General features: G+C 52.1%; 2 protein-coding genes across 5 annotated transcripts in view; both read right to left on the bottom strand.

Annotated features, from left to right (window-relative positions):
• Window positions 1-22016: 22016 nt before the first annotated feature.
• On the bottom strand, window positions 22017-48825 carry ZAP70 (zeta chain of T cell receptor associated protein kinase 70). Of its 4 annotated transcripts, none has more exons than XM_005575029.5 (14): window positions 48727-48825; window positions 48409-48487; window positions 35990-36412; window positions 35171-35331; window positions 27426-27564; window positions 27237-27324; window positions 27107-27153; window positions 26898-26949; window positions 25789-25981; window positions 25042-25248; window positions 24182-24374; window positions 23950-24090; window positions 23740-23852; window positions 22017-22498 (listed from the first exon to the last, which is right to left on the bottom strand). In XM_005575029.5, the coding sequence occupies exons 3-14, from the start codon at window positions 36389-36391 to the stop codon at window positions 22375-22377; spliced, it is 1860 nt and encodes a 619-aa protein (XP_005575086.2). In that variant the 5' UTR covers window positions 36392-36412; window positions 48409-48487; window positions 48727-48825; the 3' UTR covers window positions 22017-22374. The 4 variants fall into 4 exon arrangements, with proteins under 4 accessions (XP_005575086.2, XP_073867119.1, XP_065382687.1 ...); XM_074011018.1 differs by having other exon boundaries at window positions 35181-35331; XM_065526615.2 differs by lacking the exons at window positions 35990-36412; window positions 48409-48487; window positions 48727-48825 and adding an exon at window positions 35535-35679.
• A 13470-nt stretch (window positions 48826-62295) lies between these two features.
• C13H2orf92 (chromosome 13 C2orf92 homolog) overlaps window positions 62296-67760 on the bottom strand; it is a 37916-nt gene continuing 32451 nt past the window's right edge. The window contains exons 8-10 of the mRNA XM_074011017.1: window positions 65936-66046; window positions 64115-64265; window positions 62296-62759 (exon numbers count right to left, since the gene is read on the bottom strand). Coding sequence (XP_073867118.1) covers window positions 62627-62759; window positions 64115-64265; window positions 65936-66046 — 395 coding nt within the window. The 3' untranslated portion in view covers window positions 62296-62626. The remainder of the gene's footprint in view (window positions 62760-64114; window positions 64266-65935; window positions 66047-67760) is intronic.

Genomic DNA, 67760 nt, shown 5'->3' with positions numbered 1-67760 from the left:
CTGAGTTTTTTATAACATTTTACAAAACGGTGTGTCATGCGCGTCCGTGTGAAGAGATCACCAAACAGGCTTTGTGGGAGCAATAAAGCTTTTTAATCACCTGGGCGCAGGCGGGCTGAGTCCGAAAAGAGTCAGCGAAGGCAGATAAGGGTGGGCCGTTTTACAGGATTTGGGTAGGTAAAGGAAGACCTTCCCACATCTATACAGTCTGATAACGGACCGGCCTCTACTAGTCAAATCACCCAAGCAGTTTCTCAGGCTCTTGATAGTCAATGGAACCTTCATACCCCTTTACCGTCCTCAGTCTTCAGGAAAGGCAGAATGGACTAATGGTCTTTTAAAAACACACCTCACCCAGCTCAGTCACCAACTTAAAAAGAACTAGACAATACTTTTACCACGTTCCCTTCTCAGAATTCAGGCCTGTCCTCAGAATGCTGCAGGTTCCAGCCCATTTGAGCTCCTGTGTGGACACTCCTTTTTATTAGGTCCCGGTCTCATTCCAGACACCAGACCAACTTAGACTGCACCCCAAAAAACTTGTCATCCCTACTGTCTTCTGTCTAGTCGTACTCCTATTCACCGTTCTCAACTACTCATAAATGCCCCGCTCGTGTTTACACTGTTTCTCCAAAGCCATCACAGCTGATACATCCTGGTGCTATCCCAAACCGCCACTCTAAATTCCCTCTTAACGTAAATAATATTTGCTGGCAGGGCTATGCTGAGCCTCCTTGGGCACTCTAATTAGATGTCCTACATCCTCCCAATTCTTAGTCCTTTAATACCTGTCTTCTCTCCTCTTATTCAGACCTTGTGGCTTCTGTTTAGTTTTTCAATTTATACAAAACCACATCCAGGCCATCACCAATCATTCTATATGACAAATGCTGCTTCTTTTTTTTTTTTTTTTTTTTTTTTTTTGGAGACGGAGTCTCACGCTGTTGCCCAGGCTGGAGTGCAGTGGCGCGATCTCGGCTCACTGCAAGCTCCGCCTCCCGGGTTCACGCCATTCTCCTGCCTCAGCCTCCTGAGTAGCTGGGACTACAGGCGCCCGCCACCGCGCCCGGCTAATTTTTTGTATTTTTAGTAGAGACGGGGTTTCACTGTGGTCTTGATCTCCTGACCTTGTGATCCGCCCGCCTCGGCCTCCCAAAGTGCTGGGATTACAGGCTTGAGCCACCGCGCCCGGCCAGACAAATGCTGCTTCTAACAACCCGACAATATCACCCCTTACCACAGAATCTTCCTTCAGCTTAATCTCTCCCACTCTAGGTTCCCACGCCACCCCTAATCCCGCTTGAAGCAGCCCTGAGAAACATCGCCCATTCTCTCTCCATACCACCCCCCAAAGTTTTCGCCACCCCAACACTTCAACACTATTTTGTTTTATTTTTCTTATTAATATAAGGCGGCAAAAATGTCAGGCCTCTGAGCGCAAGCCAAGCCATCGCATCCCCTGTGGCTTGCATGTGTAAGCCCAGATGTAACTGAAGATTCACAAAAGAAGTGAAAATGCCCTGCCCCGCCTTGACTGATGACATTCCACCACAAAAGAAGTGAAAATGGCCAGTCCTTGACTTGAGTGATGACATTACCTTGTGAAAGTCCTTTTCCAGGCTCATCCTGGCTCAAAAAGCTCCCCCACAGAGCACCTTATGACTCCCACTCCTGCCCGCCAGAGAACAACCCCCATTTGACTGGAATTTTCCTTTACCTACCCAAATCCTATAAAACGGCCCCACCCTTATCTCCCTTCGCTGACTCTCTTTTCAGACTCAGCCCGCCTGCACCCAGGTGATTAAAAAGCTTTGTTGCTCACACAAAGCCTGTTTGGTGGTCTCTTCACACGGACGCGCATGACACAGTGTAGGCAAAGAAAAAGGATAATCTATAATCAGAGAAACAGAGGTTACAGGTGCCTGTTGCATGACTCAGTCCTCATAATCACATTCCTTTAAGGCTCTAAATAAAATTCCAACAGCTTTGATTTTGAATTATTTTCACACATGTAAAGTGATTAAGTTATGCTATATTTGAAGGAAGATTCCTTTCTGTCACCAAATTATTAACTCTCACTGTAAAAAATACATACCCTTTAGTAATTTTGTTAGAGATGCCTTGAGTAGCCTTGTCCTAATTTTACTTGTTCCTATTTCAAAATGCTACCACAGAGTTAAATTCACCCTTAAAATATAGACCGATCCCAGAAATCAGGTCACTGCAGACGACTCAAACATTTGCTCCCACGTGGGCAGGTTGGAAAAAATAAAGAACAAATGTTTAGACTGATAGCATAAAGAAATGTGACTGGGGCTAGTCCACAAAGTTTGAATGCTTTCGAAACAGGCTTCTAACCCTGACAAATGCCTGTAAAAGTTGAATAACAGAGACATTTTAGATGCTTTGCTATATTAGCTATAGAAGCGGTAAAAGGTCATTGAAATACAAAGACTCAGATCCTAATGGCAATGTTTGGGCTGACCACTACGCGAAAGGAACCAGATCAGCCCATACGAACACTCCTGTGATCTCACCGGTCTTGAGAAATTCAGAGGCTGCTGTTAGCGTCAGAACAAGCCCCTGATTTGCAAAAAGAAAATGAGGAAAGTTCTGATGCCTATTACATCCTAGGAGAGGCAGCTGATGTCATCAAAAAGGTGATAGTGGACTCTAACAAAAATTCTTTATGATATTACCCAAAATTGGATGCCTGTACAGATAAATTGGCAACAATATTAAGCCAGGTAATTTTAGAGGTATTGCCAAGAACAGTTACAAAACATCCCCCTGTGAATGAAATCCTGAGAAAACATTTAAATGTAGACGTGAGCAGGAACTAGAGAGCTCGAAGGCCCTCAGACCCCTCCAGGTGGACTCCATACAAATGCCTTCTGCCGTGGATTATCAATACGTTCTGGTTATTGTTTGTTTATATTCACTGTGGATTGAAAATTTCCCTGCCAGAGAGTGACAAAAAGGGCTTGATTTTGTTTTCCAACCTGGAAAATCCCCACTTACTTCTAATGACAGAGATACTCGTTTTCCAGACCAATTGTGGTTGGTTTGGTCCTGCTGAGTCTCTTGTTGAACTATGATCCCCAGTGTGAAAGGTGGGCCTGGTGGAGCGGGTGGAGCCCTCATGAATGACTTGGTGCCATTCTCACGGGAGTAAGTGCTCACCCTTAGTTCCCACAAGAACTAGTTGTTGAAAAGAGCTTGGCACCTTCCCCCACCTCCCTCTTCCTCCCTTTCTCACCGTGTGGTCTGCACAGGACTCTCCTTTGCCTCCACCAGGAGTGCACCCGTGCTGAGGCCCTCAGCAGAAGAAGACGCTACGCCGTGCTTCCTGTACAGCCTGCAGAACCCTGAGCCAAATAAACCTCTTCACACGCCACTCAGCCTCAGCTGTTCCTTGACAGCAACACAAAGGGACTAAAACATACTGTTATTGGCCGGGCGCGGTGACTCAAGCCTGTAATCCCAGCACTTTGGGAGGCCGAGACGGGTGGATCACGAGGTCAGGAGATCGAGACCATCCTGGCTAACACAGTGAAACCCCGTCTCTACTAAAAATACAAAAAATTAGCCGGGCGTGGTGGCGGGTGCCTGTAGTCCCAGCTACTCGGGAGGCTGAGGCAGGAGAATGGCGTGAACCCGGGAGGCGGAGCTTGCAGTGAGCTGAGATCCAGCCACTGCACTCCAGCCTGGGCGACAGAGCGAGACTCCGTCTCAAAAAAAAAAAAAAAAATACTGTTATTAAGAAACACTGAAGTCATGCCTTCAATCCAGAGATTTCACTGTCCTTGTTTTCTCCAGTCCTCTAGAAAGACAGAACTAATGGAATTTTTTTTAAGATAGCATACCTCTCAGAAACCTCCAAAATTCTACATCTTAAGAGATTACCATCAGCGTTATAAGATCAACCACCTGTAGGTCCCATGTTGCCTCCTTATGAATTCATAACATGCCACTGTATACAGCTTGAAGCTTCATCCCAGCTTAGATTCTACATGATTGTGTCAGGCCTCTGAGCCAAAGCTAAGCCATCGTATCCCCTGTGACCTGCACTTACACATCCAGATGGCCGGTTCCTGCCTTAACTGATGACATTACCTTGTGAAATTCCTTTTCCTGGCTCATCCTGGCTCAAAAGCTCCCCCACTGAGCACCTTGTGACCCCCCCAACCCCTGCCCGCCAGAGAACCCCCTTTGACTGTAATTTTCCTTTACCTACCCAAATGCTATAAAACGGCCCCACCCCCATCTCCCTTCGCTGACTCTTTTCGGACTCAGCCCACCTGCACCCAGGTGATTAAAAAGCTTTATTGCTCTCACAAAGCCTGTTTGGTGGTCTCTTCACATGGACGTGCATGAAATTTGGGGACTCAGATTGGGGGACCTCCCTTGGGAGATCAATCCCCTGTCCTCCTGCTCTTTGCTCCATGAGAAAGATCCACCTACGACCTTGGGTCCTCAGACCCACCAGCCCAAGGAACATCTCACCGATTTTAAATCAGGTAAGCAGCCTCTTTTTACTGTCTTCTCCAACCTCTCTCTCTATCCCTCATCCTCTTTCTCCTTTCAATCTTGGCGCCACCCTTCAATCTCTCCCTTCTCTAAATTTCAAGTCCTTTCATTTTCTGGTAGAGACAAAGGAGACGCGTTTTATCCATGGACCCAAAACTCCGGCGCCGGTCACGGACTCGGGAAAACATTCTTCCCTTGGTGTTTAATCATTGCAGGGACGCCTCTCTGATTATTCACCCGCGTTCCATTGGTGTCTGATCTCCACGGGGACGCCTGCTTTGGCTGCTCACCCCACCTTTCTCCGTGTCTCTCCCTTCTCTTTAAACTTCCCTCCTTCACTATGGGCAACTTTCCACCCTCCATTCCTCCCTCTTCTCCCTGAGCCTGTGTTCTCCAGAACTGAAAACCTCTTCAGCTCTCGCCTGACCTAAAATCTAAGTGTCTTATTTTCTTCTCAATACCGCTTGGCCCCAGTACAAACTCGACAGGGGTTCCAAATAGCCAGAAAACGGCACTTTCCATTTTTCCATCCTACAAGATCTAGATAATTCTTTTTTTTTTTTTTTTTTTTTGAGACGGAGTCTCGCTCTGTCGCCCAGGCTGGAGTACAGTGGCACCATCTCGGCTCACTGCAAGCTCCGCCTCCCGGGTTCACGCCATTCTCCTGCCTCAGCCTCCCGAGTAGCTGGGACTACAGGCGCCGCCACCACACCCCGCTAGTTTTTTGTATTTTTAGTAGAGACGGGGTTTCACCGTGTCAGCCAGGATGGTCTCGATCTCCCGACCTCGTGATCTGCCCACCTCGGCCTCCCAAAGTGCTGGGATTACAGGCGTGAGCCACCGCGCCCGGCCGATCTAGATAATTCTTGTCGTAGAATGGGCAAATAGTCTGAGGTGCCTGAGGTCCCGGCATTCTTTTACACATTGTTCCCTGTTCCCAATGCGACTGTCCCAAGTCCTCCTCCTTTCCCGCCCGACTGTCCTCTCTGTCCCAACCCCAAGCGTCGCTGAGTCTTTCTAGTCTTCCTTTTCTACAGACCCGCCTGACCTCTCCCCTTCTCCCCAGGCTGCTCCTCCCCAGGCCGAGCCAGGCCCCAGTTCTTCCTCAGCCTCTGCTCCCCCACCCTATAATCTTTCTATCACCTCCTCTCCTCACACTGGGTCTGGTTTACAGTTTCCTTCCGTAACTAGCCCTCCCCAACCTGCCCAACAGTTTCCTCTTAAAGAGGCGGCTGGAGCTAAAGGCATAGTCAAGGTTAATGCTCCTCTTTTCTCCCAAATCAGTTGGCATTTAGGCTGTTTTTCATCAAATATAAAAACCCAGCCCAGTTCATGGCCCGCTTCACAGCAACCCTTAGACGCTTTACCGCCCTAGACCCAGAGGGGCCAGAAGGCCGCCTTGTTCTTCATATGCATTTTATCACCCAGTCAGCTCCCGACATTAGAAAAAGCTCCAAAAATTAGATTCCGGCCCTCAAACCCCACAACAGGACTTAATTAACCTCGCCTTCAAGGTATACAGTAATAGAGTAGAGGCAGCCAAGTAGCAATGTATTTCTGAGTTGCAGTTCCTTGCCTCCACTGTGAGACAAACCCCAGCCACATCTCCCGCACACAAGAACTTCCAAACGCCTGAACCGCCGCTGCCAGGGGTTCCTCCAGGACCTCCTCCCCCAGGAGCTTGTTTCAAGTGCCAGAAATCTGGCCACTGGGCCAAGGAATGCCCGCGGCCCGGGATTCCTCCTAAGCCGTGTCCCATCTGTGCGGGACGCCACTGAAAACTGGACTATCCAGCTGGCCCAAGGCTCTGACTGACTCCTTCCCAGATCTTCTCAGCTTAGCAGCTGAAGACTGACGCCGCCCGATCGCCTCGGAAGCCTCCTGGACCATCACAGACGCTTTAGGTAACTCTCATAGTGGAGGATAAGTCCGTCCCCTTCTTAATACGGAGGCCGCCCACTCCACATTACCTTCTTTTCAAAGGCCTGTTTCCTTTGCCTCCATAACTGTTGTGGGTATTGACAGCCAGGCTTCCAAACCTCTTAAAACTCCCCAACTCTGTTGCCCACTTGGACAAGATTCTTTAATGCACTCCTTTTTAGTTATCCCCACCTGCCCAGCTCCCTTATCAGGCCAAGACATTTTAACTAAAATATCTGCTTCCCTGACTATTCCTAGGCTACAGCCACACCTCATTGCCACCTTTTCCCCCAGTTCAAAGCCTCCTTCACATCCTCCCCTTGTATCTCCCCCACTTAAACCACAAGTATAGGACACCTCTACCCCTCCTTGGCGACCGATCAGTCACCCCTTACCATCCCATTAAAACCTAATCACCCTTACCCCGCTCAACGCCAATATCCCATCCCGCAGCACGCTTTAAAAGGGTTAAAGCCTGTTATCACTCGCATGCTACTGCATGGCCTTTTAAAGCCTGTAAACTCCCCTTACAATTCCCACATTTTACCTGTCCTAAAACCAGACAAGGCTTACAGGTTAGTTCAGGATCTGCGCCTTATCAACCAAATTGTCTTGCCTGTCCACCCCGTGGTGCCAAACCCATATACTCTCCTATCCTCAATACCCCCCTCCACAACCCATTATTCTGTTCCGGATCTCAAACATACTTTCTTTATTATTCCTTTGCACTCTTCATCCCAGCCTCTCTTCGCTTTCACTTGGACTGACCCTGACACCCATCAGGCTCAGCAAATTACCTGGGCTGTACGGCCACAAGGCTTCACGGACAGCCCCCATTACTTCAGTCAAGCCCAGATTTCTTCCTCATCTGTTACCTATCTCGGCATAATTCTCATAAAAACGCACGTGCTCTCCCTGCTGATGGTGTTCGGCTCATCTCCCAAACCCCAATCCCTTCTACAAAACAATTCCTTTCCTTCCTAGGCATGGTTAGTGCAGTCAGAATTCTTACACAAGAGCCAGGACCGCGACCTGTAGCCTTTCTGTCCAAACAACTTGACCTTACTGTTTTAGCCCAGCCCTCATGTCTGCGCTCAGCGGCTGCCGCTGCTTTAATACTGTTAGAGGCCCTAAAAATCGCAAACTATGCTCAACTCACTCTCTACAGTTCTCATAACTTCCAAAATGTATTTTCTTCCTCCCACCTGACACATATACTTTCTGCTCCCCGGCTCCTTCTGCTATACTCACTCTCTGCTGAGTCTCCCACAATTACCATTGTTCCTGGCCCAGACTTCAATCCGGCCCCCCACATTATTCCAGATACCACACCTGACCCCCATGACTGTATCTCTCCGAAACACCTGACATTCACTCCATTTCCCCATATTCTTTCGTGTTCCTCACCCTGATCACACTTGGTTTATTGATGGCAGTTCCACCAGGCCTAATCGCCACTCACCAGCAAAGGCAGGCTATGCTATAGTAGCTTCCACACCTATCACTGAGGCTACCGCTCTGCCCCCCTCCACTACCTCTCAGCAATCCGAACTAGCTGCCTTAACTCAGGCCCTCACTCTTGCAAAAGGATTACGTGTCAATATTTACACTGACTCTAAATATGCCTTCCATATGCTGCACCACCATGTTGTTATATGGGCTGAAAGAGGTTTCCTCACTACACAGGTGTCCTCCATCATCAATGCCTCTTTAATAAAAATGCTTCTCAAAGCCGCTTTACTGCCAAAGGAAGCTGGAGTCATTCACTGCAAAGGCCATCAAAAGGCATCAGATCCCATCACTCAAGACAACACTTATGCTGATAAGGTAGCTAAAAAAGCAGCTAGTGTTCCAGCTTCTATCCCTCACGGCAATTTTCCTCCTTCTCATCTAGTCACTCCCACCTACTCCCCCACTGAAATTTCCACCTATCAATCTCTTCCCACACAAGGGGAATGGTTCTTAGACCAAGGAAAATATCTCCTTCCAGCCTCACAGGCCCATTCTATTCTGTCGTCATTTCATAACCTCTTCCATGTAAGTTACAAGCCGCTAGCCTGTCTCTTAGAACCTCTCATTTCCTTTCCATCATGGAAATATATCCTCAAGAAAATCACTTCTCAGTGTTCCATCTGCTATTCTACTGCCCCTCAGGGATTGTTCAGACCCCCTCCCTTTCCTACACATCAAGCTCAAGGATTTGCCCCTGCCCAGGATGGGCAAATTGACTTTACTGACATGCCCCGAAAACTAAAATGCCTCTTGGTCTGGGTAGACACTTTCACTGGATGGGTAGAGGGTCTGAGAAGGCCACCGCGGTCATTTCTTTCCTTCTGTCAGACGTAATTCCTCGGTTTTGCCTTCCCACCTCTATGCAGTCTGATAACAGACCAGCCTTTACTAGTCAAATCACCCAAGCAGTTTCTTAGGCTCTTAGTATTCAGTAAAACCTTCATACCCCTTACGGTCCTCAATCTTCAAGAAAAGTAGAATAGAGTAATAGTCTTTTAAAAACACACCCTCACCAAGCTCAGCCACCAACTTAAAAAGGACTGGACAATACTTTTACCACTTGCCCTTCTCAGAATTCAGGCCTGTCCGTGGAATGCTACAGGTTCCAGCCCATTTGAGCTCCTGTATAGACGCTCCTTTTTATTAAGCCCCAGTCTCATTCCAGACACCAGACCAACTTGGACTGTGCCCCAAAAAACTAGTCATCCCTACTGTCTTCTCTCTAGTCATACTCCTATTCACCGTTCTCAACTACTCATAAATGCCCCGCTCGTGTTTACACTGCCGGTGTACACTGTTTCTCCAAACCATCACAGCTGGTATCTCCTGGTGCTATCCCCAAACCGCCACTCTTAACTCCCTCTTAAAGTAAATAAATAATCTTTGCTGGCAAGGCTATGCTGAGCCTCCTTAGGCGCTCCTAGATGTCCTAGGTCCTCCCAGTTCTTAGTCCTTTAACACCTGTTTTCTCTCCTTCTCTTATTCAGATCTTGTCTCTTCCGTTTAGTTTTTTAATTCATACAAAACTACATCCAGGCCATCACCAATCATTCTATATGACAAATGCTCCTTCTAATATCCCCACAATATCACCCCTTACCACAAAATCTTCCTTCAGCCTAATCTCTCCCACTCTAGGTTCCCATGCCACCCCTAATCCCGCTTGAAGCAGCCCTGAGAAACATTGCCCATTCTCTCTCCATACCACCCCCCAAAAATTTTCGCCACCCCTTCAACACTATTTTGTTTTATTTTTCCTATTAATATAAGAAGACAGGAATGTCAGGCTCCTGAGCCAAAGCTAAGCCATCACATCCCCTGTGACCTGTGCGTACACATCCAGATGGCCGGTTCCTGACTTAACTGATGACGTTACCTTGTGAAGTTCCTTTTCCTGGCTCATCCTGGCTCAAAAGCTCCCCCACTGAGCATCTTGTGACCCCCACCCCTGCCCGCCAGAGAACAACCCCCTTTGACTGTAATTTTCCTTTACCTACCCAAATTCTATAAAACGGCCCCACCCCTATCTCCCTTCGCTGACTCTCTTTTCGGACTCAGCCCGCTGCACCCAGGTGATTAAAAAGCTTTATTGCTCACACAAAGCCTGCTTGGTGGTCTCTTCACACGGACGCGCATGACAGATTACATTTTATTTCCAGCTTTATCTCAACATGAACATGAACTGTACAGTGTATCCAAAACACACCCGCCTCTACATGATCTGCAGCTTCTACACAAAAGGCACAAAGACACGAAATGTATTCCTGTTACAATAATATGCTCCCCATACAATCCGCACATCAGCGGGACACTACGTCTTATCAGTCCATGTCCGGCTTATATTAGTCTGCCACACACTCACGTATATTCAGAGTGGTTAGATATGTTCAGATATTTACAACAACCACGTATCCAGTAATGCATTCTTTGAAAGAGTACCCAGCGATCCAGCGTAAAATTATCATAGATGATTCCAAAACCTTCCAGGAGTGATCCTTGATTTGCTCTTCAGGCATACCCTGCAAACTACACTTCCCACCAAGGGAATAAAACGACTAGAGACAGAGTTCAAAACTCGTTGGTAATTTTAGCTAAAGCCACAAACAAGACCGCTCTGCTCTGAAAGTCCAACCGACCAAGTCCATTCGTTAGAGTTACCAAGGACAGTCATATAAGCTTTATTTTATTTTCCTCTTAGCAAAGGGACAGGTCATGCCACAGCAAATACTTCTTTTTTATACCTAGAAAAACACCACAGGGGAACAGGACAGCTTTGACTATTAGTAAAAGCCCTTGACCTCTAAAGCCAACTCAGTTGGCTTCTGGAACATGCTCCATTACCTGGAGGCGCTCTAGGCCCTTGTCTTGCAGACCGGTTACGAGAACTGACAGTCATTGCGTTTATCATAATGACCTATAAATGGTCAGCTAGCATCTCCTGTCTCGAGTTTCAGATGCTACCGCACAACAGTTCTTATGTCATGCGGTTCAACAACTCGCTTTACAACAGAGAGGAAAAAGCTGTTAACTCTGGTGTAACTGTAGACTGTGTTCAACAGACACTCTTGAACCAGCCTGTACTCTAAAGCAAGCCCTGACTCCATAGACCCACCCCCCAAATAAGCTCATAACCAAGGCCCACATCCTACAATTGCTACTTGCTAACACCCTCTTATGAGACACCCCAGCTCGCTGTTGTGGAGGCCCCCCTTGCTGCAGGGAGCGACAAGTCCAGCTGCTTTCACTGCAGGCCGTTGCTGCTGCTCTTCCGGGAAAGACGTTGACAATTTGGGTGCACACATGGGCGAAGGGGCGTGGAGGGGTGTGGCCTGGGTTCCAGTCCTGGTTCTGCCATTTACTAGTCATGGCCCTTGAGCACTCTCTGCCCCTCCCAGAACCTCGGTTTCCCCATACGCAAAACAAACACCCTATCTCAGGAGGATGGTGTGAAGCATGAGGCCGAATAAATAAATGGCAGCACTTCCTATTCTTGTCTGTTACTGTGGTGTTCCAAAGACGTTTCAAGTGTTAATCCCCTAGAAATGGCAGCTTCCTGATAGGGATGGAACTCATTTGGCAGGGGGCAGAAGGCCACCAATCTGGAGCCTCCTGAGCTCCTCGCCATCTCCTGGGGCCCCTCCTCCCACACCCTCATCCATCCCACCCTCACCACTGGGTCCACCACCACCCTGGGCTGCCGTTTGCCTCAGCCCCACCTCTCAACACACCTGTGGCAGCAACTCCAGGGACAAGGTTCTTAGAGGGACTGGATTTGGACCATTCCTCCCAGCCAGATCTTTTGCAGCAGGGAGAGGAGGACGCATCAGATTCCTATGCCCACAAAGCACCACCTCCTTTTCCAGTTAAGCCAGTGTGGGGCTGCAAGTTTGCATGCATTCAGGATCCTTCTGCAACTTAATTGCTTTGCCCTCAGTCCCCCTCCCACTTCTCCAGAATGCACGCCCCCAGCAGCTTTCACAGACCCGAGCCCTGACGGTGCCTCGTCCACCCAGAACTCCAGAGCCAGCAGGGCTTGCTGCTGCCTAGAAAGGCCTATCGCTGGCCAGGCGGGCGGATCACGAGGTCAGGAGATCGAGACCATCCTGGCTACCACAGTGAAACCCCACCGCTACTAAAAAATACAAAAAATTAGCCGGGCGTGGTGGCGGGCGCCTGTAGTCCCAGCTACTCGGGAGGCTGAGGCAGGAGAATGGGGTGAACCCGGGAGGCGGAGCTTGCAATTAACCGAAATCGTGCCACTGCACTCCAGCCTGGGCGACAGAGCGAGACTCCATCTCAAAAAAAAAAAAAAGACCTATTGCCATCATCCCCTTGTCCCTGCTCTATAAATGTCCCTTTGGGAAAAGCGCTCCCATCTCCCTCCTTTCCCACACAGACAGCACACTGTGCATGCTCTTAGTCAGCCCCTTTTGTAAGAAACGGGAGGTGTCACATCCCCTATAAGCAATACCCCCTCTACGAATGCACTCCCGGACTAAACCATCATGGACCTAAGGAGAGCGTGTGAGATCGGGGATCAGCCCCCGGCTCATGGGCTCCCACTGGAGGGAAGCCTGTAGCTCTGCTTTCAGGAGCGATGTCATGGGAAGCTGTATAGAGAAACTAAAATTTGGCCGGGCGCGGTGGCTCAAGCCTGTAATCCCAGCACTTTGGGAGGCCGAGACGGGCGGATCACAAGGTCAGGAGATCGAGACCATCCTGGCGAACCCGGTGAAACCCCGTCTCTACTAAAAAATACAAAAAACTAGCCAGGCGAGGTGGCGGGCACCTGTAGTCCCAGCTACTCGGGAGGCTGAGGCAGGAGAATGGCGTGAACCCAGGAGGCGGAGCTTGCAGTGAGCTGAGATCCGGCCACTGCACTCCAGCCTGGGTGACAGAGCGAGACCCCGTCTCAAAAAAAAAAAAAAAAGAAACTAAAATTTGGCCTTACAGTGCTACGGAGCTGTATGTTTTATCAAATTAGAATCCAGTGTCTTTTTGAGGTGGTGTGAACCTTGGAGACTGCAGGCTGGGGAGGCGCCCCACTGAGCACACCCTGAGTGGGAGGGAACCCCGCCCAGCTGGCGTATTGCATTGAACACGGAATGAGGAGATGGCCCAGAACCCACACCAGGCCTCACGCACCAGTCACAGCACAGAGGCCACCAGGGGTCAGTCTAGCAGCATCATACATGAGGAAGACGCTGGTTCTGCTCCGTGGAGAGCACGTCTGCCGTTCACTAGCCCAGCCCATGGCAGGCCGGGAAGCAGAACTGACTATTCATGGCCACCAGCCTGTTGCCTCCTCACCTGATGAAAATCAGACCAACACGAAATTACAGAGAGAAGGAAGAGCCACGACTTCTTAAAAACACACAGTTGAGCGTCTTCTTGATCAAAGAAAACCTGCTTTAAACTTACCAAGTGGATTAACAGTTTTCAATCATTTGTTATAAATCCTGTACCAACACATCGATTATAAGGAACTGGTTTTCCCCCAGCCATGACTGAGCTGGGTTTAGTCCATCATCGACATTGTGAATAAATGTTCCTAACGTTGCCCTTGCCCTGTGCTCATAAACTTTCAACAGGTGAGAAACATGGCCCCAGGTGAGATATTTTACACCACACAGACGTGGAGAGTCAGGCGGAGCAGCCACTGCCTGTCACTCTCTCCTTGTGGATTGGGTACAGACCACCCAGTACTTGGGAAATTTCACTGTCAGTGTCTCCCATACTGGGGTTTTAAAATCTAGGTGCTTGGCTCCAAGATGCATTACAAGGACTCATCGTCATTAGTTCCTGGCAAGTGTCTGTATTCGAGTTGGCAGACACGTCCTGCCCAGAGCCTTCCACACTACAAAGCAGCCATCTTCACAACAGATGGCTCGGCCAGTCACCAACAGCTTTACAAAAAAAAAACCGCCCTCGTGCCAGGACAGGCCAGGTCCAATAGATACTCTTCTGACAGCAGGATTTTTTCACACTGAGACAAAATTCACATCAAATACATGCACTTTAACCATTTTAGAGTATAAAGCTCACTGCTTTTTAGTATATTCACAATGTTGGGCAACCATCACCACTGTCTCATTCCAGAACATTTCATCCACACTGCCACCTCCCCCACCTCCAAAACCAACTTCCATGCCCATGGGCAGTCACTACCCACTGTCCTGCCCCCAGCCCCTGGCAACCACTATCTACCTTCTGTCTCTCTGGATTTGCCTATACTTAACACTTCATATAAATAGAATCACACAATATGTGGCTTCTTGTGTCTGGATCTGTCACCTAGGTAATGTCTTTGAGGTTAGCAGCTGCTGCGGCATGCATCAGCACTTCATTCCTTCCTATGGCTGAATAAGGCTTCCTCGTATGTGTATACCCCACATCTGTCTACTCATCTGTTGATGGACATTTGAGTTACTTCCACTTTTTGGCTGCTGTGAATAATGCCACTGTCTACATAATGCCTTCATGTACAAGTTTTTGTGTGAACATGTTTTCCAGTCTCCTGAGTATTACCTAGGAGTAGAATTGCTGGGTCAGATGGTTCATCTATGTTTAAATTTCTTTTTTTTTTTTGAGACGGAGTCTCGCTCTGTCGCCCAGGCTGGAGTGCAGTGGCCGGATCTCAGCTCACTGCAAGATCCACCTCCCAGGTTTACGCCATTCTCCTGCCTCAGCCTCCCGAGTAGCTGGGACTACAGGCGCCCGCCACCACGCCCGGCTAATTTTTTGTATTTTTAGTAGAGATGGGGTTTCACTGTGTTAGCCAGGATGGTCTCGATCTCCTGACCTCATGATCCGCCGGTCTCGGCCTCCCAAAGTGCTGGGATTACAGGCTTGAGCCACCACGCCCAGCCCATCTATGTTTAAATTTCTAAAGAAGTGCCAACCTGTTTTACAAAGCAGCTGCACTTTGTGACATCCCCACCAGCGATGCATGAGTGATCTGATTTCTCCACATCCTCTCCCACACTTGTTTCTGCCCATTTTTCCTTTACCTTTTTTTTTTTTGAAGTACTATCTCATTTGCATTTCCCTAGTGATTCATAATGTTGAGAATCTTTTCATGCACTCATTAGTCATTGGTATGTCTTAAAGAAATGTTTGTTCATATCCTTTGTCCATTTTTTACTTAGATTGTCTTTTTATTGTTGATTTACACAAAGGTCTTTATACAGTTTGGATGTTAGATTCTTACCCAATATATGATTTGCAAGTACTCGGCCCATTCTGTGAGTTCTCTTTTCAATTTCTTGATATACTTTTCTTGTACAAAGAGTTTCAGTTTCATGAAGTCCACCTTCTCTGTTGTTTTCTTTTGTTGCTGGTGCTCTTGTGTCTTAGTCTGTGTGTGCTGCTTTAACAAAATGCCTTAGACTGGGTCATTCATCAACAACAGAAATGTATTGCTCCCAGCTCTGGAAGCTGGGAAAACCAAGATCAAGGCTACTCCTGTCCGGGTGTGTCACCAGCAAAATCTGCCAAGCCCTTAGCCTCCTCTGAAAGTTCTGTTCACCTCCTTGCTGAAGCCAAAACACAAAAACACAGGTCTACAAATTGTGGCATAGACAACGTTGGGTGTGCTTGAGCAAGAGACCTTCTGCTGTATCTTAATCCTCACTGGACTTACAGAGAGTAATTGTATATTTTGTGGTGGTGGTGGGCTTTTTAAGCTATTTTTAAAATTGTAGTAAAACATATTTAACAATATTTGTCATTTTAACTCTTTTTAGGTACACAACCCAGTGTCATCAATTACATTCACAGTGTTGTGCAACCATCACCCCATCTATTTCCGAAATTTTTCCATCACCCCCAATAGAAACTCTGTAAATGTCAATCAATGATTCCTCATTGGGGAATGCCTACTCCCCCCAGCTCCTGGTATCCTCTATCTGCTTCCTGTCTCTATGAATTTGCCTGTTCTAGTTATTTCCTGTAAGTGGAATCATACAATATTTGTCCTTTTGTGTCTAGCTTCTTTCGCTAGCATATTTTCAAGGTTCCTCCACGTTGTAGAAGGCAACAGTTTCCCTCTTGTTTCAGCTGGATAATGTTCCATGGAACGTATACGCCTCATTTTGTTCATCCGTTCATCATTTGGACATTTGGGTTGTTTCAACCTTTTGGCTATCGTGAACGATGCTGCAATGAACATTGGCTTACTATGCTCTGAGACCTTGTTTTCAATTCGTTGGCGTGTATACTTAAAAGTGGAAGTGCCGGGTCGGATGGTCGGCCCATGTTGAGACTTGTGGGGAAACATCAAACTGCTTTCCACTGAGGCTGCGCCATCTCACATCCCCGCCCGTAGCGTACGAGGGTTCCAACTTCGCCACACCCTCAGCAGCTATAGTTACGGTGTGTGCACTGCACATGGCCATCCTAGGAGGTGTGAGGTGTGGCTTATCACTGCGGTTTTTATTTTCATTTCTCTTATGATTAGTGAGGTTTGCATTTCATGTGTTTGTTAACCATTTGTATAGCTTCTGTGGAGAAATATCTGTTCAAGTCTTTTGCCCAGTTAATTGGGTTGAATATCTTTTTGTTGTTGGATTGTAGGAATTCTTTGTACATTCTACACTTTAAATCCTTATCAAATAAATGATTTGCAAACATTTTTCCCATTCTCTGGGCTACCCTTTGATGATGTCCTTTAATCTAAAAATTAAAAGGTTTTTTGGCCAGGCACAGCGGCTCATACCTGTAATCCCAGAACTTTGGGAGGTTGAGGCAGGTGGATCACCAGAGGTCAGGAGTTCGAGACCAGCCTGGCCAACATGGTGAAACCCCATCTCTACTAACAATATGAAAATTAGCTGGTCATAGTGATGGGTGCCTGCAATCCCAGCTACTCAGGAGGCTGAGGCAGGAGAATTGCTTGAGCCTGGGAGGCAGAGGTTGGAGTGAGCCAAAATCACACCACTGCACCCCAGCCTAGGGGACGGAGCGAGACTCCATCTCAAAAAAACAATAAAATAAATAAAAATTAAAAATTAAAATTAAAAGATTTTTATATTGGTCAAGTTCAGTTTATCTATTTTTCTTTTATTGCTTGTGCTTTGAGTGTCATACCTGAGAATCCACTGTGAAATCCAAGAATATTTACCCCTTTGTTTTAAGAGTTTTATGGTTTTGGTTCTTATATTTAATATTTAGGTCATTGATCCACTTTGGTTGGTTTTTGTGTATGTGTGAGGTAGAAGTCTTTTTGTTTGTTTTGTTTATGGAAATCCTTATGCACCATTTGTTGAAGTGATTATTCTTCCCCCCAGTGAACAGACTTAGCAGCTGTGTTGCCTTCCCTGAATCCTTCCACGTTATTCCCTGTTCTCCTTTTCAGACCATGGAAAAGCTCTCCTCCCTGTGGCCCATGAAACCTTTCAGGAATTTGATGGATCAGCTATCACATTCTCCTGGTCCCATCCCCAGTTTGCTTTCCTCCATGGAAAGAAGGAACATTTAATGAGCAGCTACTAAGTGCTAGACGAATGCATTTTTTCACTTCGTATCACTACCCAGAAAAGTAAATACAATTACTATCATGATGTGATAAATGAGAAAAATGAGGCTCCCCAAGGTTAAGTAACCTCCCTGAGGTCACACAGCCAGACTGCAGAGTCCAGGGCCTTGTCAATATACCGAGTTAACCTGCCAGTTTTGGGTTTTTTCACTTCTTCCAGCAGGACAAAATTTTGAGTTGTTTAGCATGTCTGCAGGGTAGAGGCCATTCTCCCAGCTCACTGAGGAAGAAGGTGTCCAGGGACCGCAGAGCTAGCAATGAGTCAGAGCTGAGGGGAGCACCAGGCCGGGGCCTGCCAAGGAGCGGGAGTGGATAGGGTTTCATTGGGTTCAAATTCTCCCTCCTAGCTGTGTGCACTGGGGCAAGTCAGGCCACCTCCCTGAACTTCCCATGCCTCATCTGTGAAATGTTTACAGATGGTGAAACTGGACTTTCATTCAAGATGGCAGACCAAATACACACAGAAACCATTCTTTAAACACTTAGCAATGACAGGAAAACACCAGGTGCACAAGAGACCACTGCAGAGGTACCCAGAGACAAGGGTTGAAGCTCCCCACCCCCCACCCATTAGGAGGCTAGTACCAACGCAGAGCCCCCTAATGCATGAAGCCAAGAGCACAGGCTCTCACATACGGCCCTGACCAGGTACACATGCAATAAATATTCTGAAGAGACAGTGGATTCACAACCACTTCATGAAATTTCCACAAACTCCCCAACTGGAAGAATTTACATCTGAGGAAATAGGGAGTAATAGTGCAAACTTAAAAGGACTTTGTAAGAAACATATTAAAAACTCAAACAGAAAAAGAAGGGAATAACAGCCATAAACAAGCACAGAAGGCTGGGTGCAGTGGCTCATGCCTGTAATCTCAACACTTTGGGAGGCTGAGGCAGGTAAATCACCTGAGGTCAGAAGTTCAAGACCAGCCTGACCAATATGGTGAAACCCCATTCTACTAAAAATACAAAACTTAGCTGGGCATGGTGGCGGGTGCCTGTAATCCCAGCTACCTGGGAGGCTGAGGCAGGAGAATTACTTGAACCCGGGAGGTGAAGATAGCAGTGAGCCGAGATAGCACCACTGCACTCCAGCCTGGGCAATGAGAGCAAAACTTTATCTCAAAGCAAAAAAATAACAGGAGACTATGAGACAAAAGCAGGCAGATATAAAAAAGAACTAGGAGCTTAGGTGTGAAAAGTATCGTTGCTAGAATTAAACTCCACAGAAGGGAAACTAGAGAGCCAGAGGTGGGAGGGATTTAACAAGGCCATGTAGAATTTTAGTGGCAGCCTTGGAGCCAGAACCAAGGCCTAACTCAGGAGTTTGGTTCCGAGGAGGATGAATATATGTGCTTTCTTCTCCCTTATTTTTCTTTTCCATTTCTCTCACTGAAATATAAGGTTGGTGCTGAGCTGAACACCACAGCCCTTTCCTAGATGAGAAACAGGCTTCCATGCCTTGATTGGGCAGGGCGGGACAAAGGGTTTCACCTCAAGATGGAGAGCTAACAACCTCACTCCTCTAGAACGTGAATTAAACAGAACCTTAATGTCTACAGAAGAGTTTGTTAAATGAAGCCCAGAAAAGCTGCCAGTAGAGTTGCCTCTTACAGAGTGGCCATGGAATAGTGATAGTAGGCATGCTGGGTTTGTAACTTAAGTCCTCAGAGCCTCGGTTTCCTCAACTGTAAAATGGGCTCCAGAGTCCCCACCCCAGGCAGATGTTTTGAGAATTAAACAGGAAGTTGTGTGTTCGAGGCACACAGCACATCAGCATTGCCTCCCACAAATACCTTCCTGGGGCTTCACAGCCCTCTAATCTGAGCTCAGTCCTAGACAAGGACAAAGCTACGGACATGTGGGACCCCAGCCTCCAACAGAGAAGAGAGAAATTTGAAACCCTGAAGGGACAAAAGGTGAGGGAAGCAGAACAGGAAACTGATTCACCACGTCCTCACCCCTGTGGCCACAGGGCAGCCCACGCCCTTGGCCTTTTGCTCAGAGCAGAGGATGGGGCCTGAGAAGAGGCGAGCTCTGTCCTGGGTGTGAGGACAGCAAGAGGTGGCATCTGTCAAGCCAGCGCACATCTGAAAACTGTTCAACTTCGCCACTCATGAGAGAAATGCTAATTTGTCTTCATTTACACAATGAGATATTTTTCCCACCTAAAATTCAAAAATGTTTTTAAAATGGTAAAACTCAATGCTAGGAAGCCATGGACCTGGTAGACGGGGATGTTAGTTGCTTCCTGGCCAAGCAATCAGGAAATATGAAACAAAGAGGATGTTACTCGCCTCCCACCTTGATCACCGCACCAGGCCTCCTGTTTTCCTACCATGTCCAAACTCAGCCTTCCAGCCCCACAAAATCTCTGTTTCCAGAAGGACATTCTCTCCAGCTACACACTATTCCTGCTCCCTGGGATACTTTCCTTACCTCGTCCCCAACCAATGTCACTCACCCTTCAGAACTCAGCTAAGGCGTTCCCTCCTACAGGAAGCCCACCAGATTGGCCCCTCTCAGCTGGCTCAGGAGCTTCTCTGGACCTCCAGGGCCCAGTGGGCTGCCACCATGCCAGTGGTTATCACCCTGGGCCCGTGGGCCTCATGACACACACGTCTGGAATAGGCACATGATTGACAGAGGAGGAGTGAGATATCTGGAGGAAGGGGTATGGTCTTGGAATGGTGAAGGGAATGGGGGTCCAGGTTGGTGTCAACAGTTGGAACACCTTTCTGAGAATTGTAACTCACTTACCAGCCCAGGCTGTCTTGAGAGGTAATGGATGAGCTGCCCATCACCGGAGGTGTGCAAGCAGTGATCAGAAACTGCATCCCTCAGCCCCTCTCCTTCGTACCCCGGGAGCCTGGGCGGGGAGGTTTCCCAGCGGACATCAGCCAGTGGGACAGGAGGTTTCCTAGTGGATATCACCGGAGGGAACGGGAGCTTTCCTAGTGGATATCACCGGGGGGGGGACGGAGAGTTTTCCTAGCGACCATCCACCCCGGTGGGGACGGGGAGCTTTCCAGGCAGCCGCAGCAGTGAATGCAGAGGCCCAGAGGGGAGTCCCTGCGGGCGCTGGAAACCCTGGAGGAGGGCGAAGGGGCTTGGTCAGAGCTGCCAAGAGAAAAGATCCTGCAAGCACCTTGCAGGGCAGTGCTGGGAGGGAAACTGAAGTAGGGCTTGCAGGACTGAAATAATGTCCTCTGGAATGTGTTTAGACTTGCTGGCTCCTTGCTTCTAGCCCTCCTAGGCTCCTAGATCGATTGTATTCCCATTATCTCAAGTAGCAGAACATGTTCCCTATAAATGCTAAACCATCACAGCTGTAAATCATGCGCCGAATGCAACGTGTCCTTTTGACCTCCACATTCTCACCACCTGTTTCTTTGTGGGCTTATCAATAATACCGTGGGCTCCCAGAGCGCAGGGCCTTGGCAGCCTCCAGGACCGCGACGGCCCCCTGGTGTCCTATCTTTATCTCTCAGACTATCTTTTTCTCAATCCTTTGACTCTGCCAGACTTTGTCACCCTCACAGCCTGGCGTTGGGTCTGCTCACCCCAACAGGGGACAGGAATGGGGACCTGGAGGTGAGGGCCTGAGGTCGTGCTGCTGGCAGAAAAGTTGCGGTCCAGAGGTGAGGCAGGAGGCGAGGGCAGGATTGACCCGAGCTGGCCCCGGCCTGGGGGAACATCGCCTTCTGGAGGGTGCTCTGCGGAACTGCACCCTCTTTCATTGGTTCCTCACCGGACATTTCTGGGGGGTCCGTTAGCGTCCCCAGTGTACTTGACACCTAGAGGACCATTTTTCAATGCCTCCTTCTTATAAAATAAAATTACTTTCAGCAAGAATGATGACCATAAAAGAAAGTCACAAATTTATTTGCTGTCCGATATATTTTACATAATAATGTAAGTCATTGTTCAGCGACTCACGAGTGAATTTTAATAAAACGGAACTGTCTGCAAACCAGATGATTTAAGCAACCACTAAATTAACTGATGTAATTTTTCTTCATTCATTACTTTTTAAAACAATTTAAAAAGAATGTTTGCATTTTGGTATTTTTCAAATTCAGTAATAGTTTATGTGGGAGCTAATACGTGCATCCACCCAGGAAAAACGGTATCTCTCAGGATTTTCGAGGCGCCCCTGGGGTGGTGAAGACCCCATGTGGATGGGGGAGGGGTTAGCATCGGTTAAAATCGCTCCAGGTGATCCGAACGTGCACCCGGCATGGAGCACACCCGTCTCCACACAGGCAGGGGAGCTGGGCTCAGCCGGGCACGCAGCCCTTGGGCCCACACCCACCTGGCCTCAGGTTCCCCACTCCACCCCAGCCCCTCCCTCACATGAAGGTGCCCCTAGGGTGGAGAGTGGGACCCAGCTCCGTCTTCCCGGGGGTCCCTTCCAGGCTCAGTCCACACAAGAACAGTCACCTCCCTGCACTGTACATAACCCACCCCTCCCCTGGCACCTACCCCCACCCCGGAAAAGATGAGGGCGCTCAGACAAGAGGGAAGTTGAGTTTATTCTGGTTATCTACACCTGACCACCGAGGACACCCAGGCTCCAGGGTCAGGGCCCAGAGGAAGGCATCCGTGTAAGCAACGCCCTCAGCTCAGGGCCCTCCGGGAGCCACCAGCCCAGGCTGCACGGCCCCAGCCTCCGGGGCCTCCCTGCTCCGCAGCCAGACAGGACAGGGGTCAGGCAGGGGATGCAAGGCCAGCACGGCCTGAGACGCCCCTACCACAGCCCAGCTGTGTGTGGAGACAACCAAGCAAGGCTCAGCCGGGCTGCAGGGCCTGGGGTGGGGCCGAGGCAGGGGAAGAGCCGGCGTGGAGGGCTGCAGGCCCTGGGCAGTGGGAGCTCAGGCACAGGCAGCCTCGGCCTTCTGCGCGCAGGCCGGGGAGCCCTCCGCTTTGCTGGCCAGGCTGTAGTAACAGGCCCGCATGCGCTGCTCCACGGTCAGGAAGTCGGGGCGATCCTCCCACCTGTGGGGGTGGGGTACATCCAGGCTGCTGACCACACCCCCAGGACCCAGCTTCACTACAGGGTGGGCATGCACAGTGCTTGGCTGAGGTAGACTTTCGGGGCTCAGAGAGTCAGCAGGGCTGTTGGGGTGGTGGAGAGGCCTCTGGGGTGTGAGAGCGTTGGGCGATGCCACACAGCCTAAGAGGCAGAGCTGCCCACACACAGGGTGCTGGGATGACCCTCTACTGAGCATTAACCAGTGAGGACTCAGGGGACTGAGTGGACTTGGTGTCAGAGTGGCAGCTATTGACCATGGGGACCTGGGATACAGAAAGCTAATGCTTTGCGCATGCACCCGGGGCCAAGGTATCAGTGGGCTGGGCGAGGGCTTAGACGAGAGGGAGTGTGAGGCTGGTGAGCAGCAGAAGCCTGGAGCACGGCAGTGGGTCTGGCCAGTGAGGAGCTGCAGTATTAATGGTACTGGGCATGGGGTATCCATGGACTGTGTTGGGGTGCTAGGTGCTAGCCTCTTTGGCTACTGGGGTGTGGTACCCTGGGTGTTTCCTGATGGAGGTCGAATTAACACGTGTCACAGGAGGGTGGACTGGCCAGAAACGGTGTCTATCTGTTGGGCTGCTTGGGTATTTGGGTGTCAGTGTCCTAAGTGCTGGCCGGTGGGGAGTCATGCGTTAGAGTGTCCACACGTTGCATGGGCAGTCTAGGGCGTCCGCTTGTTTGGGTGTGTGTTGCCTGTTGTCTGATGGGAAGTTGGGATATTGATGGTGTTAGGAGTTGAGATGTTTGAAGGTTGGGCTTCCACCAGGCAGAGGTAGGGGCTGGAACAGATGAGAATTTGGTATCTCAGTGCTCGCCTGTCTGGTAGCTGGGTGCTGCGTGCTGGCTGGTGGGGACTGGAGTGTTGGGTACTGGAGAACCATCTCATGCCCTGAGTGTTGGTGTCACAGGTTGAGCAGCAGAGTATGGATGTGTTTGTGTGTTGCAGGGTCCATGTGTTGAGTGATGACTGAGGTTTTAGATGCTGAGGCACAGGCCCACAGGTGGGGTGGCAGGGCAGGGCACACTGGAGGACAGCAAACCCCGGTGTGTCAGAGAGCTGGGGACGGGGGTAGGGGGTGGCTGCAAGGGCCATGAACTGGGTGAAGGGCTTTGGGTGGGATGGCATTATGTCGACATCAACTTATCCGGCACCAGGACGTCCCAGGGGTCAGCCCGGCCGGGTCCCCTCCCCACCAGCACTCACTTGTAGATCCAGCAGTCGCTCATGAGTTCGTACAGTTCAGGCGGACACTCTGATGGGCACTCCATCCGCTTGCCCTGCTCAATGAAGGCCATGACCTCCGGCCCTTTCATCTTCTGCTCAAACCAGGGCCGACACACCTGTGAGTGACCAGGGTCCTCCTCCTCCTCCCCCTCCCCACCGCACCGCCCACCCGCCTCTGCCCTCGCCTGCCTTGTAGGGCTTCTGGCCGTAGGACAAGGCCTCCCACATGGTGACCCCGTAGCTCCAGACATCGCTGCGGCTGGAGAACTTGCGGAAGTTGATGCACTCGGGTGCGTACCACTTGAGCGGCCACTTCCCTGCTGAGCGGGCCTGGGGAGGGGGAGATGCTGCCGGGTCAGGGCTCGGGGACCCTCTACCCACCCAGCCTGTCCACCTGGGCATCACAGGGGCAGAGGCTCACAGTGTAATAACTGTCATCGGCGCCCAGTGCTTTGGAGAGGCCGAAATCGCTGATCTTGGCGTAGTGCCGGTTAACCAGCAGCACGTTGCGGGCCGCCAGGTCACGGTGCACGAAGTTCTTCTCCTCCAGGTACTTCATCCCCATGGACACCTGGTGCAGCAGCTCGGCCACATTGCTCACGGGGATCTCCTCCCTGGGGTGGCGGGGAAGGCGGGGTCAGCTGGGAGACCAGCCAAGTTCCCAGGGGCAAAGCACGCTTCTCTGACCCAGCTGGGCATGAGCCAGGTGACCATGTGTTCAAAAATGCTTATTGAGTACCCGCTGGGGACACAGCGGTGAACAAAACAGGCAAAACGCCTGCCTTCATCCAGTCTCGAGGTTTTAGGGATCACCCACACGCCATGACTCCCAAATCTAGACCTCTGCCTGCACCCCTGACGTGCTGAGGTCTCACGGGCATCTCAAAGATAATGTGGCCTGATTGTCCCCGTCCCCACGTGCACACCCACGTGGCTCCTCCACTGTCCGCTCCAGCAGCTCCTCTTTCTCTCACACCCAATCCGTCAGCAAACCCTGGCAGGTCTGCCATCAGAATCTCCCCAGAACCCACCGCACTCCTCGCCTCTGCCTCTGCCACCAGGAGGCAGCCACGGCACCACTCACCTGGACCCCCAGGCAGGAACCGTCAGGTCCGCCCAGGCCCTTGTTCCCTCCTCACTGTCTCCCACTGTCTCCTCCTCGCTGCCCCCGAGCCAGGTCCTTCCCACACATGCATGCGTGCGGGTGTGTGTCCACCATGCCCAGGCAGAGCCCGGGCCCCACCCACCCGATGGCTGGGCCCACCCGGTGCTGGTGCTCACTTCTTGCCAGCCAGGAACTTGTGCAGCGGCCCGCTGCCAGCCATCTCCATGACGAGCATGAGGGCCTCAGCCTGGCAGACGCCAATGAGCCGCACGATGTAGGGGTTGTCCAGCTGGTGCATGATCTGTGCCTCCCGCATCATCTCCTCCGTGTCCGCCTTCTCCGTGCCCTGCTTCAGCACCTTGATGGCCACGTCAATCTGCTTCCTGCTCGACCCGGCCACGGGAGGCGTGTGGGCAAGGGGCACCGGCCCTGCTCGGCCCCACACCCCCACCCACCCATCTCTCTTCTCCCTTGAGTTGTGCGGTAGACAACTGCGGTCGCCACCCAGGTTGGAACCCAGGCGCTCAATGTCCTTGCGGCCGGGAGTGTCTGCTGAGGACAGCTCCCAGCCGGGTTGCTCACAGGGAACGGCCCATTGCCAAAAGGAATCCAAAGTGACACCCTCCCCAGGGGCAGCCTGTCAGGGGCCAGTGGACTCACGGATCGGGGACCCCACTGCAGCTCCGCTGGGTTGGGTAACTGCAGCTCAGCCACCTCCCCCTGCCCAGGCCCACATCCCACCCCCGTCAGGTGTCCCGAGCTCTCTCAGGGAATCCTCCAGCGTGCAATGTCCTGCCCCAGAGTCTGTTTCCCAGGCAAACTGCTGTGAGACAGACATCCCGGCTCCCACCCCACAGCCTAGTGAAGCCGCTCCCCTCTGTCCCCATGCGGCGGAGGCCCCACCACGGCAGGGGCGGCCATACTTGCGCATGCGGTACACGCCCTGGCGCACTGAGCCAAAGTTGCCGCAGCCAAGTTCAATGTCGGCTATGAGGAGGTTATCGCGCTTCAGGAAGAGCTTCTTGTCCTTGAGCTCCTCTGGGTCGCTGTAGGGGCTCTCATACACGCTGGTGTCCATGGGCATCGGCCGCGGTTTCTCTGGGGACGTTACGCGCGCTGGGCACACACAGCCGTACACTCCCAGGTCAGAGGCAGGGGCGTGGGGAGCAGGGCAGCCTCAGCCCCCACAAGCACCAGCCCCAGACAAGGGTGCCGTCCCTGGAGCATGCACAGGCAGGTGGGTGCCCATGCGTGTTCCTGCACATCCACACGCAGGCACTGGCATACACTCCTGGCCACAGCTGTGGGTGCACCGTGCGGCCACAGGAGGGTGGACTCTAGGGGCGGGTGCATTGGTATCCACGTGACACCGTTACTGTGCCAGCTGGGGTGTGCATGTGTGTGCATTCGTATGTGTACACCTATGGCCAGGCCTGTCCCTGTCCGTGTATGCAGCACACAGCCACATTTACAAGGCCTCCGAAGGTGAGCTTCTGGGTGTACATGTAACTATGTATCTTCTCGGTGCACACATGTGTTCAGGTCTGCACCCACCCATGAGACACAGGAGCACCTGCAGCATTTTAGGAATATGAGCTCTGGGGTCCATCCTGGGTTCACATCCCGCCCCCACCACTGCCCCACATCCCCGTAGACAGAGCCCTCCCTCTCTCATCTGTAAAGTGAGGGTAATCACCATAGTCACTTCATAAGGCATGTCAGGAGGGCTCGGTGGCTCATACACACAGTGACCTCGGAACGTGACTGACACATGGTAGGCGCTCAACAAACGTGTGTCTGGGGAGCCCCAGGCGGGGCCAGGTGTGCTCCCTGCACGTCAGTACGCACTGGGATGTACGTGCGCACAGGCAGGCGTGATGGGCATGCGCATGTGTGTCACAGGGGTTAACCAAGCCAACTGCCACAGCCTGGCCCGGCCCACAGCATCCCCGTGAAACCCCACAGCCCTGACAGGGACCCTGCTCTCGGCTTGGCATGAGCCCCAACCCACACCCCACCTCTGCCCGCTCACCTGGCTCAGGGGTGTATCCATCTGAGTTGAGGGTGTCGATCCGTCTCTGAGGCTAAAGGCCACAGAGTCAGCAAGGCCTGAGCTGGGGATGTCCATCCCCTCTCAGGAGACCCATGTCCACCGCAGGCACCCCAGCCTCCACCCCAGCCTACCCCACAGCCACCCCCAGCTCCGTCCCCAAGGCCACACTCCAGGTGCCCCCAACTCACGTGAGTGAACGTGGATGGGTGGGCTGGGAGCGTGGGAGCAGCAGCCCCTGGGGGAGCAGAAGGGCCAGTGAGGGCTGGGGGCCAGGTCTCCTGCCGCCCCGCCCACCGCCCGCCCGCCCGCTGCAGGCACCTGAGGCACTGCTGGCGCTGCTGTTGGGACAGGCCTCCTTCAGGCAGTAGATGAGCCCATCCGCCTTCAGCTTCAGATACTCCACCAGCTGCAGGGAGCAGGCAGCTGGCAGAGGCTCCTCTCCTCCCCAGAGCCCGGCACCCCATCAGAGCATAGCATCTCCCAGAACAAGCTGCACGGGCGGCCTACCTGCCAGAGCGTGTCAAACTTGGTGCCCTCGGGAATGCAGTACTTGCCCGCCTTGTCTTGGCTGATGAGGTAGTGGTACACCGTCTTCCCATAGATGAGGGACAGGGCATACGTGCCCTGCTCCTTCCGCGGCCTCAGCCTGGCAGGGGAAGGGAAGGGATGTAACCCCTAGAGCCACCTGGGGGCCTCCTACCGTGCCCCAGTTCCCCCCACACACACCCTATGGGCTCCACACCCAGGAGCCTTGCAGAGAAGCTGCAGGGACTGGGGAAGCCAGGCCAGGCCCCCATCGCCTCCAGATCTGCTGATGATGGGCTAAGTGGCAGAGGGCGGTGCAGGGGCCATGGCTGTGTTCCCAGGAAAATGCACAGTCCTCCAAGAGCCAACAGATGGCCATTCACGGGGAATACCTGACCACCCGCAGTGGACACTCAGCCATGGAGGAGGGGGACACCCATCCACTGGGGAACACCTGGTCCCCCATGGCTGAACACTTGGCCATCCGTGGCCAGACACTTGCCATCCACAGGGAGAGAGCCATCCACAGGCACTCATTGAGGGTACGCTTGGCCACACAGTCAGCCAACCGTGGGGGGCACTTGGTCTTCTACGACAGACACAGAGCCTTCAACAGGTGGACCTAGCACCATTCTCCTGGGGAGAAAAAGCCTTTTCCACCTAGACACACACAGGTAGGTGCAGCTTCATGACCAGCTCACAGGGCACCCTGTGCAAATCAGAACAAGTCACTTTCTCATCACAAGACTGACCAGTTCCATAACAGATGGACCTTTCCTAGAATGAGACCCTCGATTGCTTTCTGCTGGAATTTTGTCAAAATAAATATATAAATCTTCCATGTCTGTGACGGGAATTGAGCCCCTCAAAGGTGGTGTGTTTGTGGGGTGAGAAACTGTCCCCCCATCCCCTCCAGCCCTGAGTACACACACATCCCCCATACACACAGACCAACTTAGTGTCGGACACTGGCACCCTCACATGAAGCCCCACGGTGACACCAGTCAGCATCCCCCACAAAACAGTTTTGTCTGGGGTCACTGGCACAAGCCTCTACTGCAGGATCAAGTGTAGCTTTCCAGTGAGGAGGGAGGGCAGCTGGCCCCAGGGAAGCTGTGAAGGGCAAAAGCAGCCAACTCCTGACCTCAGGGATTGCACTGCCCTACAGAAGAGCCCTTGGGATGGCCTGTGAGCTGCACCCTCCAAGGTGCAAATTCTCAGACCGGGCCTGGCCCTGTCTGCGGATGTTCATTCACTGGACAAGTCTTTACGGACTGTGGACCACAGGCCAGGCACCGTTCTGAGTGCAGGGATACAGCAGTGAGCAAGGCAGCTGTGGGCCCACCTTGCAGTGAGGCCCTTCCTTAGGAAATGTCCCCTGAGTGAGGCAGAGAGGTCCAGCTGTGACCATCCCCTCCATTCCTGGACAGCATGTTCCCCAAAGAACAGCACAGTGAAGGGTGGGGCAGTTCCCAGGCTAGCCCACAACAGTCTGGAGACAACGTGGAGAGATGGGAAATCAAGGCAGGGGGCAATGAGGGCACACAAAAGGGCAAGGAAGAGAAGCCTGCCACAAATTAGGAAACAAACATCCCACAGAGACATGAGGCTGGGATAGCAGATGCAATGCCATCACGTGAAACCCCACAGTGACACCAGTCAACATCTCCCCCAAAACATTTCTATTCTGAGTCACTGGCACAAAAGCTCCTGTTAAGTGTAGCTTTCCAGTGAGGAGGGAGGGCTGTTGGCCCTGGGGGTCTCAGAGCTGTGGAAGTCAGAGGCAGCTGGCAGGCTGGCCGGGAGGCGATGGTCTCCAGGGACTGTGAGACGTGAAAACACCTCCTAAGGGTCACAACCTGAAGTTTAAACTGACAACGGAGACTCGATGCCAAGTCACTCACCAACAAACAGCAAACCTCCCCTCCCATCTCCCCTCCTCTGTCTCTTTCTTTCTTTGTTTTTTTTGTTTTTGTTTTGTTTGTTTGTGTTTTTGAGATGGAGTCTCGCTCTGCTGCCCAGGCTGGAGTACAGTGGCACGATCTCGGCTCACTGCAAACTCTGCCTCCTGGGTTCCTAGTAGCTGGGACTACAGGCGCCCGCCACCACACCCAGCTAATTTTTTGTATTTTTAGTAGAGACGGGGTTTCACCGTGTTAGCCAGAATGGTCTTGATCTCCTGACCTTGTGATCCACCCACCTTGGCCTCCCAAAGTGCTGGGATTACAGGCATGAGCCACCATGTCTGGCCCTCCGTCTGTCTCTTTCATTCTTTCTTCTGGAACTAATAATTTCCTCCCTGTTTATTTAAACTTCCGTGTGGAATATTGGAGACAAACAGCCACAATATTAGGGAGCTCTTCGCATCAATAGGTGGGGTCTCCTCCTCTGTCTCCTGAATCAGGGTTTGACCATGTGCCTTGCTAACAGGACATTAGCAAACATCACACAAGCAGAGACTTGAAAAGTAGTTGAGCATTGAGGTTGGCCTGCCCTCACTTGCTTTTCCTGGCAGCTCTCCAAACACCATGGGAATGAGTCCAAGCTAGCCTGCTAGAGAAGGCCCATGGAGGAGAACCAATGTGCCCCACATGAGTGTCCAATAGCCATTCATGTGAGTGAGGCCATCCCAGAGACCATCCAGCTCCAGCCAATCTTCCAGCTGGCTGTGGCCACATGAGTAAGCTCAAAAACCCAGCAGAAGAGGCACCCAGCTGAACTTAACCCAAATTACCAAGCAAACCAGCCACATTGCCAAGTAAAACAAGAGTGAATAAATGACTGGTGTTTGTTTGTTTGTTTGTTTGAGACAGAGTTTTGCTCTTGTTGCTCAGGCTGGAGTACAGTGGTACGATCTTGGCTTACTGCAACCTCCACCTCCCGGATTCAAGCAATTCTCCTGCCTCAGCCTCCCGAGTAGCTGGGATCACAGGCATTCACCATCATACCCAGCTAATTTTTGCATTTTTAGTAGAGACAAGGTTTCACCATGTGACCAGGCTGGTCTCAAGCTCCTGACCTTAGGTGATCTGCCCTCCTCAGCCTCCCAAAGTGCTGAGATTACAGGTGTGAGCCACCACACCCAGCTGTAAATGACCATTGTTTTAAGCCACTACGTTTCAGGGTGTGAATACAGCACATTGTTACACAGCAAATGCTAACCAATACACTCTTTGGAAAGAGACACGTGAGTTCATAAAAAGCAGCCGTAAATTCCCAGATAATAACCACACAGGCTAAGACATTGGTGTTATCACCACATATATTTCAGTACCATAAGTTCTACTTTATTTAAAAAAAAAAAAAATGCTAGATAGTGGCAGTTCTTTGTTCTTGCAGTTGGGACTTGCACTTAAGCCAGAAGTACAGGCTAAAAAATCAATTTGTATCTCTGCTCTTAAAATAATACGTAGAACCTTTAAGAGCTGCATCTGTCTCTGGTTCATGATTGTAAAACAAAAGAGCTACCATTTATTTATTAAGATATTGGTTCTAAATTCTTCACATATTTGTCCTATAACCACAGCACTCCCCACAAAGTAGGTAATATTGTTATCTCCATTTTGCAGATGAGGAAACTGAGGCACAAGATTATGTATCTTGCCTAAACTGCAGAGTTGGTAAGAGGTGGGAAGTGGAGCCAGGATTCAAATGCATTTCTGACTGTACAGTTAATTGCTACCTAGAACTAACACCCAGCTCTGTCACAGATTACCTGTGAAACCCTGAATAAACTGCTAATCCTCGCTGGGCTTCAGTTTCCTTATGTATAAAATGAGATAACTGGTCTAAATCATAACTTCTTGACCTGAAACAGGTTCAAAGGATGAGGTTCAGGACCAACCATGATCTTGTATAACTGTCTGCAAAGTCCTTGAGGTGAATATGTTTTGGGGGATTGTGAAAGGGGCAGTCAGTAGGATTCCAAAGAGGTCTGCGCTCCAGGAGAGGATAAGAAATACTTGACAGGCCAGGCGTGGTGGCTCATGCCTGTAATCCCAGCACTTTGGGAGGCCGAGGCGGGTGGATCACCTGAGGCCAGGAGTTTGAGACCAGCCTGGCCAACATGGCAAAAACCTGTCTCTACCAAAAACACAAAAATTAGCTAGGCATGGTGGTGCACGCCTGTAGTCCCAGCTACTCAGGTAAGCTGAGGCAGGAGAATCACTGAACCCGGGGGACAGAGGTTGCAGTGAGCTGAGATTGCACCAGTGCACTCCAGTCTGGGTGACAGAGCAAGACTCCGTCTCAAAAAAAGAAACACTGGACAATGTACTCTCTTAAAGGCCCTTTCCAGGGCAAGTTTCTTTTCAAGTCAAATCAGCCGATTCCATAAAATGCTGCCAATAACACAGAAACAGGCCAGCGTTGGCAGCGCACAGGCTTGGGTACAATTCCATCTGTTCTTCAGCAACTATGAACTGTGCTCAACGGTAAGCATGGTCCTGGTCTTCACTCCAGGCCTGAGTCGCACGTGTCTTTCTCTCACACCCCGAGCCCTGAGAAAGCTGTTATAGACTTCAGGAACCGCAAGAAGCAGCTCTCACAGTTTCTGTCCAAAGCGTGCCTTGCCTAATTTTCCAGGAGCCGGGTTCCTTGTAGCTGCTTCTGGTCTCTTGACATTTACCCAGAATGATCACTGTCCCTCATACCACTGTGCCAGCTGTTTCTGGACCTCACTGCCAGCCATAGGCTCTATGTCATGCCCAGATGCTGGGCATCTCTCCTTCCTAGCCACACCCTCCCACCACCAACGCTGGTCCTATTGGCCTGGGAGACTGCATGCCAGTTTGACATGCAATGCACAGACAGCTGCTTACAGCTGTTGGCCCTGGCTCTCCTGAGACTCCTCTAATCTCAGTAGACTGGTTAACTCTAAGCCTGTCATGAGCTCTGCTGTGTTACACAAAAAGTGTTTGAACTTTTCCTTCGGGCAGTGAAACCTTTGCCACACAATACTGTATATGGAAGCCTAAGATAGCAAACAGATCAAAGCCGAGCTGCTGTTGTCATTCAAGTGGAATGGGGGCCTGAATCCCACCTGCTCAATCCTCCGCCCACTCTCCCACCCCCTAGAATCCTCTGTCACTCTCAGGAGGCTTTAGAGAATCTGGGGGAAATTTTTAAGCCATTACAGTGGCAGAATTATGACCTGTATGTGTGTGTGTGAGTGCAGGATGAAGAAGAGAGATGGGGGCGGGGAGGGAAAGAGAATAAGAAAGGAAAACTAAGAAGAGAGGCAGAGACTGCGGGGATGAAAAGCTACATTGGGGATGTAGGGGGAAACCAGAGTAGAAACTCAGATTATAAAATCAAAGACAGATGAATTTTTTTTATGAAGGAGAAAGCAGAGACGGGAGGAAAGAATCAGTTACATCAATAGGAAGGGCTTAGAGCCTTCTTTGTGTCCAGCCTGGGGAGAGCCCCTGGGCTCTCAGGCACCTGGGGTAGCATGTCTGGACGAGGGGGATATGAGCATGTGAGACTTGTGAGCTAATGTTAGTAACCTCTTGGCGAGGGTCACACCTGGGGTGGGGTGATGCAACATCTAGAGAAAGGTGGGTAACACCTGGACCAGCCATCACCATGTACTGCAAGACGGAGCCCTCCAGATGCAGCCCCTGCCCTCAGGCTGACAGTCCAAAAGAAAAGAGAGACAGCCCCCAACACCCATGTTCACAATGCCCATACCTTCATGACAACCCCCTTGGTCCAATCCTACAACCAACCTTTTGCAAAAATGGCTCCCTGCATTCCTCTCCCTTAGGGAGTCCCTTCCCTACAGTGACTTTGGTTTTGGTCGTGTGACTTGCTTTGGCCAATAGGACATCAGTGACATTACAGAAACAAAGGCTTGAACTTGCCCTCTCCTCTCTGACTGATCTTGGGAACCCTGCGCCACCACCACACGAACAAGCCCCAGCTCCTTGCTGGATGATGACTCCACTGGGCCAGCTCATCCCCATCACCCAGGTGACACTGAGCCAATGGCCAGTCATGTGAGTGTAACCATCCCAGCCTATTCAGGACCAGCCTAGATGACCCAAACCAGAACTGCTTAGTTAGCTCACAGAATCGGGAAGAGTGATAACTCATTCTGAGCCAATAAATCTTAGGGCTGTTTGTTACGTAGCAAAAGCTAACTGATACAAATGCAAAGGTTTCCTCTTAGAGAAAACAGCCCTGTCCTGAGCTGTTCAGAAGTTGTGCCATTATCTGCAACATGTATCTAAGAACTCCCTCAGAAGCCTTGGAAACTCCACTCCAATTTACAGCCTAAATCTGAATCTGTATGGTAGGGTAAAAAGAGTTGTTTTATCAGTCCACAACAGAATCTTGGAGAGGGAGCTGCATCTTGCGAAGAAGCCTGCAGGCAATCTACAGAAACTTCACATGGGTGAGGAAAATCAAGGGATGTGGTCATTTCCTCCAAGTGGGTTGACCTCAGGAGAGGAAACAGCCCTGGGGGAAGCAGGTGACCAGAGGGATCTGCCGGGCAGGGGCTCGGGCCAAGACGCACTCACGAGAAGGAAGGCCCAGGAATTGTCCCCACAGATTTCTTGGGGGAAAACACTGGGCTTCCTGAGGTCATGGGAAAGAGGCAGCACCAGTTTCTCTGTATTCTGAGGCCGGAGTGACCTCAGCTGCACCTGGACACCATCTGTTATAGAAAAGATCCCGTGTCCAAACCAGAAAGCAACAGCCCCAGCAGGGCTGTCGAACACTCAGAGTTTTGAAAAGAGCTTTTGAGAGATTTTTTTCACATTAACAAATTCACAAACAGCCACACGGCCTCAGCTGCGGCTCAGACACGCACGTTCACCCACATATAAAAGCTAACATTTACCACATTTTTCCTATGTCAGTTACCATCCTCTCGCTTCACACGTACTAATTCATGTAATCCTCCTAGAGGACCCCGGGGGGAGGTACCGCTGTCAACCACAGGACAGTTAGAGGGGCTGCTTCATCACTCTCCCGGGGATCCCATCTCACTTGGGGGAAAAGCTGAAGTTCCTGCCCTGCCCATCACCTCCTCCCATTCTCCCCCTCACTCACGCAGCTCCAGGCACATGGCAATGTTTCCGGAACACACCAGGTGGACTCCTGCTTCCTGATCTTTGCACCAGCCATTGCTTTTCCAAGAACACCTTTCCCCTTGAAAGCTGCACAGCTCACTCCTCAGCTTCTTTCCCTTACTCAAAAGCCACCTTCTCAGGAAGGCCTCTTCCGACCACCTAATCTCAAATTGCGACCCCTCCCCACCTGCACACATGGCACTGACTACCATCTGACAGGGTCTCTATTTTATTGATTCCTTTTCTTGTCCACCTGCCCCATGAAGCCAGGCACTGTGTCTGTCTGGCTCATCGCCATGTCCTCAGTGCCTGATACACAGTAGGTATGCAGTAAATATTTGTTGATTGAAGGAGGGGAAACAGGCAGACAAACAAGGTCTGCTACTTGCCCAAGGGCCACAGCCAGCAGGTGGCAGAAGCGGGATTCCAAGCCAGGCCAAGGGACCCACTCTGGAGGCTTTCCTGGTTACTGCCTCTACCTCCCCATGCACAAGCTCCTTTGCACATCAGAAACGCACAACCCACTTGCACACGGGAGCACAGGCACACCCTCACGGCCCACCTGCACGCTCACGTCTGCCCCAGTCCCCAGGATCCCTGCCAACGAGCCCCAGTCCTCACCACACCCAAACCCCGGGCCCCACATACAGGAACTTGCCGTCGGTCTGGGTCCCAGAGTAAAGTTTGCGCTCGGCCTCCTCACGCGTCAGGCTGCTGTGGTACCAGGGCATCCGCTCGTGGGCCGTCGTAGCAATAAGTTTCTCCACCTGCGGTGCCTGGCTGATGATGGCCTGCTCCAGGGCCTCGCCCTATAAAAGGAGTATCAAGAAGGTCTGTAGGTGCGGCCAAGTGCTCGCCACAGGAACCCCCTTCCGGGAGCCCCGTCCCAGAGGACTCCCCACCCCACCTCACCCAGGCGTCCCTAGCGCGTGTTATGCAGGTTGTCGAGGACCACTTCCTTGCCACCTCCATGGTCCCCTCCCCAGTCCAGCTAGGGAGGAACCACCCCCACCTTCCAGCAGGGCCCCAAGCGTATCTCCAGCTTGAAGATCTAATTCAGGTGGTTGTGCACGGTGGCTGTCACTCAGGCTGTGCAAGACTACAGCCCATCTTCCCGGACAGCCGCCCTACCCTAAGGGCTCACCCTGGCCCCACGCACCCTCCTCCCAGCCCCGCCCCCAGTCCAAGCCTCGCCTTCGCCCGGCCCAGTGCATCCCTCCACCTTCCCATCTGGCACAGTAGCGCACCATAGCATCGCTCAGCCTGCGGAAGGCGACCGCCACCACGGAGCCCCTACCTCTGAGGCCTCCTTTCAGGTTCTTCCCCAACCAGTGCCCCACCTCTCCAGCTTCCAAAGGGGACTGAATGGGGAAGACGACCTTTTCCTCCCTCCTATCCCCCAAAACCCCGGACTGCCCCCCTCGGGCCACGCCTCTCCAGACCCCGCGCCCCAGGCCGCGCTCTCACCTCCAGCTTCCAGGTCTGGCGCACGTAGTCGCGCACCATGGCGTCGCGCAGGCAGTCGAAGACGCCCGGCTGCGGCTCCAGGCCCGACGGTCGGTTGCACGGCTTACGCAGGTTGCAGGGCAGCCCGTCGGGGTCGCGCGAGTAGAACTCGCAGAGCTCGGCCGGTCCGCAGTGAGCCTTGCCGCCCGCGATGGCGTAGGTGCCGTTGAGCTGGCGCTCGATGGGAAAGTGGTGGAAGCGCACGTCGTGCACGAGCGACAGCACATAGCCGCCCAGCGAGCGCAGGCACTGGCGCAGCAGGAAGAGCCCGTCCGCCATGCCCGCCAGCTTCAGGTGCTCCTCGGCCTCGGAGCGCGAGATGCTGCCGTAGAAGAAGGGCAGGTGCGCCGCGGGGTCTGGCATCGCCCCTGGGCCTCCCCAAACCTGCGGATTCACAGAGGGTCGGAGGCACATCAGGGCCTTCCTGAACCCGGTGCGTGGGGCCCAGAGACGGCCCAAGAGACTCCGCGTGGAGGGCATCAGTGCCGCAGGCTGAGCGCGCCAAGGGGGCAGAGCCTGCTCTGTGCCCGTCAACCTGGAGAGAAGCCGCAGCCTGCTGGGCACAGATCCAGAAGTCCCAAACCCCCCCTCTGACTTTCCGGAGACATTATGTGGACACTCAGGCACGCCAACTGGTCCCCAAGCACCAACACCGGTACCCATCCCTTCGTGTCCCAACTACGTGCTGAATTCTTGTGTTTCAGGCCCAGTGCTGGGGATATGCACGCTGGAGGCAGACACGGTCCCCACCCCGTCCTCGGGAACGCAACGGCTCTATGGAGGGAGAGCCGTGAGATAAACTGAGAAAGAAACAAAAACAATCATTACAGACTGAGGTCGGCATTACAAAGGAAATAAGTGGAGTGACATTAAGAGAGAGAGGAGGTGGCTCTCGCTAGGACGGTCACCTTCTCCGAGGAGCTAGCATTTGAGTGGAGATCTGAAGGAGAAGCCAACTTTTCAACAAGCGCGCGGGACAGCGCATCAGGCAGAGGGGCCGGCATGCACAGAAGCCCCGAGGCCGCACCCAGCTTTGTTCACCCAAGGGCCCTACCTCTCAGCCTCCCGTGTCCCTTCCACTGACCCTTTCCCCTCGGCCTTAGCAGGCCCCCCTCGCCTTGCCCTCTGCCTTCCTTGGCAAGTTTCTACGGAGCATATGCTAATTTGAATATCCATCCCTAGGGGACTGGTTAAATACATTAAGGTTTAATCTCAAAGTGAACTTTGATACAGCTATTAAACAAAACGTGAACTTTGATACAGCTATTAAACAAAACGTGTGATTGAGGGGAGGAGGAATTAAGGCTATTTAGACAGATGGACATCTGGTAAGGCAGATAACTTAAAATTGCCTGCCCTCACCTTTCTGGGGTGATGGTGACGTCCTGTATATTCACAGGGCTTGGGTTACACAAGTGTTTGATCTTGCCACAACTAAGAGAACCTACACTTAAGATGTGTTCATTTAATTGTATTTGCCTCCCTCAATTAAAAAAGAAACATAAAATATTGACCCCTAGGTAACAATCTGCGTGCAGAAATGTTTAGGAGTGATGGGAACTGAGGACTGTAATCTAGTTTGAGAGCACCCCCCAAAATAACACTGATGGACGGACACACAGAGCGAGAGGGACGGATAAAAGGTTAGACAGCCAGAGAGACACAGTTGACTCCTGTTGTTCTCCACAGTTCTGTAAAGTCAACGCAAACACTGAACTAGCAAATAGAGAACTATCCGTCCTAGGGGAAATGTAGAGTTAGATTCCTAGGAGCCTCTGTTTACATTTTCATCAACTGATCAAGACATAACCTTGTTTTTTTGCGAGTTTCTGCTTAAAGGCACCTTATTTAATATACCTGGTTGATTCACTAACATTGAACACTTAGCCAACAGCACTATAACGATAAGCTTATCTGACATGTTTTCTCCGTAAGGCACATACAGCCTTCTGGCCCTTAGGAATGCTAGACAGCATTTCGGCACTATGGTTAGGGGCCACATTAACCAGTGAAATCACCAACAAAAAGCACAAACATTCCAAATATGTGAGGCCGGGTGCGGCGGCTCATGCCTGTCATCCAGCACTTTGGGAGGCTGAGGCGGGTGGATCACTTGAGGTCAGGAGTTCGAGACAAGCCTGGCTAACATGGTGAAACCCTGTCTCCACTAAAAATACAAAACATTAGCCAGAGGTGGTGGCAGGCACCTGTAATCCCAGCTCCTTGGGACGCTGAGGCAGGAGAACCTCTTGAACCCAGGAGGTGGAGGTTGAAATGAGCCGAGATCAGGCCACTGCACTCCAGCCTGGGCAACAAGCGCAAAACTGTCTTTAAAAAGATAAAATAGGCCAGGCACGGAGGCTCACACCTGTAATCCCAGCACTTTGGGAGGCCAAGGCGGGTGGATCACAAGGTCAGGCGTTGGAGACCATCCTGGCCAACATAGTGAAACTCCGTCTCTACTAAAAATACAAAAAATTAGCCGGGCGTGGTGGCAGGCACGTGTAATCCCAGCTACTCAGGAGGCTGAAGCAGAATTGCTTGAACCTGGGAGACAGAGGGTTGCAGTGAGCCGAGAACGCGCCACTGCCACTGCACTCCAGCCCAGGCGACAGTGTGAGACTCCAATCTCAAAAAAAAAAAAAAAAAAAAAACACACACACACACACACAAAACACACATAAAATATAAAAACAAAATATGTGGCACCACCAAATAGAACATGAAAAAGATTAGCCAGCTGCGGTGGCTTACACCTCTAATCCCAGCACTTTGGGAGGCCGAGGCGGGCAGATCACAAGGTCAGGAGATGGAGACCATCCTGGCTAACACGGTGAAACCCTGTCTCTACTAAAAATACAAAAAAAAAAAAAAAATCAGCCAGGCGTGGTGGCAGGCGCCTGTAGTCCCAGCTACTCGGGAGGCTGAGGCAGGAGAATGGCGCAAACCCGGAAGGCGGAGCTTGCAGTGAGCTGAGATCACGCCATTGCACTCCAGCCTGGGTGACAGAGCGAGACTCCATCTCAAAAAGAAAAAAAAGAAAAAAAAAGAACATGAAAAAGACACTTGTCTGCCGCATGAGAGCATTTGCCTTGTGCATCCTCAGTGGGAACATATGTGTCGAGTGACTCATATTTTTGCCACTCTGTATGTCTGAGAATGACCACAAAAGTGCCACGTTGGTTTTAGGGTTTCAAATAACTGTTAACAAGTAGGAGAATTCACAAATAAGAACTTCACAAACAGTGTTGATCAACTGTATGTGATAAAACAATTATAGCAAATCATTAACTGTTGAATCTAGCAGGTGAGTTATTGGTGTACAGTTAATTCTATTTTCTGCATATTGGTAAGTTTTCATAGAATGTTGGGAAAAAATACCTCTCCATAGCGGTTATGAGGTGTTTCTCTACTAAGAGAGGTCCAGCAAGGCTACTCAGGCATAAGTTTGCACTGGAGAAGTGACCTTGGGTGCCCTTCTTAGTTATGCAAATGGAACCAAGGGGTAAAATGAATGCTTTTGTGAATCAGGAGAGGCTCCCTCTGCCCGGGGTGTCCAGGGATGGGCTCTGGAGCTGAAAGGAAGGTACTGGAATGGGAATCAGGTGAGGTCTGGGTCAGAGTAGCTGGAGGAGGGGCCAGGATCTGCATTGTAACCCGATTAATTGTGATGGTGAGGTTGGGAGGGCCAAGCTTGAGGGGGGTCCTGGATGGCCCAACAGTTACAGACAGGTGGGTGTTCCAAAGATTCATAAGGGACTGCATTTGTGGCTCCACCTGGAGAAACAGGTCACCATTCCACAAGAGTGTTTTTAAAAAGTCACGAAGTGGCTGGGTGAAGTGGCTCACGCTTGTAATCCCAGCACTTTGGGAGACCAAGGCGGGTGGATCACATGGGGCCAGTAGTTTGAGACCAGCCTGGCCAACATGGTGAAACCCCGTCTCCATTAAAATACAAAAATTAAGGGCCGGGTATGGTGGCTCACACCTGTAATCCCAGCACTATGGGAGGCTGAGGCGAGCGGATCACGAGGTCAGGAGATCAAGACCATCCTGGCTAACACAGTGAAACCCTGTCTCTACTAAAAAAAAAAAAAAAGAAATTAGCCAGGCGTGGTGGCGGGCGCCTGTATTCCCAGCTATTCAGGAGGCTGAGGCAGGAGAAAGGCGTGAACCCGGGAGGCAGAGCTTGCAGCCAAGATGGTGCCACTGCACTCCAGCCTGGGTGACAGAGCGAGACTCCATCTCAAATAAATAAATAAATTAAATTAAATACAAAAATTAACCAGGCGTGGTGGCGGGCACCACGCTACTCAGTCCCAGCTACTCAGGAGGTTGAGGCAGGAGAATCACGTGAACCCAGGAGGTGGAGGTTGCAGTGAGCTGAGATCATACTACCTCACTCCGGCCTGGGCAACAGAGCAAAACTCCATCTCAAAAAAAGAAAAAAAAAGTCATGAGGGCTCCTAGGTATTCACTCTAAAGAAATGGAAATTTGCATTCACACAAAAACCTACCCAGGAACCTTTATAGCAGTTCTAGCCACAATTGCCAAAAATTAGGAATAACTTAAATGTTTCCCAGCAGATGAATGAGATACACCGTGGGACATGCCTACCGTAGAATTCTACTGGCAATATGTGGAACGACATACGGAGACACACGATTCCACGGATACATCGCAAAGGCCTCTGGCTGTGTGAGAGAAGCCAGGCTCCAAGGGCTACAAACTGTGATTCCACACACAACTGCAGGGATAGAAAATGCGCCAGGGGTTGCTGGGTGCTGGGGGTTAGGGAAGGAGTGATGACAGAGGGCAGGAGGGAATTTGGGGGAACAGTCTGTATCTTGATTGATGTGGTAGTCTCTGGGCTGTACGCATTTGTCAAATCTCAGAATTTTTCACTAAAATGATATAAAAATGTTATTGTATGTAACTTATACCCCAAATTTTGATTAAGGGGGAAAGGAATTGGAAGATACAAACACAATGGACACTAAAAATGCTAATGAAAATAGGAAAAGTGATTAAGGGCTGTCTACACTCCCGTCCCTATGTCCCTGACTCCCAGCCTTCTCAGCCAGACCCACGGTCTGCGCCCACCCCCTAGGCTGTTCTCCAGCACTGATCGCACCCCTGGCAGTCTGTGTGCACCAGACAAGCACTCTGTGACCTCCTCAATCCTGGGTCCCCTGAGTGGCCGACACCAATGACTCCTCCCTCCTGCCTGAGCCTCATAGACCTCTCTGGTCCTTCACAACCCCGTGGCTTGCCTCCACCCTCTGACCATCCTGCTCACTGTCCCCTTACTTGGGTCATACATGCTGCCACACCCACCTCTCCCGGAGCCCAGATCTCTCGCCTGACTGAGGTCGGTTGGTGCTGGCATCATTTCCTTTGATCTCCACCAACTGTTTCCATTAATACAACCAACTAAGATCCAGATGGCACGCTCATGCTGCCTGTGGCTGGCTGAACCCCACAGTCCATTTCCACAGAGCTGAGCTCCACAGTCTGCAAGTTGCTCCTTGGCAATTCTTCCCCCAGGCCTCCCTTGCTCAAGACCCTACTGTCTACTGCATTGGATCTCCCCAGCCCGCTGCCCCAGCTGAGCTGTGCTACTTGCTTTCCTTCAAAGGACGTTCATACTTTTATCCACACAGCACCCTCCACCTAGTGCACCCTTCCATCTCCCCTCCGTCTTCTCCAGCCCAGCCAGCCCTTCCTTGAAGACTCCTAGAGTCACTCCCACAAAGCATGAGGACGCAGGATGAGGCAACAAACTGAGGGCTTGTCCAAGGACCATGGGTGCAGGGTAGCAAAGCTGGTCTCTGGGGCCGGAAGCTGTGGCAGGAAACTGTCGCCAACACAGTTTGAGAAGCTCCTCCCCACGTGGCCACAGGTGCAGCCTGGGTAGCTGGAAGCAGGTTAGGGCAGAAGAGGAGATGAGGGAGGCTCCGCGCCCAGCCCAGGGCTGCCATCCGTGACCTGAGGCTAAGGAGTCCCAGAGGCAGGCTCTCTTCCTGTGCATCTCGGCTGCATCCCAGCGTCGCTGTCCCACGGCCCACGAGGACAACCGTAATCACAAGCACCACCCATAGCAGGCAGGTCGGGTGGTGGGCGGCTCCTCTTCCACCCCTGGGGCCTTTCTGGACTGTCCTCACTAGTAAAACATGGGGCCCAAGTTCCCAGGGACCCCATGGCCAGAGATGCTGGGGAGGCCAGAGAAGGTGGGCAGAGGTGGCAGAGATGAAAAGTCCGGGGGCGGCCGGGCGCGGTGGCTCAAGCCTGTAATCCCAGCACTTTGGGAGGCCGAGACGGGCAGATCACGAGGTCAGGAGATCGAGACCATCCTGGCTAACACAATGAAACCCCGTCTCTACTAAAAATACAAAAAAATTAGCCGGGCGAGGTGGCAGGCGCCTGTAGTCCCAGCTACTCGGGAGGCTGAGGCAGGAGAATGGCGTAAACCCGGGAGGCGGAGCTTGCAGTGAGCCGAGATAGCGCCACTGCACTCCAGCCTGGGCGACAGAGCGAGACTCCGTCTCAAAAAAAAAAAAAAAAGAAAAGAAAAGTCCGGGGGCAAGAGGGGGAGCATTTGCCACGCAGTGGTTAGCCAGAGTGTCTGCTGTCAGTGAGCTGCACCGATCTACAGCTCCCCGGGATGACCCCAGACCCCAGGCAGGGGATCAGATGTTTCTGTTCTCAGCTGTGTCCCTGCAGACTCGCGGCCCTCCCAGGAGTCACCCACCCTGAGACCCACCCCGGCCCTCGTCCTGCCTGGGCCACCCCAACGGGCGGGACTTAGGTTAGGAGCCCCACCCTCAGTCCCCAGTGAACCTGTTCATCCCCCAAGCCTGGCCTACGGTTCTCCCTAGGCTGACCCCAGCCAGCTTCCTCTTGAGCTCACAGTTCAGAGATCCTAGTTTGGCCTTCCCAGAGCTTACAGCCCCAGGATCCCAGCAGAAAGATCACAGCAGAGCAGCCACGGGGCACCTGCCCCACGCTCACAGCCCAGGCCCTGAGAGGACGATGGGAGGAAGCCTTGGAGCCTGGTCGGAAGGACCTGCCTGGAACCCCACCATTCACCCGGCCTCCTTGAGTAAAGGCCTGGAACCCCACCATTCACCCGGCCTCCTGGGGCGAAGGCCTGGAACCCCCCATTCACCCGGCCTCCTGGGGTAAAGGCCTGGTACCCCCCCATTCACCCGGCCTCCTGGGGTAGAGTCCTGGAACCCCCCCATTCACCCGGCCTCCCGGGGTAGAGTCCTGGAACCCCCCATTCACCTGGCCTCTGGGGTAAAGGCCTGGAACCCCTCATTCACTCGGCCTCCTGGGGTAAAGGCCTGGCACCCCACCATTCACCGGGCCTCCTGGGGTAAAGGCCTGGAACCCCCCATTCACCCGGCCTCCTGGGGTAAAGGCCTGGCACCCCACCATTAACCTGGCCTCTGGGGTAAAGGCCTGGAACCCCCCATTCACCCGGCCTCCTGGGGTAAAGGCCTGGCACCCCACCATTCACCCGGCCTCCTGGGGTAAAGGCCTGGAACCCCCCATTCACCCGGCCTCCTGGGGTAAAGGCCTGGCACCCCACCATTCACCCGGCCTCCTGGGGTAAAGGCCTGGAACCCCACCATTCACCTGGCCTCTGGGGTAAAGGCCTGGAACCCCCCATTCACCCGGCCTCCTGGGGTAAAGGCCTGGCACCCCACCATTCACCCGGCCTCCTGGGGTAAAGGCCTGGAACCCCACCATTCACCCGGCCTCCTGGGGTAAAGGCCTGGAACCCCCCATTCACCCGGCCTCCTGGGGTAAAGGCCTGGAACCCCACCATTCACCCGGCCTCTGGGGTAAAGGCCTGGAACCCCACCATTCACCCGGCCTCCTGGGGTAAAGGCCTGGCACCCCCCATTCACCCAGCCTCCTGGGGTAAAGGCCTGGAACCCCACCATTCACCCGGCCTCTGGGGTAAAGGCCTGGAACCCCACCATTCACCCGGCCTCCTGGGGTAAAGGCCTGGAACCCCCCATTCACCCGGCCTCCTGGGGTAAAGGCCTGGCACCCCACCATTCACCCGGCCTCCTGGGGTAAAGGCCTGGCACCCCCCATTCACCCGGCCTCCTGGGGTAAAGGCCTGGCACCCCACCATTCACCGGGCCTCCTGGGGTAAAGGCCTGGAACCCCCCATTCACCCGGCCTCCTGGGGTAAAGGCCTGGTACCCCACCATTCACCGGGCCTCCTGGGGTAAAGGCCTGGAACCCCACCATTCACCCGGCCTCCTGGGGTAAAGGCCTGGAACCCCACCATTCACCCGGCCTCTGGGGTAAAGGCCTGGCACCCCACCATTCACCCGGCCTCCTGGGGTAAAGGCCTGGCACCCCCCATTCACCCGGCCTCTGGGGTAAAGGCCTGGCACCCCACCATTCACCCGGCCTCCTGGGGTAAAGGCAGTGCTAGATTACAGCTGTTGCGGAGAGATCAGATTCCCCAAACATGCTTCAAAGGAAAAAAGAGTCAAGGGGTCAAATACAGTTTCAAATGCTGTGAAAAGCACATTAAAGGCTCCTAGAAGACCACGTGGAAGGACCCCTTTCAGCGTCACTTAATTCCCACACCTATTCAACAAAGCCGTGAAGGTCTACTGTTTCACAGGACATTCTCTGGGCACCAAAAGCCCCCATTACATGCCCATCGTCAGAGCAGAGCTATCACGCCAAAGCCACAGGACCTGGTGGGAGCGGGCAGGAGCAGCACGAGCTCCATATGTCCCCTCAGCCAGAGGCTCCACGTCCCGCCAGCCAGAGGCTCCACCTGTCCCCCCAGCCAGAGGCTCCGCATGTCCCCCCAGCCAGAGGCTCCGCGTGTCCCCCCAGCCAGAGGCTTGACATGTCCCCACCCAAGGCACTGCTGGAACGGGGCCCCGGCCCCCTACTGCCCCCACCTCCTCCTACTGCCCCCCTACCATGCTGTTCCCACACCCACTCCTGGCTCTCTCTCTCTGAACCCCCAGTCCTCGCCTGAGACCCTAAGTCCCTCTGAAGCCGTGTTTCCTGCTCCTTAATCCCCAAGATGTGCTTGGGCTGCCTGTGCCTACCAACAGAGGCAGCATAGGCACTGGTCATCAGCAGATGCCAGCTTGGAACCATGAGCCACACAGCAGCAGTTAGCCATGGCGACAGGCTCCTCTTTCATATGTCTTTCCTGACTGCAGGGATCGGATTCAAACCGTGGGATCGTGGAGCCACCACATGGTCACGGTGCAGCCTGAGCAGCGAGTGAAGCTCGCCAGACCTCTGGAAAGCAGGGCCAGCGAAGGTGCCCAGCCTGGGGCTGCAGGGACTCCCTGGGGTGAGACTTGCTGGCCCCCCGTCATGCCATCACATCCTCCTCTTCTCTGCTGGAAGCCCTCTAGCCCTCTAGGCTTTCACCCACCTCACTTGGGGTGAAAATGCAAGTCCTCAGGGTGGCCCCCAAGGCCCTTCATGATGCCCGTCACCCCCCGTCACCCGCTCCCCTCCAGTCACACGGGCATCCTCGTGTTATTCCTTCAGGTTCCTTGGACAAACCAGGCATGGTGCAGCCTCGGGGCCTTTGTACTGTCTGTTCCCTCTGCCTGGACACTCTTCCCCCAACACCTTCCACTTTATTCAGGTCTCTGCCTAAGTCACCTCCTCCAGGAGGCCTTCCCTGACCTCCCTCTCTAAAATAGCCTCTCCTCTCTCTAGACCTGACCCAACTTTATGGTTCTTCGCCACCTAAAAGATGACATTGTATCAACTTGGTGACACAGTACCTTTGTCCCTGCCAGAATGTAAGCACCACGGGAGTGGAGACTGTCTCGTTCCCCTACCTATACCAGCACGGCACAGAGTAGGTGCTCAATATACCAGGTACCTACAAAGGTCTGCAGTCCGCTGGGGGGGGTGGGGACGCCTCTGAACACCCGTGGAACCTGACACCTGGGGAGGGGTGAGGGCTACAGGGGCTTCCTTGGGTGGGGGACGGTGGACCTAGGGACTTCCTCCACTGACCCACGGTGGGAGAGGAGGGGCCTGTCCTGAGGATCCTGGCCACCGGCTGTTCCCTCAGCCCAGAACAGCGCTGCATCCTTCTCCTGGGCCTCAGGCTTCAGGCCTCCTCCGTTGTCCCATCCTCCCAGAAGCATCCCATGGGCCCCGCCCCCTCCCCAGCCTGGGTCAGGCACCTCCCCTAGGCTTCCAGGGTCCCCATCCTGCCGCATCACAGTCCTGATGGCCTCTGTCTCTGCTCCTCGGTCCGTGACCAGGCTGAGCTCCCCGAGGCAGGGCCCACGGCTCTTGTCTTGTTTTCTATGGAAGCTCCTGCTTCCTCCCAACAAATGTTTGTCAAGTGTGTAAGGACAACCACAACGGCCTCTGTGCTGGGGACGGCCTAGCCCTTCACGAGCATTAGTCATTTATTCTAATTCTCACCACAACTCCATTTGGTGGGGACTGTTATCCCACTCCTCAGCTAAAGAAACTGAGGCTCAGAGAGGTCAATGTCACGCTCGGAACATGCAGCCTGCAAGGGGCTGCCACGACTGGAACCCAGGTGTGTCCAACGCAGCAGGCAGCACTAACCTCTCCAGCAAATGGCTATCAGGAGACCCTGGAGAGCCGGGCTGGGGCGGGGTCAGGGTCAGATTCCCGAACCCAGCAGACTCTCTAAGTGTCTGTGGATTGAACAACGCCCCTCCACCGCCCCTCCAGGGAGGCCCCCAACTCCGCCCTCCACTGCCTGTGTGACCTCAGCAACCAGCGGTCCCTCTCTGGGCCTCAGGCTCTGTGACTGTAAAAGGGAGTCGGGAAAAGGCGGGGTGAGTCGGGAGGATAGGGGCTGAAAGAGACGCGGGGACAGCGTGGGACTGTCCTGGGCCTTGTAGGCTGTTCACAGGATTCCTGTCCTGGACCTGTTAGATGCCAGTAACACCCGCTGGGTCAAAACCCAAACCGTCTCCGGGCACTATCAACTGTCCCGGGGGGATGGGAGGAGGCAAAATTGGCTTTGATGAGAACGGCTGCCTTAACCCTGTAGCTTGGGGTGGGGCAGGGAATGGTCAGCACGGGATGGTCTAGGTGCTGCAGCCCCAGAGAATATATAGGAACTGTGGAGTCCAGAGCCCAAGGCCACCCAGGGCTAGTGAGGATAATGAGGGTTTTAGCGAGACGTTTCTCCACACCTGTATGTGCCAGGCACTGTGGATACAGTCACTTTATCCTCCCGAGAGCCCTGGGAGGGAAGCACAGAGAGATGCGGTGACTGGGAGGGAAGCACAGAGAGATGCGGTGACTGGGAGGGAAGCACAGAGAGTTGCGGTGACTGGGAGGGAAGCACAGAGAGATGCGGTGACTGGGAGGGAAGCACAGAGAGATGCGGTGACTGGTCCACTCACACAGCTGGTGAGTGGCAGAGCCAGAACGTGAAGCCAGGCCCCCAGGCTCCAGAGTGTGCACATCAACACCCCCGCCAACACTGCCAGGGCAGCGGGGCCGAGGCTGGAGGGCCGGTGAGAAGAGGGAAAGCAAGCTCCGGATTCAGCAGGAGGCACCTTCACAGGGGGCACCTTAGGAGTCCCTGACCCTGATCTCTCAGCAAGGCATTATTAAGCACCTCCTGTCTGCCCGCTGTTCTAACCAAGACGAGAATCATGAATCATCTCGAGCTGCTCCCCTCATGAACCCCTGTTCTTCCTGTCGGGGATCCTTCCTACCCGGGACACGTTTCCCAGCCTCTCGCCAACAGTCAGGAACCAAGCACCTGCCAGGTGCCCATATCTGCATGTGCATTTAACAGATGCACAAACTGAGGTCAGAGAGGCCGAGCAACTTGCCAAGAACACACAGTACTTAAGCAGAACCCGGGGTTTTGCTCTTTCTCTCCCCAGGTCTTCCTCTAACCTGAGCTCGGCTACAAGTGGCTCAAGCCTGCCCTGGACCCTTCACAGGAATGACAGCATTCTGCTGATGGAGCTCACGGCCCTGGTGAACAGCCCCCTTATCTTCACAGGGCCTGGGGACTACAGTGCACTTGCGCTTTCTCTGGAGCTTTCTCTGCTTCCGGGAGCCAAGGATGCAGCCAGACAGGGCCCAGCAGGAGCCCAGGAACCAAGCAGGCCTCGCTGTGTCCCCTGAACAGCCCGGCTTGGCCAAGCCTCTGGAGGGGGAGCTGCTTCCCTCAGCATGGCCACACGCCCTGTCTGCCTCCATCTCCAGCCGGTCACCACCCAGCCCAGTCCTCCAGCCCTCCTGGTCCTCCCAGCAGCCTCCTGACTCCCGGTTAATATTCTTTCCTCCTCCTCCAGACACAGCCCACCATGCAGACGGTGGCCAGGTGCCACTCCACCCAGGCACCACTTACCTGGGGACGTACAGGTGGATGTCCAGGCAGACAGGCCACTTGTGGGGTCTCTGGTCCCAACGCCAATGGAGAGCCGGTTCTGGGTGAAGAATCAGGACTTACAAAGCCAGTCTGGATTTCCCTGCAGGCCGAGCCCCCAGCCTGAGAGGGAGGCCCTGCTGCTCACACTCTCCGCACACACTCTGGGGGAGGACGTCACACCCCGCCAGGGTTTCTCACTCATGGATGGGGTGTTCACCCTCTGCCAGGTCTCCCAGAGCCCCCTGGGGTGGCCCTGGTGGCAGGACACGGGCAGACGGCCCAAGGACAGTCACTCACCTGAATGCCCCAGCAGCAGCTCTGAGGCCCACGGTGGGCCAGGCCTGGCCGGAAGGCCTGGTGTCTGCTGAGCTCCAGCAAGCAGGCTTGTCTGAAACTAACCTATTTCCTGGATGCGAAGACAGGAAAGGGGGCTGTGTTTGATGTTTACATCAAAGTCACAAAGTGCTGTGCTCAAGGAAAATCACAGGCCACGTGCGCCAGGGAGGAAGCGGGCATTTCCGGGGCCCAGCACTGCCTGCCCAGCTGCAGGATGGGACTGAGAGATGGGGATGAGGCTAAGCAAAGGCAGGGGTCAGGAAGGACGACTCCAGCAGGACTCGCCAGACGGAAGGAAGCCTGCGTGCCTGGAACGGGAGGGTAGGCAGCAGTGGTGGGAGGGAGAGGAGTCCCAGGGCTCACGGAAACTAGAATGCCCCATTTTCCCCTCAAAGGGGCACTGCCCCGGGGCCTGCACCAGCCAGATGACCCAGAGGAGTGGTTTATTTATTCCACAGGCAGGTTAGAGCTGGAGGGAGGAGAAACCCACTGAGTCAGCCCATACCCTGAAGGTTGAGACCCCCTCCTGTGCCAGGTATCTGGACGGCAAGGACAGCCTGCCCTCGCTCTCCGGTGGCTCGCAGGCTTGTGGGGGGCAGCTGGGTCCACAGGGAGCCAGCGGTGGGAGGCTGGAAGCCTGGGCACTGTGTGTCCCCATAGGAGCCCCAGCACCGCCTGGAGGATGTCAGGGATGCGTTCCAGGAGGAGTCAGCCACCCAGCCGAGACACAGAGCCAGGGCACCCCCAGTGCCAGCCCGGCCCACCGGGGACTTTTCCCACGAAGCTGAATCTGGCTGAGCACCACGCCGCTGTGGCCACCGCCTCCTCTTCCTCTTCCTGTCCTCCCTTCCCTCACCCCGTGCACCCCCCACAACGGTACCCACCCACCTTTGGGCCTGGGGCCACACCTCACGCACTCTCTCAGAGGGGAGCCTGAAGAGCCACTATCTCCCGGCTCCATCTCTCCTCTAGTGCCCCAAGGCCTCTGGGAGTCTCTCGCCCACCCCCTCCTTGCTTTCTTGGGCACTAGGAGTCGTCACAGCTCTCCTGTCTGTGGGGTCTCAGAGACCTGTGTGGAACTGCCCTGGGCCCACTGTGGAGATGCCTAAAGCTCTTCTTCTTGGGGTCCTGCTGCTCTTGTTAAGTGGGCTTGTGATACCCTACCTTGTTTTAGCCTGAATTGACTCTCCCTTTGCTAAGAGAGCCAGACAGACTCCATCTTGGCTCATTTCATTTGCAGCCGTTTACCCACCCTCCTTCCTCAAGGACTTGTGCAAGCTGACTCCCAGCACATCCAAGAATGCAATTAACTGAGAAGATACTGTGGCAAGCTTTATCCGCAGTTCCCAGGAATTCTCCTGGTTAATAGTACCCAGAGCCCCCGTGTTTGTGTCCGGTTGGTAACGCCCAAAGCCCCGTGTCTTTCACCTTGTGATAGATTTAAAGCCCCTGCACCTGGAACGGTTTGCCTTCCTGTAACCATTTATCCTTTTAACTTTTTGCCTGCTTTACTTCTGTAAGATTATTTTAACTAGACCCTGCCCCCTCCCCTTTCTAAAGCAAAGTATAGAAGAAAATCAAGCCCCTTCTTCGGGTCTGAGAGAATTTTGAGCACTAACCGTCTCTCGGTCGCCGGCTAATAAAGGACTCCTGAATTCATCTCAAAGTGTGGCGTTTCTAACTCGCTCGGTTACAACAGGTTCAGCTCCCCAGTCGGCCTGAGGATCCCCTCATGCCCCACCCCTTCTTGGGGACCTCCTTTCTGGGCCTCTACTATCCTCTGGCCACCTGAATCCCCTTTAGAAAATCTGAGTTCCGACCTCCAAGCTAGGATACTTTTCTTCTACATAGAGCCCCCCTCCAAAATGGTGTTTGCTAGCAGCCTCCGCTTTCCCCAGCGGCATCTTGAAACTCCAGGCGTAGAAAACGTTCCTTCACATCCATGCTGGACACTCATTTCTTGGAGTATTCAGAGAAGACGACCCTGGCGCACTAAAGAGAGGAGAAATTACAGCATCAAATCACATTCATACTACAATAATGAGAGTTGCACTGATTATATGCCAGACATTGCTATAGGCACATCACAATTAATAAGCCATTCAACCCATTTTCCAGATAAGGTAAGTAAAGCCCAGAGAGGTTAACTAAGAGATGCCAAGTGGTCAGGTGGGATTGCAGCCCAGGCAGCCTGACCACACCCACATGCTGGTGGACATAAGGGAAGAAAACTTTGGTTGTAAAATATATCCCCAAAGGGGGCCAGCTCCCCAGAGAGCTGGAAGCTGAGCCAGTCATGGAACAGGGTGCCTCTGTGTGGGTGGGGGACTTCCAGTTTCCAGGGTCTTTGGATCCTGAGAAGAGGATTCCCAGCCTCGGCAAGGCACTGGCCCTATAGCCCTTGAGCCCCCCTGCTTCCTGTCCCGGAGGCTGGTCAGGAAACTACAAAGCCCAGTGCTCAGACATTTCTGAGACTGGGCTACAGATAACCTGAGATTGGCATGCAGATAACGTCCTCTGTTCTGCCCGAGTGGAAGGAGGCGGATGCATCTTCTGAATGTTTACGGTAAAGGGCAAAGATGGAAATGTGGGCTAGGAAAGTTGCGGTGCATTTGCCTCATTGGGTTGGGGTAAACATTCACTCTACTCATGCCAAGAGGCTCTGAAGAAATTCATCACTCACCCCAGTACCCTCAGGTCTTTGCCCACACCTCTTCACCTGCCTGTCTCCTAGTCCTCTTTCAGGTCTCCAATTAAGCATGTTTTCCTCCAGGAACCCTTCCCAATCCTCAGACCAGGCAGGGATGGGGCCTTCTGTCCATTTCACCTGGAGCTGAGCAGGTCCCATCTGGCTGCACAGTTAAGAGGACAGAGGCCACTGCTAGGAGACGTGCAGCAGGGAGACGGGGTGGAGGCTGCAGCAGGCCCAAGAGGAGTCACACCCCAGCACAATGAGCCTCAAAAGACGACAGCCCCTCCATCCAGGGTCCCTCCTGGATTCCCTCTGGGTGTACAGAAAAATGGTGACTTGTATCTCCTTTCCTTCTAGTTCTTTTCTGATTCTGCCACTTAACCCTGAGGGACCATGAGCACGTTACTTAGCCTCCCTGCGCCTTGGTTTCCTCCCTTAGGAAATGGGGATAATGAGCCCGGCACGGTGGCTCACGCCTGTAATCCCAGCACTTTGGGACGCCGAGGCGGGCGGATCACGAGGTCAGGAGATCGAGACCATCCTGGCTAACACGGTGAAACCCGGTCTCTACTAAAAAATACAAAAAACTAGCTGGGCGAGGTGGCGGGTGCCTGTAGTCCCAGCTACTCAGGAGTCTGAGGCAGGAGAATGACTTGAACCCGGGAGGCGGAGGTTGCAGTGAGCTGAGATCTGGCCACTGCACTCCAGCCCGGGTGACAGAGCGAGACTCCGTCTCAAAAAAAAAAAAAAAAAAAAAGACTTGAAGGAGATGCAGGAGAAAGCCACAGAGATACTGGGGGAAGAGTAGCATTTTTTTTTCAAAAAAAAAAAAAAAAAAAAGGGAAATGGGGATAATGGTACCTGACTCATAGGGCTGCTGTGAAAGCGAAAAGAGGCCTAAAGGCAAATGCTCCATTACTGCCCCCACCACGGTCCTCTCTCACCTCTAGGGACTGCGCGCCCCAGCGCGGCAACGAGACTCCCGTGCGCCCTCCAGAGGCAGCTCTCCAGTATTGCAGGCTGCCGAGCACAACTCGGGCCTCCCTGAAGGCTGAACGTGACCACCGCCCTGCCCTGAAATAATAAAAATTAAAATAAAAATGAATCCAGCTGGTTTAAGTCAGAAGAGAATTGCTGGGCCACAGCAGCCACATGCTGTGCTCTCCCCTGGGGGTTTCTCAAATGGATGGCACCTTCGGAAGCCTTCAAACTGCCATGGCACTGCCACCTCCTGAGACCCCCTGGCTGCTTATTTATTCAACACTGAGCACCCGTGCTATGCCAGACTCGTTTCCAGGTACTCTGTTCTATGGATCCGCAGTGAACAGCACATGAAAATCCCTTCCCTCGTGGAGCTGACTTTCTAGTGGGAGAGACAGAGAATGAACAAAATAAGTATTTCATAGAGTATGTCACATGGTTACAGGTGCTAAGGAGTAAAATAAATCAGAAAGGGTAGGCGAGGTCTGTGGGCATGTAATTTTGAGCCAGTCAGGGCATGCCTCGGAGGGGATAACCTGTGAATCAAGACTTGAAGGAGGCTGGGCGCGGTGGTTCACTCCTGTAGTCCCAGCCCTTTGGGAGGCGGGCGGATCACGAGGTCAGGGGATCGAGACCATCCTGGCTAACACGGTGAAACCCCGTCTCTACTAAAAATACAAAAAATTAGCCGGGCGTGGTGGCGGCGCCTGTAGTCCCAGCTACTCGGGAGGCTGAGGCAGGAGAATGGCGTAAACCCGGGAGGCGGAGCTTGCAGTGAGCCCAGATCGCGCCACTGCACTCCAGCCTGGGCAACAGAGCGAGACTCTGTCTCAGAAAAAAAAAAAAAAAAAAGACTTGAAGGAGATGCAAGAGAAAGCCACAGCGATACTGGGGGAAGAGCAGCATTCCCAACAAATGTCTTAAGCGGGACTGTGGTATCTGTGAGGTGGGAACTGTCTTGTTCCCAGCTGTGGCCCCAGCAACTGGAGTGGTACCAAACACAACAGCACTCAATAAATATTGCATGGATGGGTGAAAAAATCCCACATATGTGCTTCAGGAACAGCTTGCTCTGGGCTCAACTGATGGCCCCAAGGTTGTTGGCTTCATTCTCAGACAAGATTTCTTCCTATGGTCCAAGAAAGTGACTCAACTTCAAATCCTATTCCAGGAGCTAGAATCAATTTCTCAGTATTACTGGAAAAACCCCCAACACAGCTCATTGGCTGAGTAGATCACATGTCCATCCCCCAGCCTATCCCTGATGCCAGCGGATGGCACGGGGAAGTGGCTTAGGACCAGGCCACAGGCCGCACCCACAGCACAGTCTGGAAGGAAGGAGTGGCTGGAGGGACGACAGATGCTGGGTGGGCAAACAAAGCGCCAAAGTCTTGCAGAATATTCATAACAGCTTAAATGCACCTATTCCTTTCTATCAAGCACGACTACATGCTGGCCCCAGCTCAGGTACATTTAACGCTCACAACAGCCCCAGCGAGTAGGAGATTAGCCTCATTTTACAGATCTAGAAACTGAGTCCAAGAGGAAACTTAGGCTTGAAATTCCACACCTAGTAAGTGGGGAGCCTGGGACCTCCTGGCTCAAAGGGAGCTTGGAGCTTCCATAGGGCTCCACCCTGAAATCCCCTGTGCGATCAGGGTGACTGCTCTCATCAAGCTAGGGACAAGCGGGCCGAACCAACCCTGAGCTACAGCTGCAAGGCTTCACTTAGCGTGAAGGCAGACTGAGAGCGCAAAGGCAGCCACCTCTTTGATGGAAATGCTAGCGCAGGGCAGCTCCCAGGGGCCCAGGGCTACGCGGGGACTGTTGGCAGAGGCTGTAGGCACTGATGGGGCTTTGTCCTCAAATGCAAGCCCAGGGTAGAGGTAGGAGGCCAGCAGAAGGGTGAGCTGCCTGTCAGGGCTGGGTCCCAACAGGTTGCAGCGAGGATGGGGCGAGGGTGCACGTGCAACCTGTTGAGAGCTCAAGGAAAATCTGGTATGCTTGCTGTGCCTGCTGTATGCCCAGGCTGGGGCAACTGCATCTCCTTCCAAGCAGAGAGGACCCCAGTCACCTGCTGCCCCACAGCCACCCCACATCCAGCCCAGCACAGGGCCTGGCACCCGGCAGGTGTCTGATAAATGCGTGCTGCTGAACAGACCACCCAATGGCACTGTAAAGAGGGTAAATTGGCCGGGCCCGGTGGCTCACACCTGTAATCCCAGCACTTTGGGAGGCCGAGGAGGGCGGATCACGAGGTCAGGAGATCGAGACCATCCTGGCTAACATGGTGAAACCCCGTCTGTACTAAAAATACAAAAAATTAGCCGGGTGTGGTGGCAGGTGCCTGTAGTCCCAGCTACTCGGGAGGCTGAGGCAGGAGAATGGTGTGAACCTGGGAGGCGGAGCTTGCAGTGAGCTGAGATCCGGCCACTGCACTCCAGTCTGGGCGACAGAGCGAGACTCAGTCTCAAGGAAAAAAAAAAAAAGGGGCTAAATTATCAGCCTCATTGCCAAGAAGAGGAAGCCAAGGCTCTGAGAAGGTCCAGGCAGGACTAGTATTGAAGCCCAGCTCCGCAGCACCATGCCTGGGAAACTCCCAGAGTTGTGAGGTCCAGGCAGGCGAATGCCAGGTGTCACAGGCCACACCTCAGTTGCCGGCAATCCTCTCCTGGGGCACCTGCCTTGGCCAAGCACTCAGAGACCTTTGGACAGCCGGCAGGTCCTCGGGGGGACCCGGGCCCCACTCTCCTGGGGAGTCCACTCTCCCCACCTCCCCGCCGGCTTCCATCTGAGAAATGGAAAGGGTGGTGTTCATCTCATAGCAAAGGGGCTGGAGCACAGATGCCAGGGCAGGCTCCAAAGTTAACCCCCAGTGGAGAGCTCTGGGAGGGCCACACGGCGGGGTGTACCTGCCCGCCTGGGCACTGTGCCTGGCATGGGGAGGTGCCCAGTAAGTGCTGACTTGAGCAGAAACCAGTTGGTAAGTTACACCCATTGTTGATGCTGCTGATGCTGGCGAGGGAGTGGGCTCTCCCCTGCCCCAGCTCTCCACGCAGCCACCCACCCCCCACCCAGTTCTTCTTCCTCACCCTCTTGGAACAAGTGGGCTGAACCGACCACTTGGGGCTCATTCCTGGCCCATCACTACTCCCTCCCCTCACCGCTCTCTCCCCTTAACCCTCCTCCTTCCAACACCTCCTCCATTCAAATCTCCCACCCACCACATTGTTCCTGCTTCCTCCACTTCCCTCCCCCATTCCTCTCCCTTCCTCTTCCCCACTCCACTCCCCCAGCTCATTCTCCCCGCTCCCTCCACCTTATTCTTCCCCACCCACACCACTGTCCCTGCCCTCCTCCCTTCTCCTATCCCGGCCCTCATCTCTCTCAGCTTACTCTACCCCTTTGTCTCTGCCACCCCATTCCGTCACCCCGAGCCACCCTCCCCACAGTCCCCCAGTGCTCCCCCTCCACACCCCCCACACCCTGAGTGCCAGTCCAGGAAGGTCAGGCGGGGGCCCTTCAGGCACAGCTGGGGATTTTGATAACCGTCCTCGGAAGCACCTAACTGGAGCTTCGTCCCCTCGGCACAGAGGGCAGCGGCTGCTCGGATAGACAGGAAGGGGTCTGAGCCTCCCAACGGCCAGAAAGGCAGAGGCGCATGGCGGGTCCAGTGAGTCCTCACTTAGCTCACCGATAGGTTCTTGGAGACTGCAACTTGAAGTGCAGTAGGGAAACCAATTTTCCCATAGGCTAATTGCTGTTGACAAGAGGTAAGTTCCTATGGCATATTCCTGGTCACAAAAACATCACCAACCATCTACATAAGGACCCCAAATACTTTAACATTAAACATTAAAATAATTGCAACCTATACATACCTTTAAGAATGATTACTAAAAAATAAGTCAGATCATGATTTATCCACTTACCCAGTTCAGGGTGGCAGGGGCCAGAGCCCAGCCCGGCAGCTCAGGACAGCGCAGGGTGGGAACCACCCCCAGCCGGGACCCCATCCCCTCTCAGGACACATTCACACACACCCACGCTTACTCACGCTGGGACACTAGACACGCGTATGCACCGATAGCTTTGGGATGTAGAAGGAAACGGAGTTCCCAGAGAAAACCCCTGCAGACATGGGGAGAACGTGCAGGCTCCACACAGACAGTGGCCCCAGCTGGGAATCAGGTTTGGTCGTTTTTTTTTTTTTCTTATCAACATTACAACCAAATGACATTGAAAAAAATGGGCGTGGTGGCAGGTGCCTGTAATCCCAGCTACTTAGGAGGCTGAGGCAAGAGAATCGCTTGAACCTGGGAGACGGAGGTTGCAGTGAGGGGAGATCATACCACTACACTCCAGCCTGGGTGACAGAGTGAGGCTTAGTCTCAAAAAAAGAAAGAAAGAAGGAAGGAAGGGAGGGAGGGAAGGAAGGAAGGAAGGAAAGAAGGAAGGAAGGAAGGAAGGAAGGAAGGAAGGAAGGAAGGAAGGAAGGAAGGAAGGAAGGAAGGAAGGAAGGAAGGAAGGAAGGAAGGAAAGGGAGGGAGGGAGGGAAAGAGAGAGAGGAGAGAGAAAGAAAGAAAGAAGAAAGAAAAAAAGAGGGAGAGAAAGAGAGAAAGAAAGAGAAGGAAGGAAGGAAAGAAAAAGAGAGAGAAAGAAAGAAAGAAAAAAAAAGAAAAGAAAAGAAAGGAAGGAAGGAAGGAAATTATTACATTAGAGGAGCTTCTGTCCAAATGTCCGAAGCAGTCGGGGGATCCTTGAGAATGAGACAAGCATCTGGACTGGGACTCTTGGTTCTCGAAGCCCCTGATTTGGGAGGTGGATTGGGTAGGCCTGGGAGCCAGCTCTGTCCAGTACATCAGGCCCTCTGTGGCTACAGCAGGACCAAAGTCCCAAGACCACTAACTGGGCAGTTTTTAACTAATGGCCCGATGTGGTGGAAACAGTTTTTCTAGGGATGAGCTGTTTTTCCATCTTGGTAAAGAACTGCAGAGCCTTTCAGGGCCACCTCGTCTTCACTCCCCATGCAGATAGGTCCAAAGCTCTCAGGCCCCAGTTGGACCGCCTCTGAGCTTCTCCTGACCACCCCTCCCCCTGCCTTTCCTGAGGCCCAGCTCCCAGAGCCCATCCATGAATAGAGAAGGTAGCCAGGAACCCTTCAGACCCAACAGTTGCCCCCAGGAATCTGCGAACCTGCTGACCACAAGCACCAGGGCCATGACCTACGTCCCTTGATTCCCTAAACACACTCTCCCACGCCTTGCAGTGGCCCTGGGCCCAGCCCAATCCATCTCATGTACCCTCGAGACTCAAAGTATCAGAGAAAGATTGCGTGGCCATGTACTCGTTTCCCAGGGCTACCATGACAAATCACCACACACCCGGTGGCTTAAAACAGCAAAAATTTATTCTGTCACATTCTGGAGGCCAGAGTCTGAAACTGAGGTGTTAGCAATGCTGGCGAGGATGTGGAGAAAAGGAAACTCCCATACACTGTTGCTAATGTATGGAATGGACGTTAGTACAACCACTATGGAGAACAGTTTGGAGGTTCCTCAAAAAACTAAAAATAGAGCTACCAGACAATCCAGCAATCCCACTGCTGGGTATCTACTCAAAAGAAAGGAAATCCATGTATCCAAGAGGCAGCTGCACTCTCATGTTTATTGCAGCACTATTCCCAATAGCCAAGATCCGGAAACAACCTAACAGTCCCTCAACAGATGAATGGCTGAAGGAAATGTGGTACATTTACACCATGGAGTACTATTCAGCCATTCAAAAAATGCTCATTTGCACCAACATACATAGAACTGGAAGTCATGATGTGGAGTGAAATAAGCCAGGCACAAAAAGGCAAAGTCTGCATGCTCTCATCACTTCTGAGAGCTAAGAATTAAAACAATTGAATTCCTGGAGATTGAGAGTAGAAGGATGATTACTAGAGGCTGGGAAGAGTCGTGGGGGTGGGGGAGAAGTAAGGATGGTTAATAGGTACGAAAAATAAAAGAATGAATAAGACCTAGTATTTGATAGCAGAGTAGGGTGACCACAGTCAATAATAATTTAATTGTACCTTAAAAATAATTAAAAGAATATAATTGGATTGTTTATAACATGAAGGATAAACGCTCCAGGTGTTGAATACTCCATTCACCCTGACATGGTAATTATGCATGGCATGCCTGTATCAAAATACCTCATGTACCTCATAAACGCATACACCTGCTATGTGCCCACAAAAAGTGAAAAAAATCTCTTAGTACTCTACATATCCTCCTACTAATTCTGTTTCTCTCACGGGATGCTGACTGATACAAATTTTGGTACTAGAAGACAGGAACAGAATCTTTTTATTTTTTTTTTTGAGACGGAGTCTCGCTCTGTCACCCAGGCTGGAGTGCAGTGGCCGGATCTCAGCTCACTGCAAGCTCCGCCTCCCGGGTTCACGCCGTTCTCCTGCCTCGGCCTCCTGAGTAGCTGGGACTACAGGCGCCCGCCACCTCTCCCGGCTAGTTTTTTGTATTTTTTTTTAGTAGAGACGGGGTTTCACCGTGTTAGCCAGGATGGTCTCAATCTCCTGACCTCGTGATCTGCCCGTCTCGGCCTCCCAAAGTGCTGGGATTACAGGCTTGAGCCACCGCGCCTGGCCAGGAACAGAATCTTAAATCTATTTCCAGTGGCCAAGGGGGCATTTAGGTACTCCATAGCATGATGTGGCAATAGAGATATACAAAATATTACCATTGGATACTCTCAATCAAACACATATAAAAGGCAAGGTTCTGGGTGCCCATGTGTTTGATGACACCTGAGAACATTTTAGTTAAACTGAGGAGTACAATAAATATTCACTGGTTGCTGGAGAAAGTGGGGAAAGAAAGGGATGAGTTTAGGCTTTCACTTTCCCAGCTTAAACTCTGCATAAATGAACTGAAAGCTTCTATGGGCTGGGCGCGGTGGCTCACGCCTGTAATCCCAGCACTTTGGGAAGCCGAGGTGGGTGGATCACATGAGGCCACGAGTTTGAGAGCAGCCTGGCCAACATGGTGAAACTCCATCTCTACTAAAAATACAAAAATTAGCTGGGTGTGATGGCAGGCGCCTGTAATCCCAGCTACTCAGGAGGCTGAGACAGGAGAATCACTTGAACCCGGGAGGCAGAGGTTGCAGTGAGCCAAGATCGCACCACTGAACTCCAGCCTGGGCAACAGAGTGAGACTCTGTCTCAAAAAAAAAAAAAAAAAATTGGGAGGCCAAGGTGGGCAGATCCTGACAAGGTCAAGAGATCAGGACCATCCTGGCCAACATGGTGAAACCCTGTCTCTACTAAAAATACAAAAATTAGCTGGGTGTGATGGCAGGCACCTGTAATCCCAGCTACTCGGGAGGCTGAGGCAGGAGAACTGCTTGAACCCGGGAGGTGGAGGTCACAGTGAGCCAAGATCACGCCACTGCACTCCAGCCTGGCGACAGTGAGACTCTGTCAAAAAAACAAAAAAAAAAAAAAGAGAAAAGAAAGAAAGGAGAGAAAGAGAGAAAGAGAGAAAGAGAGAAAGAGAAAGAAAGAAAGAAAGAAAGAAAGAAAGAAAGAAAGAAAGAAAGAAAGAGAGAGAAAGAAAAAGAGAAAAACTCCTATGTCTGTCCTGAAAGAAATCCTTATCTCCTGTAGCTGCAGGGCTGAGATTTCTGAACACCAAACCCAAAGCGACTGAATTGCAATGCACCTGAATGCCTAGCCTTGCAGACTGGTCTTGTGTTAAAGTGAGAGAACTGACTGAAAATGAATGGTATCCTAAAAAACTGGAATGGGGACATATGGGAAGATCCCAGTGAAGTTGGGGGTATCAAACCCCTAAATTCTGCTGAGTCTTGTTTGCCAGCAGAAGTAGTCCTTCCACCCTCTCTGAGAAGGTTAACCCTGATTTTTCTGTAGAACCCTGTAATGGCCTCTCCTAAGGTCCTCTAACAAGACCCCACCAATTCTCCTCAGGACCCACTTCTACCACTCCTCTTTGCTTCTAGACCCATAACTAGACTCAAATTCCAGCAGGTCCCAAAGAGTGAGGATAAAGCACCCCATACAACAAAAGGTACACTAAGCACTGCAAGAACTGCATGATTTTTCTAATGTATACTGACGTAAACGTGAGGAATGTGCATAGACATAGATATAAGGATGTGGGGTAATGATGGAAGGAACATGGCATTGTATCAGGCTGCATTTATTGGTATGAGCCCATTGAGCAGAGGTTCTGGGCTCCGTGTTTTAGCTGGAGGGATTAGAAAGGGCTCCATTTGGCTGGTTAGCTGAAACATGAGTCCAAAGATAACCCACAGTAAATGAAGTTGAAATGCCAGAACTCTATTCTTATACTGTAGAGGAAGGGACCCAAAGGCTTAAGGAATCTGGAATATTAGAGTGGATTTATCATGTAAGACCTGCTCACCCACCCTGGAAGGGTCCAAACAATACACCTTTTATCATGACTATGAGAAATAAATTGGTGAGGAGGGCTCCAGAGTCCTTGAGAGCTCTGTAGTAATTCCTTTCTGCAGGTCAGAAATGACGATGGAAACGGCTACCATCAAACTGGGATCCCAAAATGCAATGCAGATAGTTGGATCCCAGGACGGTGAGGTCTGAGCGGCCATACTTATTGTCAAAGGCAAGGTGGATATGGCTGCTGTTATGAACAGTGGTGTCAAAATGTCAGCCAGAATAGTCGAACTCACAGGGACCTTTGGCACTGTCTAGTTCATCATGATGTCCCTAGAAAAGAAGTAGATAAGTAATCTACTAAATTCTGACTTGATCTGTGCAAGCAGAGTTCCATGTTGTATAATTAGACGTCTAACTTGAATTAGCAAAATAGAGAGTAACAGTCCCTCAATTATTTCCCAGACATGAGCTAGGTTATATACCCCAAACCCATTAAATGATGGGGAGGTTGGATCTCCTTGAGGAAGAGCCCTACTACACTGTCAAAAATGTACACTGTTCATCTTTCTCTCAGTGGTCTCCAAGGGGACCTGTGGCCACTTACCACGGTGACTGTGCATTGAGGAAAGTCATCCTGGTAAGTGGCCATACGTATGGCCAATGGAATTCACTTGTAGGAAATCAAAGGGCTCCAAGAGCAGGCGTTCAGGGTGTTCATCGCCCTGATCTCTCCCTGTTGAATGGTTCCAATGTGTCCCTGTTCCTCCACCAAAGGTTACAGCCTGTCATTAGCCTCCCCTAATGGCATCAGCTCCCGCTCCCGCTCGCTCCAGGTGCCTCGCCACTCTTCATCAGTTTCCCTTAACCCTGATCACAGCTTTATAAATAACCCCACTTCAGCCAGGTGCGGTGGCTCATGCCTGTAATCCCAGCACTTTGGGAGGCCGAGGCAGGAGGATCATGCGGTCAGGAGATCGAGACCATCCTGGCTAACGTCGTGAAACCCCGTCTCTACTAAAAATACAAAAATTATCTAGGCATGGTGGCACGTAGCTGTCACCCCAACTACTCAGGAGGCTGAGGCAGGAGAACCACTGGAACCCAGAGACAGAGGTTGCAGCGAGCCAAGATCACGCCACTGCACTGTAGCGTGGGTGACAGAGCGAGACTCCAACTCAATAAATAAATAAATAACCCCACTTCATGACACTCTCAATTACCCCATTTCTTCTTCCTGGTCATGCAAGCAGGAAATCACCTCGTGGGGAGCTTCCACAATTCTTAGCAGTTTCTTTGTAGATACAAAACTTTCTGTACTCCCACCTCCCATAAAAGCTGTTTAGTGTGGTTGTGTTCACACCCTGGACTATGATCTTGCTTGGGACAGAATGCATATCTGGGTCACTCTTAAGTTTCCTCATTGTATTTTGATATTGTCAGCATGTGAGGTGGTCTATTAATATCTGTTCCATGAATGACTGAATAAATGAATCAATGCTTTATTAAATGATAAGTCCATAGTCTGTTGGGTTCGCCGACACCAGCCATCAGTGCCATGTTGCCACAGGTGTCCTGTGGCAAAGCAGTTTTTCTTGGTCCATTCAAATTGGGACGGGAAGCAGACATTTTTGTAGAATACACCTCCCCGGGCAGAAATGGAATTGCCTCCCTGTGGTGTGTGGATGGAGAAATGTCCTCGCATCGTGGTTTCAAGTCCTGGTTTGACTGCCCCGCGACCTGGCTTAGACACAGGAGCTGCTCTTCAACTGTTTCTCTTTTTTTGTATATTTTGTGAAATTTTTTTCTTCAGAATTTTGCCACCATGTCTTTCCATTCATTATAAAAATATTATATGTCGTGTTTGCCGGAGGAGATCTAAAACAAAACAATAAAAACCGTAGTGCTCAGCTCAGTGCACAGGAGCTCCTGCCGTCTACTCGCTGGGCAGTGGTGGAGGCTGGCACTTCCCAGGGTGAGGATTCTGTTTCCCATCAGTAGGGTTTGTCATCTGTGAAATTCTTTTTACCTCTGGGCAGCACAGAGCCTCTGGGAAACTCTCTTCCCCCCACTTTCTCTTAACTAACTCAGGCCATCCACAGCTTTGACTGGTCCCTGTGGGATGGGGCCACAGTTCTAACCACTTTCTGCTGGCATCTCAAGGGGCATGGAGGGAAAATGGCAGGTCCAATGGATGAGCCTTGGTAGGAAGAGGATGCTGGAGGTGGGGATGGGGGGAGGTGGCCTGAATGGATCACCAGTCCCAGGAACCTTGGCATGGAGGAAAAGCAATGCCACTCTTGTGGGAAAATTCAAACCCTGCTACCTCTGGAGTCAGACGGTGGGTAGCGGTGGGGACGGACACTTCCCCTCATCACACGCCTCCACCCCATTGCTCTAGGGGCAAGCTGAGCATTCAGCCCGGTGTCGGGCAGGACCTGAGGGACTGTGGGGAGCTGCTCTTCCTTCTGCGGTCAGGAATACGTGTCCCCGGGGATGCAGCAAGAAGCACATAATCTCAAAATGCAGCTATGCATACACATCACCGTGCAAACCATTTGCTTTCTAGTGCCTGCTCATGGTGAGTGCCTCTGTGCCTGAGCTCCCTCATCTAGAGGCCTAACCAAAATATTTAACAACTGGTGTAGACAGGCACTGACCGGTCAAAATGACCACCACTGAAGCAGAGCCTTGGAGGGCCACGGCTATGCCAGGCACTAACCCTTCATTTGCAGGAGCACAGAGAAGATCAGGAGGTCAGTGGGAAGTTCAGGGAAGGCTTTCAGTATTCTAACAAGCAGGGCAGCTGTGTCAGTGTGAATGAGCTGATATCAGCCCTGCTCTCACTCTCCTTCGTGGCTTCAGCCCTCCTCGCCCCCTTAGATTTGTGTTTTTCCTTTCTTTTGTAAATCCATATTTCTATTTACCAATCTTTCAGCCAGAGCCCTCAATATGGGGCCAGGTCTGGCCTAACTGCAGTGGCCTTGAGAGGCAACCCTGGCCCACCCAGGGATCCCCAAACCTGGCTGTGCATCAGAATCACCCAGGCTGTGCCTAAAACCCATGGCCCAGGTCCTGTGTGCTTTGACAGAGCAGGCCAGGGGATGCCGAAGCACGACCAGGGTTGCAGCTTCCGCCCTCCTCCTAAACCGGATCAGCAGGAAGCCCTGGGGGCAGCGTAAGTTCAAACACCCGCAGGTTCTTGGAAGGAAGGCCATGCCGGCACTACTCACGATGGCCATTTCTTCCTGATGTATGAGGCCAAACCAAGCAGCAACAGCACGGTGGCCGTGAGGATGACCACCCCTGAGATGGCGGCGATGATGGTGTTCCTCTGCAGGAAATGCAGAAGCTGCCTGCAGGGCATAGTCCTAAAGTGAGCATCTAAATGAGAAGACACAGCGCAGAGTGAACAGAGATCCCCGCTGGGCCCCCCACCACCAGGACGAAACCTGCAAGGGACACCTGTTCATTCCATTCATAACAGAATAAAAACCTTGGCGTCTTAGCCACCGGTTCCAGAAGTCCTCTTGGGAAGGAACTGGCTGTTTGGGGAAATGCATTCATCTGCTATTTGGCGATAAGATGAGATGCTTTTGGGAGGTGGAGATGAGACACTGAGGGTATGGGCTGGCACGCAACAAAGCAACCAGAAATAAAGTTCCACAGACCAGTTTGTAAGAGGTAAAGAGAAGAACAGAGGAGAGCTCAGGTGGGTGACAGGAGGCGGGGGCACTAGAGGAGGTTGAGAAATCCTACTGCAAAGGCTTTGAAGAACAATGGAGGCAAATATTCCGTTTGCAGCTTTTCACAGGCAGTGATAGAACCTCTTCTCTGCTGCCCCTCCTCTGCCCCCTGGCCTCAGGAAGGGGTACTGCATACACAGTCCACCTCGTGGGTGTAGGTTTGGGGGACCTCACGTCTGCACCAGCACGAGGCAAACACAACGCCACGGATGATCCTGAACTCCTGAGCCCCTCTGAGGACTTACAGAAAGTGTGAGAGTGGATGGGAATACCGCTGAGCACGGGCTGGGGAAAACACGGCAGTCTTAGCTAGATCTCAAAGCAAGGAGATCTCAGCCCACATCAGCATCCATTTATAATGTGACCAAAAAAGAAAACGACATCAGGGAAATCGGGCATGGAGGTAGGATCCCAGGTATCCGCTGGTTTCCTGTGGAGAGCTGTCCAGGGCAGCTGGTGATGTAGACACGGGGAGTGCTCAGCAAGGGTCTTCTTGGTGATGGGGAGAAAATAGGGCATGTCCAGCCTCCCACCTTCAGCTCTGCTATGCCAAGGGGCAGCGTGTCCAGCAGCTCAAAGGCTCTGCTGCAATAATTCGGCATTTAGTTTCTAAGCATTAGGAAGTGACAACCAGGTATAATTTTGACAGGGAGTGGCAGTGTGGAGGGGTGTACTGCGCTTGGTGCCAGCATGGGTAAGTTTCTGCCCACTCTAAACAGGTCTGGGCACAGGGATGAGCAGGGGTGAAGCCCTGGCTGTGCAGAAACAATATAAAAGTAGCATCTTTTTGGAAGAGTGGTGAAATTCCTGGAGTTCGGTTGTTTGTTTGTTTGTTGTTTTTTAGATGGAGTCTCGCTCTTATTGCCCAGGCTGGAGTGCACTGGTGCGATCTCAGCTTACTGCAGCCTCCACCTCCTGGGTTCAAGTGATTCTTGAACTGCCTCAGCCTCCCGAGTAGCTGGGATTACAGGCACCTGCCACCACGCCCAGCTAATTTTTTCTTTTGTATTTTTAGTAGAGACGGGGTTTTACCATGTTGGCCAGGGTAGTCTCGAACTCCTGGCCTCAGGTGATCCGCCTACCTTGACCTCCCAAAGTGCTGGGATTACAGGCGTGAGCCACCATGCCCAGCCTCTGGAGTTGGTTTAATTCATAAATTTTAACTGCAGATTGTATTCACGGCAGATTTATTTCACTTTTGTGGGTGAACTAAAGGTGTCAGTTAAAATACCATGAAAGGCAAAAGACACATTCAGAAGTTGTCTGTATTTAAGCATCATACTTGGTTTATACCATATAGGTTCCCACCTGGTTTAGCTGCCCCTTGAAGTGTTTCTTTATCTACAGTAGTTAACTGCTCTCTTAAATCCCTGTCGGACAGAGAGGATTCTTTAAACCTCTTCTCCTCTGAAAGGTGATCTACAAAAGATAAAATGTGTTCATCTACAAACAACCACGGCCTGTGATTACTTCAGCATTTATGATAAAAGTAGCTTCTTCTAGACTCAAAGTGAGGCGTTAGGGAGGATTTGGGGGAAAAGTCTAAATAAAGCCTACAGAACCTCAGCGTTTTGGTGTTTTTTTGTTTCTGTTTGCTTTTTAAAAAATCTAACAAATTCCTGGGCAACCCACCCACAGCTGAGGCAGCATTTCTTACACTTAAGTGTGCATCTGAATCACACTGGGAGGGCTTTTGAAAACACAGATTCCCAGGCCCCACCCCAGAGTTTCTGATTCTGTAGGTCTGGGGTAGGCCTGGGAATGTGCATGTCTCACAGATCCTGAAAGATGCTGCTTCTGTGGGTAGAGGACCACGCTTAGAGGACCCAAGTGAGAACCTCTCTAAGCCCCAACCTACTTCTCCACTTGCATAAAATAGAGATAGTAAGACCTACCTCACAGATTGTATAATGTTCATGAAAATAATTTTGAAACCACAAAGTACTATAAAAATTTTCTTGAGTTGCAAGGACAAGAGAGGAAAATTAACCACACTGAAATACTCAGGTATTGGTAGACGGATTGCAGAAGAGTTTAATAGAAAGAAGACAGTCGAAAATGAGACATATGGCCGGGCGCGGTGGCTCAAGCCTGTAATCCCAGTACTTTGGGAGGCTGAGGCGGGTGGATCACGAGGTCAGGAGATCGAGACCATCCTGGCTAACACAGTGAAACCCCATCTCTACTAAAAATACAAAAAAAATTAGCCGGGCGAGGTGGCGGGCACCTGTAGTCCCAGCTACTTGGGAGGCTGAGGCAGGAGAATGGCGTGAACCCGGGAGGTGGAGCTTGCAGTGAGCGGAGATCGCGCCACTGCACTCCAGCCTGGAGGACAGAGCAAGACACCGTTTCAAAAAAAAAAAAAGAAAAGAAAAAAGAAAAGAAAATGAGAAATATTTGCATCCTAGCTTTGCCCTTTGGTGCCTGACTCGTTGGCATATGGGACCTGTCAAAGGGCCTGAGTTTAGCTTGGAGAAAATTGGGAGGCCAGCATGGCCTGCCTGTCTTTGCCAGATGCAGGATGGCCTGGGAAGAGGCTGAGAGATGTTTGGAGAAGCTGTGGGGAACAAACTAGAACCAATGGGTAGGCGCTCCAGGGAAATCTGTTTGGACTGTTTAGCGGTTAGAAAGTGAGCTATCAAGGAGGGAATGGGAAAGGATGAGAAGTAATGAATCTCACACCCTAGAAGACTTCAAAGCAGGCTGGAGCCCCCAGCCCCAGATGGGAGACCTCCAAGGGCTGGAAGGGGGGCAGGGCAGCTTTGGATGAGCTTGGTAAATCTTCCTTGGCCTCGTTCACAGAGAGAGAGAGAATTGTCGCAGTAAGAGTTTGCGGCCAGCCTGGGGAACATAGCAAGACCTCATGTCTACTAAAAACTAAAAAAATAAAAAAATTAGCCAGGCATGGTGGCACACACCTGTAGTCCCAGCTACTAGAAAGGCTGAGATAGGCAGATGGCTTGAACTCGGGAGATCAAGGCTGCAGAGAGCTATAATCACACTACTACACTCCAGCCCAGATAACAGAGCGGGACCCTGTCTCAAAAGAATAATAAAATTAAACAAAATAATAAAATAAAATAACAGAAAATTATCACAATATGATTAAGACTACCATGTGGGCGTCTGATAA

This window comes from Macaca fascicularis, chromosome 13 (assembly GCF_037993035.2).
Source record: "Macaca fascicularis isolate 582-1 chromosome 13, T2T-MFA8v1.1".
Classification (NCBI taxonomy): domain Eukaryota; kingdom Metazoa; phylum Chordata; class Mammalia; order Primates; family Cercopithecidae; genus Macaca; species Macaca fascicularis.
Note: the sequence above shows the minus strand (reverse complement) of the source record. Positions and strands in the feature narration are given on the sequence as shown.

Coding starts and splice junctions, on each gene's coding strand:
- ZAP70 (XM_005575029.5), bottom strand. CDS start 36,391: ATGCCAGACCCCGCGGCGCACCTGCCCTTCTTCTACGGCAGCATCTCG. Junction 24,375..25,041: donor AAGTTCCTGGCTGGCAAGAA/GTGAGCACCAGC, acceptor CCGCCACCCCAG/GGAGGAGATCCCCGTGAGCA. Junction 22,499..23,739: donor AGCGACTGCTGGATCTACAA/GTGAGTGCTGGT, acceptor CCACCCCCACAG/GTGGGAGGATCGCCCCGACT.